The following is a 72,089-nucleotide window of genomic DNA, read 5'->3' as shown; positions in this document are numbered from 1 at the left end:
CAGAGTTTGTGGCTATTTGCATGAGTGTCACTGCCCCATCTGCATTGGATTTTCAGAAATAGAAAGATCTTCAAATCTTAGAGTGATTTGAGTTGGAAAGGACCTTCAAGCTCATCTGTTCCCACCCCTGCCATGGATAGAGACACCTTCCACTATCCCAAGTTGCACCAAGCCCCATCCAGCCTGGACTTGGGCACTTCCAGGGATCCAGGGGCAGCCACAGCTTCTCTGGGCACACTGTGCCAGGGCCTGCCCACCCTCACAGGGTAGATGTGCCATTAGAAGAGCTCTTGCATCCAGGAAATACTGACACCCTCCACTGCTGCTGTGTTCATCATTCCTGATTCTGAACAACACTGGAAAACAAAGCCCAGACACTCTGCCGAGACTTGCTATGTCACACCTTAACCACAAGGAAAACATGGGATTTCCAGAGCCAGCAGGAACTCAGGCCCATTGGCATCAGCTTGTCCTGTCTTCCCTCACCCCAGTCACGAGGCCACCTTCCTTTTTTCAATAATTTTCTTTCTTTTGGGTCCTGCAGCACTGAACAATGGTGATCACACCATTTCCCAGAAGCAGCGTTTGCTTGATTACTGCAGAGCACTGTCATCTGTTTGTTTTTTCAACACATGATAGGCCACTGCCTTCATCCCCTTGGGATTCCCAGCCAAGCGCAGTTCCCATCCAAATGGGGATAAAAGTTCAATTTTATTTCACGGTTTTGTCTTCCTTACAACAAATCTTTTCTGACAGTGTTTTCTGACTGCTAAACTGTTTCGTTTTGAGCGATTGATCTAAAACATCTGTCTTTGAGATTAAAAGCAATGTTGAAGGGATATTGCCACGCTACTCCAAAGGTGTGGAAGTTTTTGAACACCAAACTGGTAAGCAACAGGAGGGAACTTTTAGGAAAGCTCATACACCTCACCACTTGGGTTTGCAGCGTGCATCTTTCTCCAGAAAGTTCTGCCAACTGCCACATAATACAGGAAGTCGTGCTTCAAAATATTTAAGGTTGCATTTCTCACTATTTCCTCCTTATCGTTTATAAGACCCACATTTTAAAATGTCAGCCTGCATATGGGAATGTTTAATCTCAAGGATGCTGATCCTTTGGGAAACTTTTTTAATCTTCTCCTAAAGTTGGGGGATTTGTTGGGTTTTTTTCCCCCTTTGCTTCTCTCTTCTCTTAATGTTTTGCTTCTGTTTAGGCTGTACCTTGTTTCTTAGCTGCTTTTAAAATCCCCAGCCTCAAGCTGTTCTTCCCTTAAAGAGGGCTTACATACACCTTTTGTAATGCAATTGACAGCAGGAATATTGCATTCCCCTGATATTTTATTTTTCCAAGAAAAAAATGATAAACCAGCAAATTTAACTATGAACATTTAAACTGTGAAAGTTTGTGTGCAATGGATGCACAGTGTTAGTTCTGCAATGGGCCTGAATACCAGTCACAATGTTTGGCATCACATTTTTGTTTAAATTCCATTACTTCCGCTTGCCCATACTACTGCATTTATTTTTAGTGCGTGTGTTCCTTACTGCCAATTTAAATTCATTTAATGTTAGGCACACAAGAGTTTTTCAATACCTTTCTGTTATTTGGCTGTATAACTAGCTTTCCAAAATATGATTTATTTTATTTAAGTTTTGGCAAGAAAGCAGGGGGCATGGGGGGTTCTTCAAGCACAGATTTACTACTGGCAACACTGCTATGAAGGGCATGGACACCAGCATCAGAAATCCATCTTATTCACAGAAAGGGCAAATCCACTGGGGATTAAGTGTAGCCCCTCTCCACCCTCCCCTTCCCTGTCCCCCTTGGCTACCCTCCATTTACCAGCTCAGACATGGAACTGGGACTTATTCCCTGATTCAGAAAAAGGAGCTATTAGAAGGCAACACCAGTTCCGAGTGTGCTGGACCTCATCCAGGCAAAATTTGTTCATTTCTTAATAATAACAACATCACATCCTTCTAGTTCATTAATAAATAAAGGGTTTGGAGGGGCAATAAAAGGATTTTTCTTTTTTCATCTACTAAATGAAACTATTGCTACAAAGGCCCTACATAATTTGCAGTAACCTGTGGTATCATAATAAACTGTGTTCTTTGGCCCTGAGCTCATACAGTGCTTAAGAATATGTTTAACTGAGGCACTGAATATGGCTCCCATTTAGAAAAATAAAAAGAGATATTTCCCGCCTTTCATGAGGAAAATATGTGCCAATATTTAGATATTTGGGCACCTGTGCACCTTGGCTTCTGGAAACAACCACAGTGAGGTCAGTGACAACCAAAAGTACCAGATTCTGCTTATTGAAGAAGATATTTTATGCAAAGCTTTCTTCAGAAAGCTCCTAATCACATCAGGAATGGACTTGAGATATCTTCCCAAAACCCCAGTGGACCAAAAGGAGCAGCCATTTTTGACAAGTGTTTTAGAATTTCTGCTTCAGGCTAAAGGACCTGTCTGTGTGGATGGGAGCAGTCCTGGACACCAAAGAAAAGGCCAGTATCACAATAAAAAACCCACCAGCAGCTCCAAAAGCTATAATGAAATAAATTCTATTTGCTATAGGCTGGCCATCAACAGACACCTATCCCACACACCAATGCTGTTGTCTCTAGAACAGATCCTTTTGGAGTAGATTGTTTTCTGGGAATAGTTTTCTATATTTTCAGATAGGGACCTTTAGCTAGTCCAAACTTCTTCCAACAAACAGGGACATTTTCAATTAGACCATGTACCCCAGAGTCCCATCCAGCCTGACCAAGAGCAGGGCAGCCATCACTTCTCAGGACAACCTTTTTCACAGCTTTACCTCCCTTATTAAAAACTTCCTTATTTCCAAGCTAAACCAACCCCTTTTCAGTTTATCCCTCATCCTATCACAACAGGCCCTGCTAAAAATTTGCCCCCATCTTTCTTATGGGGGAAAATATGGACAGTCTTGACCTTTTGGTGTCTGGCAGCCTGAGGATGTGGTGGACACCCTGTAGACCCCGAGGTGCCTGCTCTTCCCTCTGTTTCCTCCTCCAATGGAGCACTAATGAGTGCAATCATGTGTCTTTTGGACTATTAATCTACACACAAGAATGCAGTCCTGAACCTTCATAAAAAGCCATCCCACTCATAGTTTTAAGATATAACATGACCCTGATGAGTCCTGCCCTGCATCCAGCTCATCAGACCCTCCAGGAAGAGGTGAGGTTTCAGGGTGACAGTGTGGCTGTGGAATGGGGTCAGCTGCTGCCTCTCCCAGTCTCACCTTTCCTGTGTGGAAAACAGGATGTCACTCAGTGATGCCTCATGCCTTTCCCCCTGTCAGACTGAGAAATGGGGACACTGCACATCCTCTTACACCACTCAGCTGCAAAACTGGTGTGGGGCTTTGAATAATTAACAGCAACGACCAGCCGTGGCTGCTTACAGGAGTCATCAAGAGAGATTAGCTGGAAGCAAGTACTGATGCTCTTAAACTTCTTATGTCTACAGCTGGCCTTGTTTTTTTCCCCTCCTGTTTCATTTAGCACCAAATTCTCCAGGTGCTTACAGGGCAGAGCTGCACCAGGGGCTGGTTCCTACTGCCAGCCCAGAGCTCAGTCCTGCTCAGAGGCTGCCCCACTGCTCCCCAGAACCCCAGCTTGATGCTATCGAGTTCAAATTCCCTGGATTTTGTTTGCTGTGCCATAAAAAGAACATGGTAGCTGCAGTCCATCATGCTAAATCATTTTAGCACCTCCTTTACCCTATATAGACTTACAGTGCTGAGAGCACATTTGTATTTTTCTCCTGCTACTTTGGATTTATACAAAAAATGCCCCAATTTCCATTTATTTGTGACAGAATATTGCCTGTCTTCTTGTTTTATCTTTTCAGCTTAAGAAAAATAACATAGGACATGATCACCACTAACAAGACAGCACGTTCTATATAACTTCTCCTGCTGTGTTGTTTTATTTACCAGCTTTCAAATCCCTAACCTTCCTCTCTCCAACTTCCTTTTAAATGAAAGGATCCTCTTGTCTCTGTGAAGTTCTTATCATCTGAACTGGTTTGCGTGTTAAAGTTTCAGCATCCATTTAATCAGTGATGGTTATTCTGCCTAATGACTCCTATACCCCTGTTAATACTCTTTTATCTGGCTCTAATATTTTAAGATCTTGTCTAATATTAATGCTAAATGCTAATATTAAAGATTTGCTACTAATATTTTAAGCTTTTGCTGGTAGTGTACTAATGTTTGGGGACGTGTTTGGGAGTTTATTGTATTGGAAGGACTGCTGGGTAAATTTTAACAGCCTTTATGAGTATTGCATAGAAATCTAGGCAAAATAACTGGAATAGAGGGACAGGTTTCAGCAATTTATTTATGGAGTATCCTGCCAGCAATGAGCTCAGAATCAGGTTGAAAATGTATGTGTGTGTGGGCATGTGAGTGTGTGCCTCTCTGCATCTCTCCAATAAACCAGAATAGAGAAAAATAGCCCAAATAAACCAGCATAGAGACAAAAGCCCCAAAAACGTTGGCAGAGGTGGGGGACACCTGCAGCCTCTCCCCCATCAGATTCCAGCCAGTGCTGCCACTCCAGGTGATGCTACAGGGACAGGGAAGGAAGTGGCTGCTGTCCCACAGGAATCCCAGCCCTGAATTGCAATTCCTGCAGTATTGTTATTTCACCAATTTTTTCTATATACCTACAGACAGCCACGTTTATGTCTTGGCAATAGAGCATCCTAAACGTTTACACAGGACTAGGGAAAAAATATTTAAAAGAAAAAATTAAATTTAAAACCTCCCATATTTCAATATCAGTTTATTAGCACAAGCCTCTGCCACATGCAAAGGGAGAACAGAATCCACTCTGCCTCTGAAGAACAACCTCTTCCACTAAAAATAAAATACAGTGCAGCATTTATTTCACCACGGTTTAAGAGTTAATGAAAGATTTGCACCTGTACAGCTGTTGCAGACTGAAACGAGCTTGTGGAGAGAATGTGTTTTCTGGTTGAGACAGTTGTAAATGCCTTGAGTAAAAACACTGAGGACTGCTAATGGATAGGTTTATTTTAAAGCATGCCATCTGCTATCAATCATAGAGAAGTATAGGAAGCAAGTTTGGCTGTGCTCCCTCCTTGTGAGCCTGATAAAGATAGGGCTGTGGTACTCTGGAACATTTAGTACTCAAGAGAATAAAACATCAAACCTACTCAGCAGCTCCACTAACAATAATAAAAATGCCTCTGCCTAAAGGTGACATTCTGAATTTACGATTATTTGTGTCTATAAAGTGTATTCTTTGGCTCCTGACTCATTCTGACTGTCTCACTACAAGAACAATACATTAAGCCTGCCTGAAGTAAATGGAAATCCTATCCTTTTATTAAACCAGCAGCCAGTACCTGAGATGTTCTTATGCCCTGTAGGACCCAAAGAAGGTTTTCTGCTCTGAGTGTTAATTCTTTTGGTAGGATTAAAGTCAACTGCAGAGAAAATGCTTATTTTGTGCACTCAGAACTAAGCCCTTCTCCAGGTAAATGTACTTTTAAAAGGATAAGAATAAAAACAAGAAAACCCAAGGCAGATTCTGAATATGCAAATACTCCAAGCAAAGGCTGCAAAAACTGCAATTTACCCCAATAGCTCATATTTTATGCTACTTAGCATTTGAGACAGGAAAAGCTTACGCCGTGAGAACCTGCTCAGGAAAACTGTGCACAAAACTCCCAAAAGGTGTGTGCCAATCTTCCTTCCTAGTTCTGAACTTCACATCTGCTGAAATTCTACAGAATCCAATCCAGGGATTTTTTTTTTCTCCTTTTTTTCCCCCTACACTGCATTTTCCCCAGAAAAGGCAATTGGAAGATGCAGAGCACTTCCCCGAGATGCACGAGCATTTGGTTAACTTCAGAGGTATGAATCATTCCCCTGGCTAACACCACATCCCTCTTCTCTCACTCACACTCTGGTAACCCCACTGATCAGGGGTTTTCAAGCCTCCCTGCTTAAAAATAATTAAATATATAACCCTTCTTGGCGAATTCACCAGATATAAAAACCACTTAGCAATGGAGCACACCGGATCCGATCACACTGGGCTCCTGTCTCCTATCTGCAGCTTAACAAAATTCCCTTGCAAGCCTGCTGCGATTGGAAAGCATTGCTGTGGAAGCTTGGGGAAAACCCACCTGGTGATCAAGCTCATGAGCCTAATTAAAGTTAGTAGAGAAATTAAAAGTGGGGAAAAAAATTAGAACAGCAGCAAAAAAAAATGGGAGCAAGCACTAGGAATAGGGAAAAGATAAAAAGCAGTGGGAAAAGTGAGCTTTCCTTTGAAGTCTGCTCTGGAAATTGACAGTGATTTCTTTTAGTGCCCCCCACACCTTGAATTTTTCGCACAGTGGGCCATAAGTCCAAGCAGAAAAACAGAAAGTGGAAGTTTAAACTTATAAATTTCAAAAACATTAAATCAAGGCTGATTTTGGGCTGTATTCACCATTTTGTTCCTTAAGAGCTTCATGGTCTTTAAAGTCCATGGCCAAATGACCACTGGTTTCAAAGGATATCTTTAATCCCTTTGTCTGAGGAGCAAAAGAACTGAGAAATAAGTTTCTAGGGGAGGATCAAAACTAGTACATACTTGGAATGAGTAAGATGAAAGATTATGAAAAAAAAATTATGACACTATAGAAACAGAGGAAAACCATAAAGATAGAGAAGATTGTTCTACAGGGAAGTGGATAAGCTCTGAGCATGTTGGGAGCAGTCTGCATGGTCACTTGGCTGCAGAAACACAGAAATACTGGAAACCACGCAGGAATATAGGAAGGCAAAGTTCAAGTAACAGGAAAAACTTGAAAACAGGCAGTTATCAAAAATTCTGTGCTCAGCAACACCTGGGGAATAACTCCCTGGAGGTACTTCTTACCTCTAGGTGAGGATTTCCAAATTATTCCCTTTCAAGAACAGCACCCCAACTCATAAGGAAATAAATATCAATGACCATCTCTCATTATTGAGCTCTGCACCAAAACCAGTCTGTTCCATGCTCCAAGGAGAGGGGCAGACAAGTCACACAAGGGCACATCATAACACCGAGGTCACAGACCAGTCACAACCATTAAAACCTCCAACAAAAAGAGTTCACCAGAACTCCAGCTGATCAAAAAATTATTATAGCATTGAAACTTTCACAGAGACATAGCTTTTTCTCAAAAAAATGTCATTGCCAGGATTTTAAGTCTGGGATGAGGGGCTTGGATAGCCAAAGGAAAAAGAGAGGAAGCCAATCCAGACTCACCCACAGCCTGATGTACACGCCCAGGGATGGCGGGAGGTCCAGGTCCAAATCCCAACTCTGAAGGCATTCCCAACATTGCCGACAGCATCCAGGAGGAAAGATGTGCTCCATAGCCTTGTTCCACGACATTTTGCAGGGAAAAATAATATAATTCCCAAGGTTTTCTCTTTTCTGTCTCATGAGAAATGGAAACAAATTAAAAGGTTTGAAAATTTTTCATGGCATAGACTCCTGTCTGTGGCCAGCCCTTACCCCATGCTGCCCAGAGGTTCACAGGCATTCTGCTCCTACCAGAGCTCATACGGTGAACTCCCCATCTTTTGCACAAACTTAACAGCATCATTTTAGACTCACATTTAGAACATTTTCCTGTGAAAGCTCGCAGGCTTGGAGCAGCTTGTCACCAGAGTTCAAGTCCCTGGCACACAGTTCATTGCAGCTCTAATGAAAAAGCACAATGATGGAGCCTGCGTTGCTAAGATTAGACATTAGTGGCCATATCAAGAAGAGAAATACCTGCAGATTAGCAGAGCAATTTGCCGCTCTAAATCTGAACCTTCTAATCTCTCTTTTTTTTTTAAAGTAAGTAGCAGCCCATGAATATGGGAGCAGAATTAAAACTGCATTTACTAAGTGATTTCTAAAATACTTCAGCATGTGTTTAAGAAAACTGACAAGTCATTAAAATATAGTTAATAAACATTATTCAGAACTCGTTGCTTTAGATTAACACTGTTTCAAAATCACAGACATTGATTGGTTCAGTGCACTGCTGCAAGAGGAACTCCGGCTGGTGTCCATGCCCTGTGGAAGGAAACATGATGGGCAACTCGGAGTTTACCTTGTGTCTGAATTTTCTAACTGCAAAAATGTTTCAGAAATATTTTCAAAATAATTTAAAACTTGGCATCCTGGCCACTGACGGCATGTATGGAGACTGTAATCACAGGTAAAAACCATGGAAATATTGAAGGCTGCAACAGACTGAGACAGGATTGCTCAGACTGGAGAAGAGAAGGTTTTGGGAAGACTTTAGAGACACTTCAGGTGCCTACAGTGTCTCCAAAAGAACTAAAAAGAGAATTTGGGCAAGGGGAATGGCTTGAAGCTGAAGAGTAGATTTAGATTAGATTTTAGGAGGAAATTGTTCCCTGTGAGGGTGGGGAGGCCCTGGCACAGGTGCCCAGGGCAGCTGTGGCTGCCCCTGGATCCCCAGAAGTGTCCAAGGTCAGGCTGGATAGGGCTTGAAGTAACCTGGGATAGTGGGAGATGTCCCTGGCAGGGAGGCTGGAATAAGATGAACTTTAAGGTCCCTTCCAACCCAAAGCATTCTATGATTCTAAGAAAACTAAAATAGGAGCAGAGATAGCAGCACCATTTTCAGTGACCAATTCAAAGGAACCTGAAATCATGAGCCATTTTTGATCAAACGTAGGTGAGAACCATCATGCACAGCTTTCACTGATGACAACTTTTTAAAATTTATTGTGTGACTGTCAAGAAATTTTCTCTTTTAGAAGCTCTGCCCTGAGCCAACTGGAGCTGACTGCTTTTCTTATTTCATGCAACCATGATCAGCTCAGATACTGTGGGAGAAACAAACTCAGGAACAACTCTCGACTTTGGACCATTGTTGGTGACCCAAAGCCACCAGGTGAGCTCCACCACCAGGTGCCCTCCCTGCTGCAGATGACAGCAAGCTGGTTTTGATGTTGTTTGCTGATATTTTGAAGGAAGAAGGATTTAGTGAGGTATTGGTATTTTGAGAAGAGGTTGATCAAACCCTTTAGGACAGCTCCTTACCCTGTTTTACTTTTTTTTTATCCAAGTACTACAGGTCAAATTCTAGCAGGAGAAAGCTGAAACTGAGAAGAGAGACAATGTGTCTTAAAAATGAAAACATTGCTATTCATAGTTGGCTTAGTAATGTAGCGAAAGGGGGAAAAACCTCATGGCTCAGTCAAAATTGTGCCCATCTAACTTAAGCTAAGATAAATATTTGCAAATACTCTTAATGACCATTTTTAATCACTTGCAGGATTTAGTGGCAGCTTTCTTTTGTTTTGTTTTTTTTTCTAATAATAAACTACTTCATATTCAGAAATGTCTGTAACCTGGTGAATGGGTTTGATTTATAACATCTCTCAGACATCAGAATTCTGGATTTGAAAGCTGAAAAATAAGGGAGATCCAGATCCTCAAAATGATTTTATTTTTCACTATTTTAAAAGGACTTGGAGTTTAAAGTCTTTCACCATCTCATATTGCTACTTATATGGAAAAAAGAATAACACCTTGCACCCAACTAAGATCATTTTAGTGACACCAGCAAATTTATGCTTTGAAGGTTCTTATGAAATGGGTGTGATTAAACCCATTTTACTTCCTTGATCCAGGGTGCCATTTTCTGGGGCCACAAATCTCCATGAAACTCTACAAACCTGCTCACTTCCTCCCTTCACTATTGTGGCTTGGGCAAATTTGTTCCACAGGGCCAAGGAGAACAAATAGTGGAGTCACGGAGTATCCCAAACTGGAAAGGATCCACCAGGATCATCAAGTCCAGCACCAGGAAGCTTTAGCAGAAGGAGAATCTGAGAGAGATGTCACACACACAAGGGGGCTGGGACAGGAGCAAGGGTGAAGGGTGACTCCTCCAGTGACACATCTCAAAGCAGCGGGGACATTTTGAGGCTGTGAGAAGCTGCTCTGAAGAATGCAAGGACAACTGCCTGTTTGAAAAGGAAAAAAAAAAAAAAAAGAAAGAAAGGAGAAAAACAAATCTTTAAGAAACTCAGAGTTGCAGCTCAAGGTCTTGTTTTCCCTAGCCTAGTGGTGAAGGAAAATTGTTGTCAGAAACACAAGTATTCAAACAGCCAATGACAGCAAGGAAGCAAACGACTGCTTCTGCCAGTGACGGGGGAGAGCTCAGCTGCTCCCTGCGAGCCAGAGAGAGTCACATCCAGCCCGGATCTGGGAACACTCTCTGGAGCAAAATCCCCTCTCCTCATCCTCTATAGCGCCTGTCTCATCAGCCACGGACCAAACCTCAAAGCCCCCTGATCACATGAGAGCGTTCCCACTTGGGTCTGGGCTGGCTGGTCCCCACGTGGAGGGTGGCAGGAGGCCCCACTCGCCGTGGGGCTGAGTCACCGTCCTCCGTCGTCTTCTGCGCCGCTGCTTCCAGCACTTCCACACCAGCCAGCACTGCACAAACATGTGAAAATATTCCTCGCCCACTCCCAGCCATGTTGAAAAGAAACCTGTTGTGGTTAAATGACTCGGTCAGTTCTTCAGGGATTTTCCAAGGTTTCCTATAAAAAGAAATCTGTGGGAAATGAATGATTGCATAATCGCTAACACATGCCAATTCATCTAAGCCTATTATCTTTTATGGCATTTTGTATTCCATTGTCCCTTACTCTGGTGAGTTTCTGTCTTACAATTCTTTTCCTTATTAAATTATTTGCACATTTTGCTCTCTCTGACCCTTTTGCATCAGTGGGATACTTAGCATCTTCATAAGGAAAGAAGTCAAAGACAAATGGTCCCACCACCTTTTCTCACATAATATTTTTCCTCCTTCACAGGCATAGCTCTACAACAATCTCAGTGACACTGTGAAGGATCTGTTCAAGTGAGAAACTATATTACCTGGGTCTTGATGCCACCAAAAAAAAAGCTTTTTCTTAAGGAATATGCATTTTTACAGAGGTTTTTTAAGGTCCCTGACAGAAATGACCAGTATTCATAGTTTTAAAATTACATAGTCCCTTGAAAACGCTACAAGTTGCCCACAGGTCATAATTTCTTAGAAACAAACCCCAAGTGTCTTGGAAGTCTTAATTACACCGCATTTCAATTGGATTTAGGCTGCTAAACCACAGAATTTAATAGGAATTTCAGATCTCTAAAAACCTTTTGATTTTCGACTTTAGGACCCTGACATTGCCCGAAAGCCAACCAGGCATTCACCTTTAGAATTAATATTTAATCATGTTTTGAGTAGGGTTTTTTCTACTTTTGAGTGGATTTTTTTTCAAGTTTTGAACTTTTCCCAAGAACAACAGGTTCACAAACATATGAATCATGGCTAAGCACTCACCTCTCCACAAGGTGTGGCCTCTGGCATCTCTTCATTTTTAAATGAGGGAAAAGTGCAGAAGACCTGTGTGACTGAGAAGATACAAGGCTTTTTTTCCTAAAATCCCAAACATTGAGAGGAATTATCACTGATTACTACTAACCACGGAGCTCTAAGACCAGGGAAGAGCCCAAACCAGCTGCAATAATCTTTAAATTAAACTAAGAGGTAACTCCCCATAATCTTAATGTGAGAGAGGAGACTACACAGCAATAATGGGCTCTAGGGACATTCAGGTAAAGCATAAATGTGCTACAGGTTCACTGAGCAAGGCCCCTAATCCTAAACATGAGGTGGGATATCCAAGCTTTGTTTATACCACTGATCCCTGCATTGAAAATCCAGTTCTTCAGAGCAGATCTGTGTGAATTTTCTCCAGAAAAGCAACAGGAAGAAAAGGAGGATTGGGGAGAGACCTCATGTCCCAGACATCTCAATTTTCCATCTCCCAGTGCAGGGCAGCTCCACCTTAGGAAAAGAAGCAGAATTGGAAGGGTGGCCCGGATGTGAGACAGGAGGTTAATGGGGATCAGAGCTGGTGGTGCTGAAGACAGGGAAGAAGAGGAGCAATGATCAAATATTGAATAACAGTGCAAACAGGAAAAAGCTCTGTTTTTACACAACATCCTCCCAACCATGCAAACCCTCAGTGTTCCTGCAGCAACTCAAACAACTGCAACAAGACGCAGCTCTCTCCTCTCTTTTGCCATTCTCAAGATAAAAATGTCTTAGACTCCATTTCCCATTGAAGAGGGAAGCAACAGCCACCAAGTGCCCAATTTACTGACAAGTTTTACCAACTCCAGAAAGCCAACAGAATTTACTCTTAATTTACCTCTGACTCCCAGCAAGCAGGAGCAGAAAAGTTCTATATCAAGAGCAGAAACATGTCAGGCTACAAAATCTCTATGAATTAGATCATATTTCCAGAAAAAAAATATCATTTCTATTGCCCACATGAGCAGGTTTTCACAGACAGAAATACCCATTTTGGTTCTCCTATACAATTTTAGGTGTTCCTTTGACAGGTACATTTCTGAAACCAAATTGAATTTTCTTTTCATCAGAAATAATTTGCAGGACTATTTGGCAACATTCACACCCTGCAAGTGTTTACTTGTTGTCAAGGGCTCCTGAGGATCTCCAGCACCTGTCATCCTCTGCCAGCATCGACCTTTCCACATGGGCAGGTCTCCAGAAAAGATTATGGGCAGTGTAAAATCCACCCATCTTAAATCATCATTTCTCTGATGTACATCAGAGGTTCAGAGAGGAGAGTCCATTCAATCTTGTTGTTCCTTTCTTCATTTTCCTTTCAAAAACAGGTTTACTCATATTTCTATTGGTTTTGTAAGATCTGCTCTGGTTTTTTATATTAGCTAACTATTCAGTCCATTGGTAACATTTTAAAGCACTTTATCAGCCTATATAATTTTATAATCATTTTTTTGTTTTCACAAAAAAAAAAAAGCAACTATTCAGACACCTAATGCTACTTAAGTGCAAATAGATTTTTTTGTGGTTGAATAATAACATCTGTTTTGATTTTCCAGCCACAAAAGTGCGTTTTATCTGGCCTTCCTTTATTTGAACTTTTCACATCTGCTCAGGCCTGCTTCCCATAAACCAAATACCAGATCCTTTCCCAATGTAGGAAATTTACCTGCACCAGTTGTTATCCCAGCTCCAAAGACTTCTTTATAAAAATGTCAAAAGTCTAATAAATGCAATCTTAGTGCACTGTGTATTTATTAAATATTACTCTCTATTTTCCCTGTCCCAAATAGTTGATACTCACAGACCTAATAATGAAAAATTTATTTTAATGAACGGACTAATTTACTTTTATGGACTAAAGTACGTAGTGGGCTGGTGCCCCCTCTTACACAAAATTTAGAGATCAGCTTGTCACAATGCTCTATGTCATCAGCTACAAATTCAATCAGAAATTATAGGGATGGTCACATGAATTGTGCTTTCAACAAATAAAGGTCATGAGGGGAATTTCACAGTCCATTTTCAGGATTATCTGCAAAGATTTGGTAGTAGATTTTGTATTTTGACTTATTCTGGTCTTTTCAGAGGTGAGAAAAATCAGGAAAGGAAAATGCTAATCAAAAACACTTTTACTTTTTTTTAAAGTAGTTATTTAGTTTCTGATTGTAGTTCACATCCCAAAAGTTAACTATGTTTAGCTAAAGGAAAAAAATTAAAGGGTATGGGATGAAACTTCAACTGAAGCAAAACAGGCTGAGGGGCTGGAAAATACATCCTGGGTATCAGATGAATGTTAAGGATCATTCTTTGAACTCAGAGCTAAGGAGAATTCTCCTCTGCTGATGTGACCAGGAAGATATGCAAAAAAAATCACCCCCTCATCAGCCTCTTCATAATATCTGCATCTATTCAGCATTTTTTGCCACTGATAGAGAGATATATCTTGAGAACTCCTACGTCCCTGGGCCCTGTGCAGCTGTGTCTGCAGAAAAGCTGCAATATTGGGCCACTTTCCACAGACAGAAAACTCAGGAAATGGCTCTGCAGAGCAGAGGAGAGAGCACTGATGGCAAAGCTGAGACTCCAGGTTTTTCTTCTCTCAGCAAACCAGGAGCATCTCTTCTCTTCAAAGTCTCCTACCTCTGTTGTAGGGAAAAGAGACAGAGCTTCATTCTTTTATGCTGTTTTGAATATTTAGCAAATCTTGGGATCTGTGATTTGGCAATCTCATAAAATACAGCTTTATCAACCCAAAACACCCACCAGCACCAGTGTCTTAAATAGGAGATAGAAAAGTACAAGGAGGACCACCGTGGTTTTGGGAAATGTTGGAGGGGAAAGGCAATATCCGTGCACTGCCCTTGATTTACACCTTGATTTTTTCCATCTGCACAAAGGATTCAAACTGCGTCATGATGGAACAGTTGTGAGAATCACAAAGAATTTAACAAGTCAAAAATGGATTAAAAAGCACTTTATGGCTTGTTAAAGAAATCCCCCTGTTCCTCAGAAGCATTTTTAGCATCTTATTAGTGGTATTTGATCTGACTAACATATTGACTCGTCATTTGAATAGGAGATGAATCCTTTTTGATGGACCACAAAGGGAGTATAAATTCAAATGAGGCACTTCTCCAAATTTTTATTTAAGCATAACCCCAAAGAGCCCATAACATCTGTAAAGGTTTTTTCTGTGCCCCACAAAAGACTATCCTAATGATCTTTTAAATCATGCTTTTTTTATTTTCTTTAGAAGTAATCATTGCATATGTATTTAAATCAAATAATAATGAGTTGGAAGTTCTCTTTTACCTGTTTTCTGGAATGCCATGCATTAATTTCACTTAAGAAAATACTCTAAGCCAATATAACATTTTTTTAAAAACAATCTGTCATGGAACTTGTACTTTAGCATGAGTTGAATTCATCAGCAGTCTCATACAAAGTAGTTCAGAACTTGACAAATGAAAAGCATAAAACATATCAGAGAAATATGCAAAAAAGCCTCATGTCTTTCAATCAATCTCTAATCTGAAATGATTTTGATCTATCCAATTTATACTGTTTAGGACCATTCCAGTGTCACCAAGACAGACACTGCTATGGAGTTAGTAGGTAGATCCATAATTGCCTTCTCTTTGGCAAAAGCCAGAGAACTTGCTCCCAGTCATTTTTTGGAGCAATTTTATACCATCTAAGAATTTGCACTTAAGAATAAGTTGGAGACCTCCAGCTCATTTTGAAAACAGTAATTTATAGCTACACAGACATTATGATTTTACAGTGTTTTGATAGTTACGCCTTCACTATCCACATGGAACATTTAAAAACGGATTAGAAGCCATTAATCTTGAAAATATGAGAAATTTGTAGCCTGAAGAGGAACTCAGAGCATTTGCAGTCTAAGTCTCTATCTGCACCTAGGTGTTTGGTGTTGTTAAGGTATTTTATCCTCTTCTTGAACAAGTCAAGAATTATACTGAGGTAACCCTTTTGTGGTAAAAGTGCTGGATAATAAATCAGGGATCTCAATACTTTCTCACAGATACTCTTATTGACCTTGGATGAGTATTTAAGCTGGAAACCATTTTAGGCAGTTCCTGTCTCTTGTTACAATCTCCAACAGCACTCAGTCCGTCGGATCCCCATATGCAATTTCATCCTTTAGGCACAACAATAATCACAGCCTCCCACTTCACTGAAAGTCTTTCATTTTAAAATTGAAATACCTTAGAGACAGCTCAAATCAAGTCCTTGTATTTGCCACACCTATGCCTTGAAATTTGGGGGAGATTCCCTTGATCCAGGTCTTTGCAGCAGGCTGTTAATTCCTCCAGAGCCTGACCTCAGATCCTCGGTTCAGCTATTCCTAAACTCTGATAAACGTCAGGTCCAAATCCAAATCTGGATCCCAAACTTGTGGTATGGGCCCATCTGTACTTGAAAGCAACATGTAAAAAAAAAAAGGAGGAAAGTTAAGATCATGACTATTTCTATTTGAATATTGCATACAACAGATTTATGAACTTAAGCAGTTACTTTTTTCTTTGTGAAATCAAAACTACCACAGGATTTCCCGTCCATATATACCATATGCTTTTTCCAACTTTGTTTAAAATTCTTAGCATCCCAATATGCTGAAGCTTCTGAGCACTACTGAGGTGTTGCGGGATTTTTTTGCAAGCTTTATCAACTTTGCAAACTACACTATATAGTCAAGAATTAATTTTTGTGTAGGAAAAATGAATTTTATCTATTTATTTCTGCAATATGGTAATGAATGGTGAAAGCATCATATGCAATGGAGCCCTTGGGGAGCAGCCTGAAATAGGATTAATTCTCCTAAATGACAAGAGTGTTTATTTCAGTGTGTACATTGGGTCAAGAGATGCAAAACCAAGTCCTGCCAGCACACGCCTTGCAGGATCTTCTGAGTACAATCTTCTTTTAGAGCCCAGGCAGGAGCATGACAAGTGACACAACAACAACGCTAGAGGAAACTTATAAATGTTTGCAAATTTGTTTTATGGATTAATGACCCTACACATAAGAATTGACATTTCCAGGACAAATCACTTCTTTATCCTATTGGTATTTCAGCAGTTTTTGCTTATGCCAAAGCAGAGGCAAATTTTTCCTTCTTCAGATCAAACAAGATCTAAAATCTGGGAAGATTTAACAGTAAAATAAAAACAATAGGGATGTAAATGTTAACCATCTGCATTCGTCGCTGCTATTTCTTATGATGTGATATCTCCATCAATGGCATTGTATTTTTACTTTTGTTATCTCTCATAACTTTTCATTCTATTATGGTTAATCATTGATAAACAAACACTTTGACTTATAAAGTGGCAATCATCTTGTCTAAATTTAACTGTGTAAAAGTCAAACACCTACTCCAAGCTACTCGTGAAGGCTCCTTCTATAGATAGTGGTGACAGATTGGCATTTTCAGAGAGAGACTTATCCTACCTGTCTTACACACTTGTTTTAAGATGGGATTAATCACTCTGTGGAAGTACTTCTTTTTCTTTCCTTGGACTGACTTTAGTAAAAAAGCAGCACACAAGTTTTGTTAGGGAAAAAAAAAAAAAAGGAAAGAAAAAGCCCCAAGAGATTATTTCAGGCCTTGAATTTGAATCGACAGAGGTATTTAGCCTCAAAAAAGATGCAGAAAGTTTCCTCCTAAAGGTAGATGGGAAAAAAGAGGGTGGAGAGAGACAGGAGCACAGCCTTTATAAGTATATTTATCACCTGCCCTGACTCCCTGCCTTTAGGGCTGGTGAGAAGCAATGCTAAGGAGAACCAAGACACCAAGGGAACAGCAGACTTCCTTTACTCTGCATTGTTTTACCCAAAGAAACCATGGGGATTGTCATAGTTTCCCTCTGGATGGAATTCCAGTGACAGAAAGGTTTTCCAGGCTTTGGCAAGAGAAAAGGGCTGGCCAACAGCTATTCTGCTTCAGCAGAGGCAAAGTAAAACCAGCATCTCCCTTTTTCACATGAGATCAGCTCCAGCTCAACACAGGGAGGGACCACACACCAACCATGGCTTCAGGACATGAGCCTTAGGAGGCAATTCAACGGAAACTTCTAATACCCTTCACATCATTCAAATGAAAAGATGCTGATGCTGAAGAGGGGAGAAACATTCTTCCTGGCGTCTCTCCATTTGAAATTCTGCTACAGTGACAGTATCTGGATTAGACTCCAGGACAGTATTTCTGAAACAGCAGGAACCCTGCTTACTGCATCAGTTTTAAATTATAAGCCTTCCAAAGATGTCAACACCACTTTCCTGGAGACTTTCCTGAAATTAAAACACTGAGCTTTTCCCCTGAGCCTTCACAGAGTCCTATGGATCCATTGCCCAGTGTCACCATTTGTATCGTGATTTGCCCATGCTGGGTCACTGCTACTACTTCATTTCTGCTCTATAGTCAGCCTGGCTCTTTGATGTTACTCAGTCACTATTTCCTTTCCCTTTACTTTTATCTCTGTCCTGGCATTCTTCCTTTAAGCATCCTCTCTACCAGATGGTCTCCATCTCTCCTTCAGAAGTGCCCAAAATATTCCTACTGCCTCCTCTTGATCTTCCCCCAGCAGCAAACCTCTTCATCCTACAGAGCTCAAATACCAATGGATTTCTCCTCCTTGCTGCTTCTTTCTTGCACTTTGAAAAGGAATTCACTGGAAGCAGCTAACCTCCAATCCTCATTATGCACGATGCACTCATTTATAAGAGTTTACCCAGGAGAAAAATTCAGACGGGATATAGGCTGCTACAATTGCGTTTTTTCAAGTGGAAGCACATCTGATGTCTGCGTGCCGAACCGGAGCTCTAGTTTTTAAAACAGGAGCTCCAACTTTTGCATTTGGAAATCCATATGGATCCTTTAATCTGAAGGTCAAAACAGCTTTTATGAAAGATACTGAAAACAATGATACTTTATATTCGCCAGCATAATTATATAAAGATGATTCAATATCGTAGTATCATCAGAGGATTCGGAAAAGTCTCTGTGCTATGTATTTTTAAGATAGGGTTTAGACAGTGTAAGATGAGACTTCAGAAGTTTACAGAGAGGAAAAAAAAATCTTGTCACAATTTATATCTTCCTAATAGGTCACTGAAACTCTGAGGATAACAATTGCTTTTACTTGCAGTTGGCAGTGTGCTATAATCAAGAATAAAGCTCTAGATATTTTTGTGGAAGTACAAGCACTTACTAAAATGCAGCAGCATAATAATGTATTATATATTATACAAATACAGCGAGGTGGGATTTGTGTTTGTCTCTTTGTAAGAGAAAAAAGAACTCTGAAATGACCTTCTGTTCATAAGTTGCTTTGAAAAAGGCTTGGCCTGAAACCACTTCACTACTATTGATATAGTCTGTTTCTGTACATAAATCTTAAATGTAAGCACGGCTTCAAAAAATAACTAAGCAATCACAAAGCTTTACTTTTCAGATTCAATTGCCTTCAAATCCTTTACTGAAGTCCCCTTGGCACTGTCACTTCAAAATCAGGATAATGCTGCATAGTGTTTCTCAGTTTCAGTAAAACAAAAGCCTTATTGAATAAATATGTGTGAAAATGTTGCAAACAGAACCATCTCAGCAGCCACCACCTGACCAGGCTGTGGTGACCCTCCCTGGTGACCCGCGTGGGCTCAATGCTCGACTTCTTGGCTTATCCCAGCACTGCTAAATTCCACTGTCTTTGTCCTTAAAACTGTAGCACAACACACGTTTTCCTCACAGAAACCTAAGAGCAGGCTTTAGACATCAAGGAACAGCAAGGTGACCTAGGATTTCCATATGCAGGAAGCTGCTGATCAAATGGTATACCCTTTTTTTAATCTGCTTCTTGGATCGTGAATATAGAGGAAACCTTGTGGTTGTGCTAATCCCTTAACTCTGGGTTTGTAAGGAGAGCTTACAGCATTACCCCGTCTTGGAAACGTAAAAGCAGAGTAAAATATCCAGTATTTACTATCTCATGTCTCGTTCTGCTCTAAAAAAGGATGACTCAGGAAGGTTTTTCTTTTTTCTACACATCGTATTCTGCATATCCTACGTTTCCCTGTAGTTAAAATATTAGCTCAGGCCCACAGATCCCGTTATGGCAGTAACACAGCCCCACATGCCAATGTCCCTGGTATCAGGTTTCAGGGCTGTGAGCTCAGGTATCCAAATCCCTGAAACCAGAGTCACCCAGCAATTAATTCCTGACTTTTGGGCACTCCTTGTTGGCAGGAGACACACAAGTAGTGCTGATTCACAGCTGACTGCACCAAACAGCCACAAATCAGGACAAGGTCCACTGAATTAGATTTGATCGTCCTTTCAAAAAGGTTTTCCTATTAATTTGCTGCAATTTATATTTCAGTTTGTTATCAAAGATCCTCAATAGTCCTCAGAAGTGCAAAGAATCTCACAAGAAAATGTAGCAGGTGAGGCAACAGGGATTTTTTTCTCTTGTGGAAGGGTCATTTCAACATGCTTGTTCTAAAAATCAAGAATTATTGTCAATTCTATTTCTGACTCATTAAGGCTAGTTAAAAAATAATTACAAAGCAATTATTGAAAAGCAACTTCTAAAGCTGCAGAATAAGAAACAACAAACAGGCTGCTTGTAACAAGTACAAAGAACAGTTGCAAAGTTAAACCTGTTGAGTTTTAAGTACCAAAAATTGAGAGAGACACCAAGTATTCAGAAAATATCCTGGTTGTCTCTGAAGACCAGAAATATCCAGCAGGAATGACAGCACAAACTGGTAGCTGGGTTAAGGTACTGCAATTTTATCTCACCTGAACACAAGGTGGTCCCAGCCCTGCCCAACCTCCTGGCAGCCCTGTGTCTGCGAAGCCAGTGCTGGATTTCCCCTCAGTCCTTCCATTTCTAAACCTCTCATTTCCACAACCCCAGCCAGCAATGAGCGGTGCCCAAATCAGGTGTGCAGAGCCCAGGGAAGTGGCCTTGACACGGGCCAGGGTGAGGAGGGCAGCCTTCACTTAATAGTGGGACAGCTACAAAAACCTGATGCTTCACACTTCACACCGTGATGGGAAGCAGATGTCCGAGTCCTCGCTGTTAGAAAGGGCAGATTAAAAAAAAAAAAAAAAAAAAAAAAAAGAAAAGAAAAGAAAAGAAAAAAGCGCAGTGAATAAATGCTACAAATTGAGGTAGGGTCAGCTCTGCAATGTAGGAGATCAGGCTAGACAGAGGCAGAAATAATTTTCTTGCAGATTAGAAGCAGATAAATGAGAGAGAGAAAGAAGGAAAACATGCAGTACAGAAAGGAAGATAAGAAAGAAGCTGTTCATCTTATGTATGGGAACCAACTGCTGCATATGTATTTCCTATGCAGTTTTAGTAACGATCCCCAAGATGTTAATCTGAAACACTTTGCAGGAAGTGGACCATCTATTTAATTTAAAATGTTGCTTGGAACACTGCAGGATTTTCAAATAATTCAGTTAAAGCACTGGACACTCAAATCTGCTCAGCAAAAAGGCTCCAGCCAGGATTTTGAATTTCACACATAGATGTCTTACTTAGGAAAAAATGCATTTAAGCACTCAAGTTGTTTATACTTGCATTTAAGCATTTTTTTCTAAGATAACAGTTTACTGACAACATCAAATATAAATTACACATGCATGACTGAGGGCATACAGTCATCCACCACAACTAGTGAGGGTGACCACATACTGAGCCCAAAAATAGGGGCATTTCCAATGGAATTAATAGAAAAATAAACAACCTGTAAACCAAGGTGAATTCTTGTTCATAAATTAACACAGAATAGCCCAGTGGGAAATGTGACGTGCAGTTTTCACACATGGCAGAAGTTTGCTGGTGGTTGTGTCCATTAAAGGTGAAGGCTGTGTTACCAACAAGCACGTTTTCATCTGGTCCTAGACTTAGAAATAACAGTAAAAATCAAACACAAACAGTTATTTTCTTCCTTTTGGGATTTGGCACATGTGCTCTAACAGACATAGATGGAAACTTCTAAAATAAATTAAGGAATGTACTTGTCAGTTTATTAATCAAAGTTTACCTGCTTCACATTACACGGAGACAAATTAAACAAGCTACCACGGTACTCGGAAAACATCTGCTAACAAAGTCAGAAGTAATGATAAACAAACTTGAGTTCCCTTTGTGGTTGATTTCCATCCAGCTGCATTTAATTATAAAAGAGCTATCAAAGAAAGCTCCCCATTAGCAGCTAATTCAGAATGACTTCAGAAGAAAATCCCAGAGCCTCCAGGTGATATCTCTCCAACAACTTTCTCATCTCTGCAAGTGATTGAGAAGAGCTGAATTAGACCAGTTTAGTGATCAGTCCTCCTGCTAACTGCCAGAGTAGAATGAAGATGATATATCTTTTCAGTGACTGCCTGTTTTCAAAGTAGGACCTATAAGATGTAGCAGACTCTTCCTTGCAAGTAATCTCTGCCAAAAGTGTCGGTGCCAGCCAGAAATACAGAGATAACCCTGAAAATTGCTGTATGCATTTTCTGAAGCAGAGCAGCTGCTGATATCAGGCAGAAAGGGAGAAAATTTGTCGCTACAAGTTTTTTAATAAAGTTTCTTTGACTTGGGTGTTTTCCACAAAAAAATTGAAGGTATGGGCATTTATAAGTATCTAATTCTGGTTTAGAGCAATCAGGAATTTTTGTGTTGATGTACTGTATAGTCCCAGACTCATGCTCTGAACCAGATGGCAACAGCCTTATTGCAGTTTTTATTCTTTTTTTAATTAATTATAAATTAATAAAGTTATTAAAATTCTTTAAAACCTTTTCAAATAATGAAAGAAGCAAATACATCAGGCTTCCTTGATAAATGCTTAAATTGAGAAATTTTGGTAATTTTATAGATAAACAACAAGTGAGAGATTTTCAATGCACCCAGATTTATCAGGAATTTTTATCAAATTCCATGAAGACCAGCACTAATCACACACTCTATGTACACAGCTCAGTAATGCACAAGCAACTTGTAGCATATTCCAACCGGGAGATTTGGACAACAACGCTTGACAAACCATAGAAAGATTTTTTTCCTTTTTTTTTTCCCCCCCTGCATTATTCTTTCCGTACAAGACAGTAATGGGTAATTCTTCCCTGAAAGCTCACTGCTGCCTGGCCAGCAAGCAAATATGAAATCAAAAACCCCGTGTGCCAGATCTGCACAGCTGTATTTGTGCTCCCGCGGCTCCCGGAGGAGCGCACACCACATGTCGGTTCCTTGACTTGGGGTGGGTTGGTGAGGTGTAAGTTAAAAGGGCAGCTGTACACTCCGGGAAATTTTCCAGATTCATTTTCTACCAATTGCTTTAACAACGCCACAAGCCACGCTGGGTTGGGATGCTGGGTAGCACAGGTAGGAAATAGGAAAACTTTTGCTACAGCTTATTCTTGATCCGGTCCCTGAGCTCCCTTGAAAAACTTCTAGCATCCTTATAGAGTTTTTTTTTGACCCTGCAAGAATAAAAGGGTTGGCTCTGATTGCTGCTATTCTAAGAGGTTAAGAGAAGAAAAGAAATTATTATATATCCACATGGTAATCAACCAAGGTTTTGTGTAACTGTTGCTCTTGATGTGGTTCTTCCAGACTCTTCCAGAAAAGAGTTTATTGATGTACCTGGCCTAGAAGTTGGAGAGCCAAAGGAAGAAAATGATAACACAGTTTAACAAACCCTTTGTTTACGTAAACATCCATCCACAATCTGTGTCTGGTGGGGTGAACATACGGCTTTAATTTTACCCTTGGCACATGGATCAAACAATGTTGCCAGTATCTATTGTTCTCCTCATAACAATATGCCTGGTGGTTTCAACATATCCTCTCCATTAGCTGGCTTCAGATCAAGCATTGCTGTGTATGTGCTTATGTCTCCATAAAACTGGAATATGGATCTCTTTTTTTTTTTTTTTCTTTGCCTTCTTTGTACCAAATGTGTAAGAAGGAACACAGTTGAGAATGGTGGTCAACTGTCCCCGTGAGTCATGAGAACAGCTCGCTTCGGAACGCGCGGCGGAGCAGGCACCGGGTGGGAAGGAAGGGTTGGATTGGATTTGAAAAGCCATGGCCATGTAGCTTAGGCTCTTCAAAATACCAGAGGAAGTGGTGAGTCAGATCCTTATCCCTTTTTATTTGGGCTTTAGCAAACCTTTCTGGATTTGGTCCATCTCTGATCTATATAAGCCCTGCTCTGGAGCATGGACACACCACAGGTGGCTAGGAAAAGGGTGATTGGAGCTGCTTTTCCTTGGATTTTCCCTCTCCTTTCTATTTTTCAGTTTCCCTTCCTTTCCATTTGCTTCAGAGAGCCACAATAAAACTTGTTTTCTATTAGAAATTTCCAGGTTCTGCAGAGACAGTGTAACAAGGAGATTGGGATCTGGGGAATGCCACAAGGAGAGACCTCCAATGGACTCCCCGAGCCAGGGTACCTTGTCAACTCCATGCTAATCTTCTCAGCTCCTGCCTCAGCCTCTGGAGCAGCAGCACTGCTTTCTTATGCTTCCAGCAGCAATCCAACTTGACATTTCTCCTCTACACTGTGCTGTGTTTTAGCCCATACTTCCAAATGTTTGATCCAAAATTCACTCCAGTCAGTGGAAAGAATCTCATTGCCTGGAGTATACTTTGGGTCAGGCACCTTCTTTCCACCTGATCACTAATGCCTGGTTTATATTCAATAAACCAGTGATAAAATAGAGGTTTCTGATTTCCTGGTGCCATTTTCACAGTAATGGAGAAAAATCTCACTGAAGAAACATTATCACTGGTAAAGACAAAAATTATATCTGGGCCATTCAGAGAACTTTGGTGGTTTCTTTCATTCATGACATCTTGCTTTCTAAGGCTGAAAGATGATGTTAGAGAGGAAGTGTCTGGGAAGGGTTGATGGTGCCTCAACCATTTGTGCTGCCTGGAGCAGAAGCTGCTGCTGGGGGTGGCAGTGCCCCCACACCCTTGGTTGCTCTGGGGGCCTGCATGTGGCATAAAAGGATGACTGAAATCCTGTGGGAGCTCTGCAAGGAGGCAGCTCTGGGAGATAGCACAGTGGTGATCAGCACCACCAAAAATAGGGCTCTGCAGGCCTTTTTTTTCCCCATGCTCTCATGACACTCCTCCTCACTGGAAGTAGTAATTCTGAAAAGCTTCAGGGTTTATTCAGTACTTCTGTTTTCTTCCTGCTGCACCACTTCTCCCTTGCCTGCTTCTCCCCAGTTTTGATGTTTTACCTTCTGAATATGCTGAATCCAAGCCCAGTGTTTGAGTGATTTCACTGACCCTGCCGTTCTGCATGCCAGCACAGATATGTCTTTTAGGTTTACTTTTATCTATGCTAATTTCACTTCCCCCTCACGTTTTGGAAGCAGAGAGCAACTGCAAGGCTTCCTGTGCATCCCAGGCTATGAGTTTTAAGGAGTTTAAGAAGAATTAAGCTTGATGCTGCTTGTGCTCTCATATATATTCAAGCACAGCTTTTGGTCTCCTCGCCACACATGTGCTTCAGCCTGTTCTCGACTGTCACAGTGACAACATTTCTATATAAACTCATTCATTAAGACTATCAGACTGTAATTATCTCTGCTGTGCAGAACGAATGCAGGTTTCCCCCAGTAATGGCATGGCAAGAGAAGGAGGAGAAGAGGGGTAGAAGAGCACTCTTTTTTTTTTTTTTTTTTCCCCTGGAATGACTGTTTTGGTCTGAAAGCCATGGCAGTTCTGGCATTACTGGAAAGCCTAAAAGTAACATCCAAGTCCTAACCCTTAGTGGCTGATCCCAGCAAGATGCAGAATCCTTCCCTGAATGAACCAGGTAGTCTCTATAATTTTGATACATATTTTTGGGTCAAATCAAAACTGGGGAGTTATTTCCCCTAAAAACACCTGTTGGAGGTGGGTACACTGGGAGTCAGTAGGAGAACAGACTCCTGTATAATTCAGGCCTTATGTGGAGAAAAAAATAGTGCATTAACTTTGAAATTGTCTAATACCACAGATTTATTTACTATAGAATTAATTACCTTGCTTGAAGTAATTAATTACCTTACTTGAAGTGGCACTCATTGACACATGATATTTTGTCTAATTCTCCACTGTGCATAAAAATGCAATATATATTGTAATATGAATTGTAGCTGTTATTGCTTTAAACACCAATTTAATCAAGGGGTTTGACAAATGTAACCATAGACTAATTACCTTTTTTGTCAGTATTTTATGTTAGGACTTTGTCAATTTTACTATCAGTTTGATTTCCTTCTGAAATAGCAAATTATCATCATAAAAATACTCCTGTCCTAATCCATGCAGTTTAAAAAATGTTCAGTCCACCCCGTCCATTACCACATTAGGCACAGAACATAATTTGAGTTTAGATGCAGTGAAAATTGCACAGCTCAACACAAGCACATGGGTCTAGCATCAGGGTTACTAGAGGGTTACTACAGGGTTATGATGGATTTGGCTCTCCTGTGTCCAGCATATCCTCAGCAGTTGCTGGAGCTCTGCTTGGGATAGATTTGAGGAATGGAAAGAGCTTTCTGACCAAACATCCCTGGTGAACTCCAAAAAGGCCTGCTAGTCAGGGAATTAATTCATAATTAAGCCAAACTGAGGCAAATGTTGGCATATAATTAACAGAGCATTGTCAAAGAGAGCTCATGGTTTAATTTTAGTGGGGAAAATATGGTATCTCAGATACCATGATATGGGTGTTTGTTCACAGCCACTGTACCTGTCAACTATTATTATCCTGATGCTGCCGTGTTCCCTGAACTGTTTTGATTTCTTAACAAGAAGAGAATTTTCTCTGATGTGCCATCTGTAAGGCACAGTTTACCAAAGGAAAAGTTTATCTCAAATTTTTAATAATTTTCTGTCAATTCCAATAAAATCAGATATATTTTTATAATACTTACAAAATAATAGCAAATATGACTCACCACATGTGCCACTATTTCATTTGATATCCTTCTTCTCCCACTGACTTTTCTTTCCAGCACAAAATGCAATTTAAATGTCAACTTGAACTAAAAAAAGTTACATTCCTGGGGAGATTACTGGTATCTCATGCAATCTGAAACAATTCTACTTTTTTTCTACTACTTTACCTGTTTTCTTCTAATTTACTCTCTCATTGTGAAGGTTCTAAAACTAAAAAATGTAGGAAGGAATTAAATAATGCACTTTTTGTTTACATATAAGTAGCAGGACAAGTAATAGAATTATAAAATGGTTTGGGTTGGAATGGACCTTAAATCTCATCCAATTCCACCCCCTGCCATAGGCAGGGACACCTTCCACAGTCACAGTTTACTCCAATCCCCATCCAGCCTGACCCTGGACACTTCCACGGATGGGGCAGCCACAGCTTCTCTTGAAAATTTTTGCCAGGGCCTCACCATTTAATTTTTTCATAATATCTAATCTAAATGGACAAAAAATACTCCAAATCAAATGTGGACAGAGAATGTCCATGCATGAGGTGAGGGTCTGCTTTGCTCTGTCCAGAGATGTTATGCTTGGGAAATTCATTCAGCATTGCGAGAGCATTCCCATTTTTATATTTTGGATTTACCTGGAGACTTTCAGGTCCTCCTAGGAAAGTATCATGCCTACACAAAGATGTTTTCACTCTCCACGAGGTTGTTTTTCATTGGGCAGCACCACAGGCATTGGATACAGGACCTACCAGCCTGGATTTTCCCTTCTGGGACATGACACAGGAGACTTCTCCAGCTCAAGCTCACTGTCACATAGTCAGGAAACAGTGATGGCAACCAACTGCCCTGCCTTAATGCCAGAGTTCAAATCCTTTCCCTCACTGCTGAATTTATATGCATTTTTCACTTCCATAAAAACATCTTAATCCATAACACCAGAGAGTTGTCATGATCTTTCTTTCCTAATGATCACTCTTCCTCTGAAATTCCTAAGAAGACTGCTGAATGTCATCCTCAGCTCCCTGTAACATTGCAACACAGGCATGGGAAAATTGGGAAAAACAGCTTTGCTGACATCAGTTAGACGTCAAAGTTTAGTGCTGAGATTTAGCCCTAATCTCTGTGTTTTAGCTCCTTAATTCCAACACTCCTGGTTCTCCCCAGTTTGCGAGAATACACAATAAGGACTGAGAAAACCAGCTCCTCCATATTTTTTAATCATAAGAATAACTTGGACTGTTCCACTTCAGGAGAAATAAGGATTACGATATCAAGCAAACTGAGGACTCGCTACTGCCTGACTTAGAAAAGATGGAGATGGCTCCGCCTAAATGAAAATTAGAGGTTCAATATGTCAAAGACCCCAGAAGCACCATGAAATGTAGGAAGCAGGCTCAGATTCAAAACTCACCTGGAATTGCCATAGGAAATAGTTGCTGAAAAAGCCATCTGGAAGAATTCCTCCAAGAGAAGAGTTCTTGATCAACCTGCCTGGGCCCTTCATCCACTCTGAATAGAGTTTTCTCACAGACACAAAAGGTTCAGCTATGCCACAGATTTTCAGGATCTTGATGGTATCTGCAGGAATGGACAAGATTTGCATCAAGAAATATTAACCAGGAGATTTATACAATTATTTTGTAGTGCAATTATCAAAAACTGGGGCTAGAGCCAAGTTCTGTACACTCACACTGACTTCAAGGGGCCTTTGCACACCTGAAAATCCACTCTTCCTTTCTTTTTCTGGAATTCTGTGCATCATTCACCATTGTCACCTAACTTTTGAAGCAAACAGGTGATGGCATTTTTAGCTCTCAGCTTTGATTCTCCCCTGCAGTAAAAACCCATTCTTTGCAGAGAATGGGGGATGATCTTTCAGGAAAAAAAACCCAGGCTTTAGGATGCATTTTATTACTCATTTTCTGTCTCAATTTAATTAAGATAGATATATCTAAGGCATAGATAGATATATCTTCCCAAGAAGAAAGGTCTTCTGCAGCCCCATATATTCCAGAGATTTGTAGGGTTGCTCTGCTCCACGGATGGATGAAGAGCACCTCATACTGCCTGTATTTACCTCTCAGAGGTGTTGGAGGCTGTAATTAATTACTGTTTGTAGAACCCATTGAGATTGTTAGAGAAAGGCACTAGAGACCGAGTGGTGTTATAAATTATTACACTTGAAAACGTTCAAACTCTTCAGCCTTCCAGTGCTCGCCTTCGCACAAACGAAGCATTTCCCTTTCTCCTCCTGGAATAAAATTTGCCCTCTTGACATGCACAAACCATTAGAGAGTCTGTGCTTACAAGCACCTAACAGTATTTTCTCAAGTTTATTTTGACATTGACTTTTAATCAACATGACGATGATTGAAAAAGCCAGTCCAACGTTTCACTAAAAGGAATATTAAAAGTGCATTGATTGTGTCTGCAAAGATATGCAATTAAAAAGTATAAGTGCTGTTATTTAACACTTGACTTTACTTATTTTGAACTCTTGTGGCCCTGTTGTGTACATGGTTAAATGTGCAATGCTGTGTGTTTCAAGTAACTTGGCTGTAAGCAATTTTATATTTTAATGAAAATAATTACAGTTTGAGTAATATGAAGTGTATCTGAAGTATAACCCCTGATGCTACTTCCCCAGAATTAGCTGTGATATAAATTATCATGATTTATTACAGTGACTCTGTGCTTTATGTGTTTATAGGGGATCCTGGCTAGCAATGATGATTCTTAACTAACAAAGGATTGCATTTCAAAAGCAATTTTTTCTTGGATCTCATCTGTAATTCTTCCCCAAAAGTGATATGATTTAACTGTGCTGCAGTATGTGCTATTGCAAAGATGGCATTATTGTGCTGTCATTTTGACAGCTTACTTTAATTTACACCATTTAATGGGTGAATACATTTTTTAAAAATCTGGTGTTATTCTTTCTTAATATACCATATGCCATCGATCCCACATGCACTTCTTTGCATAAGCACACCAAGTTACAGAGTGGAATAAAGCAACCTATGTGTCATGTACAACCTCTCCTCTGAGTGACACATCAGAAGCTCAGGTCCTCTCTGTTCTTCAAGGATTCTGTGGATCCTGTGACATTTCTGAGCCTCGAGCTGAAATATGTTACACGATACGTGATGTCCCCACTGGCATCTGTCCACCTCAGAGATGGGCACTTTTCAGATACACTGTACAAAAATAAATTTCTGAATGTCATTTGCCTTGCTAAAAGCAGCAATATAGAAAGTGTAAAGACTGCTGTAATTACATTACTGCAAAGGCCAGTATCTGCAGCAGCTGGTTTCAATTCCAACCACTATTTTAAACTATTTGGTCAAACAAAATCTCATCCAGCTCCTGACACATTTTGCCAGCTAATGGTAACTACTCATCAGCACGGGCAAAGGTTGGACAATCATCCCCTTTGTCTTCTTTTGGGGAGGGCAGCCTGATCATTCCCCAGTCTGGGGAATTTCAGGGTCACCTCCAAAGGAAGCAGACAATACAGGGGTTTGATCCAGGCCTGTCCACACCTTTCCCATGAACGTACACCTCAGCTCAGCAAACACCAGCTTCAGTAGGGCTTTCCCATCCAGACTCCTTTACTTAGGCAGCCTTCCTAAAGGATTCAGATACTCAGATTACCAAGGCCAGGCTGGACAGGGCTTGGAGCAGCCTGGTCTGGTGGAAGGTGTCCCTGCCCACGCAGGGATTGGAACAAGATTGGAGCTTTAAGCTCCCTTCCAACCCAACCCACTCTGATTATATGATTCTACCCATGTTACTGCTCAGAGGATGCCACTGAGAGCAATCTCTTCTCCTCAGGATGGTCTGTCACCCTGGGTTCATGTTCAGTGTGAAAGCATCTCCACAGCTCCCAGGCCACACCTGGTTTTTCTCTGCCTTGCTTAGTCCTGTCCACAAAAATCCCACAGCTGGTTCACTCTGCAAAACCTGCAAGCCTGGCCCAGCAATAATCTCTGAAGGCTTCAGAAAATCTGCTGTGGGACGTTATCTCAGTAGAGGAAAATTTCATTTGGGAAGCAGCCCAATTTGAGAAAACAATTTCATGACAGCGTGGAAAGCAAGCTGATGAGCTCCAAGAACTTAACTTTATTTGGTAGATTTTTGTCTGCTTTCCAAGGACACCTAAGAGTTAAATAATTTAAGACTGTAACAAAAACAACAAAAAGGAAGATATCCTAGTCATTCCATTTTCCTGTTACAAATATTATTTTTGGACAGAAATGCTGCAAATAAAAGTGCAAGACGAGCTAAAGATTTTAAGCAAGAGGTATCCAAGGTTGAAAAGGATTTTGTTGACACAAACTGAAGAAATACAACATACCTTTATACTTACTTAGCTCTTTGATGTTATACATGATACCCAGTATGGCATTACAACCAACTGTACATGTCATAAAAGTACAGAGATTCCATGTGGAGTGAACCTGCAGTGAATTAATGCCTCTGTCAAGGTGTATCCTGAAATGTATTATACCATCCTTGCTTCAAATTCCAGTTTACATATTCCCTGCAACTCACAGGACCAGGAACAATAAATCACCCCAGCAAAAACAGGAAATGGATTATTTTGAATTCCATCCCACTGATTAACAGTACATTTGGAATGAGAAATCACGTGAAATATTTGGAAAATTGTGTGCTTTTTAGTAAATGATAGCTATTGTGGAAAAGTATATAATTCCCTTTATTTTCCATTTTAATTTAAGACAGTAGTGTTTAGGTCTGGAACACAAGTCTGATGAGGAGTGGCTGAGGGAGCTGGGGTTATTTAGACTGCAGAAAAGGAAGCTCAGGGGACATTTATAACTCCACAATTCTATGAAAGAATGTTTTGGTGCGGTGGGCTCAGTTTCCTCTCCACGTTAGCAAGGGACAGGACAAAACAGCCTCAAATTGCACCAGGTGAGGTTTAGGTTTTGTATTAAGAAAATGTTTTTCATGGGAATGGTTGAAAGGTATTGGAACAGGCTTCCCAGGCAAGTGATGGAATCACCATCCTTGGAGTTTTCAAAAATCGTGTGGATATCGCACTAGGGGAAATGGTTTAGTGGATAACGTGGTGGTGGTGCTGGGTTGATGACTGGACTTAAGGGTCTTAAAGGTTTTTTCCAGTCTTAATGATTTCACAATTACACCTGTGTCTCACCTAAAAAAAAAACTGCTGGGAATTTTATATGCCCAGAAATGAGGCATTTGTACAGAACAGAGCAACAGATGCTGACAACTGACACACATTTCCTGCACCTACTGAAAAGGACCAACATCTTAAATTATCTCCAGGTGCTATGGAAAAGCTACAGACCACTGAACAGCAAGTCAGAAAACTGACAAATGTGATTTCTTGGAGTTTTTATGCATTAGCTTGAGTGGCCACTTCAGACAGAAATATCAAAGTGAAACAGTAAAGAAAGTGCAGCCACTGCTATGTGTTGGGAAGGGGCTTTAAATTATAACAGGATTTTTAATCATTATTTTTTGCAGAAGACATCTCTGGGATAGGATTTGCACTGGGCTTTGCTGCAGGAGTAGAGAAATTGCACATTTTAAATCTCTAGCAGAAATTCTACAGAGTAGAGGGGGCAATGAACACCAACTGCCTCTCCCTCCAGTGCAAAAGGAGCAGATGAGAAATTTTACAAGTTGGACACACGGCCCCTTGACCTGTGTGATACTGGATAACCCTCTGCAGTGTCAAGCAATGGATCATCTTACCTGCTGCTGCAAAACAGACTTCCTTATGTGCTTGGAGAGGACATTTCCCATGTCTGAGACAGAATTCCTGCCTTGCTTCACCTATGGAAGGAAAATCATAACAAAACAGAACCCACAAACAAACCCCGCAAACAAAAAGACAGCTAAACAAATAAAACAAAACCAAAAACAGAACAAAGAGAAACTTTAAAGAAAATTGAACTCAACTCCCAAAATATTTCTCAAACCAGCCTTGACAAAATATATTTGTTGTTATATCCACCCCTCCTTCACGGTGGAAACGTGTTAGAGTCACAGATGATAAAAATTTTAGACTTTCTATACTAGCAAACTACAACCCCCAAGAAAACACTACATTTAACCTAAAGCCATAAAAAAAACTTTCCAAAATTAATTCATAGCACTAAAATTATAAGTGTATAATTTTATTAAAATATATAATATCATGTAGTAAAAAACTTCAAGTTTAAAATTTTAGAATAGAGTAATATATATGTATAAAACAAAATAAAAATTTTAAAACGAAAACAGAGCTCTGGAAAATGCAGCAGAACTGAGAGGCCCTGATGGAAAGGAGAGTTTCTGGACACTGAGAAAAGCATTGCAGCAGATTGGTGCTGTATCATATTTGTTTCTGATGGATTTAGTTGGTCAGCCCTCTTCCTCCTTCCACACAACACATGCACACTGATCTATAGCACACACATATGGTCACCAGCATAGAGGCAGCAAATGCCAGATCAGATAGAGAAAGGGTGAATTTAAGAGATTATAAATGTCTTTTCATAATAGTATATATTCAATACTGTCACTAAAGTAAGAGTGTCCAAAGACAATACGAACACTTTTCTCCTCTTTTATATGACCATAAGAAAATAATTTCAGTTCAACTTAGTAATGGCTTTGCTACATTGTTATAAGGTGATTAAAAAGACAAAACTATTTTCATTTTGAACCTCTAAGGAGAACCACTGTCCTAGTGAATATCAGTCAGAAAGGTTCTTTCCTGCCATGAGGTCATGAAAAGGTGAAGCTTTTGCAGTGGGAAGGAGGACAGGGATGTTTTTGGTGCAACACATCCTGGCTGTCACACAGAGGGGGAGATGGAGGCCTTGTGAAATCAGTTCTGTGTCACCTCTACAGCTGTGTCCAGCCCCCTCTTTGTGGTTTCAAACACAAGTCCAGCTTTATGTATCTGCAAAAACCCTCTCACAGAAGCATTTTCTTCAAAGAGATGCTGAGATTTGTTTTATCAGATAGAGCTGCAGCCCTGTCTAACGCGACACATGAAGAAAGAGGAAACTTCCCTAAAAACATTCCAAGCTCCTCTTTGTGCCACCCACACGTGCAGTCATGACTGAAGCACAGAGCTGCATGTGGCTCTCACGCACTGCAGGGCTGGAGCCCGGGGAGGAATCACCCCAGCAGCCCCTGCCAGGCTGCCCCAGGCAGAGCAGGATTTCCCCAGGGCCTCCCTTGCCTCCCCTGCACAGAGCTCAGCACTCCCAGAGCTCCCTGGGTGTTCAGCACAGTAAAAACCTGGCCACAAGATTTAAAATCAAAGGCACCGAGTTACAAGCCCTGCTGAAAATCTGGCACTTTGCTGAAGTGTCGAAACACTTCTGGTCAAAATATGGCCATAATCACTAAAATATACAATTGCTTTTCATAATCAGCAGTATTTACTCACGTAAATAATTTTATTTACTCCGGTCACAGGAAATGCTAAATTTGTGTGACACTGGGAAGGACTTCTAAGTCGTAGGAGACAACCATGGCATAAATATTGCAAAGAGAGAGCTAAGACTGTATCACTACAGCTTCAGTGGATGCAAACCAGTCAGTGCTAGTTCTGCAAATGCTTCTGCATCACCTCATCAGTGTGTGGGAGCAAGAGGTAGACTTGTATCCCTTGGAAAATATGCAGAAGCAAAGAGATGGTAGAGAAAAAGAGGAAGATTTTATTTTAGATGATCTTTAAGGTCCTTTCCACTGCAAAACTTTCTCTGTTAGGAACATATTTGTGGAGCAGAAAACAGTGACACGGTGCCTGAGAAAGGATAAACAAATTATTGCTCTATGAGTTTTGCTTTTGTTCAGCCTCAAAGAGTCACCCAGTTGAGACACTCAACATTTGAGATTTAAAAAGAATGGGATGATGGACCCTCATTAAGGGATCAGTTCTATAATTAATCAGCTAATGGGCCATCAGCTGATGGCAGATATACTTCAAGTCAAACCTCTGCTCTAGCATATTTGTAAAACTTTTTCAAGCAGGGTCCTGGGTCAGACCAGACATAGCAGTCTTACAGTATTTTCTTTAAGTATTGCCCAGCCTTGGAAATACAGCTGAGCGTCTTGGATTCTTCTCATAAAGTGAAAAGGGCCATGTGTCTTGTAAAGACAAGCCCCAAGGGAACTGAGGTAAAGTATTTTTGTAGCCTTAGCACAAATTTTCCTTGTGTTTATGACTTCATTATTTTAGTGGGTGTGTTATTTCAGTGGGTTTTTCAGCTACTTATTTTCTATCTTCTTTATGGTTCTCTTTTTTTTTTTTTCCCTGTCTACTTTAAATAAGGAAAATGGACTCAACAGATGATGCAGAGGTCTTTATAGCAGAGCTACTGGTTTTCATTCCTGTTTCCTGAACCTCAAGGAATCATGTGCTTAAGATGCTCAAAGAATATTTTTGTAACATAATATTAAAGTTACTGTTGGTGTCTGGTCAGTGTAAGAGCTCCCCATATGAGCAGAGGTGAAAATTTTAGGCATCTATCTTCTGTTAAGTGTAGTGAAAGAGTTAAGACAAAATGAATTAAGTGAACACAACCGACAAGAGAAAAATTGTTTCTGATTAGCAGGAAAACCCAGGATTAGGATGTGGTTACTCTGTAATTGCAAAATCTGATCTTCAGTAATATCTGGCAGGGTTTTAGAGAAAAAAAGCAGTGAAAGGACTGAAAACTAATACTAAGCTCATTTAAGGTGAATTAATCCAAAATACTGGACTCCATACCTATGGTTGGCCCCTACACTGGGAGAGCCCTACCTCTGCAAAAAGCTGCTGGGATTGGTAGGACAGATGTGTGCAGCACATCTGTCTGGCCAGGGCAGAGGGGTTTTCACAAAAGTGCCTTTTATTCTGGGTGCAGCTTCAGCCAAAATGCACAGAGACAGCAGCCACTGATCGAGCAGAGCTGGGCCAATGACCCATCCAAATTGTTGGTGTCAACTCACTTGCCATATCTGCTTTACTGGTATCTTAGTTGACTAATTTACAGTAATTTGCATTTTAACTGAGCCTGTAAGTTCCCTGTAAAGTCTGTGCTTGGGGACCCCAGTGATCACCAAGTTGCTGGTCAATGTTTTGATAAGAAGTAATGCTTGAGTAAATCCAACAAGCCATCACCCTAAGGCAAAGTAATCTCATGGCAGGGATGGCTGAGTAAAATAATAGGAAGCATGGAGCTTTTCTCAAACCTAGAGCCAAATCTTTTACAAGACATGAAGTTCTCATTTTTCTTCTTTTTTTTTTTTTTTCTGTTTTAATTTGTCATAGACCTTTTTGATCTGTGTCAGAAAAAAATATAGAAATACCAAAATATCAAGACAAAAAGTCTGTTCTTGGATTTATGACATGAGAAAATCCAGGAAGGAAAGGAGACCTCATGAGAAAGCCTGTTTCCCCTACATTTTTACATGGCTTTCAAAGTGTATGCAATGGCAAAAAAAAAGGTACATAAGCTAAAAATCAATAAAACATGAGGAGTTTGTTTCCCTACCAAATCAAAAGAGGTGATACCATGCATTAGAACCTGGCAGAGTCCTGACATTCCAGTCCATGATATGCAGTCTGCACCTTCAGGAAGAACCTGTGAACACTGAGTTGTCCAGTGCTCAGCTCTCCCAGCTGGAGGTATCTCAAACACTCTCTTAATTTCATTCAATTATATTCAAAATATGGTGGAGAGGTAAAACAACCTACTATAGGCATAGGAAATGTTCAAAGCAACAGGCAGAAGAGAGTTCAAAGGAGAGCAGATAAGTAAGCTGCTGTAGTTTATGTTTTCCTGTTAAAAAAAAAAAAAAGAAAAGAGAATTTGCAAGGAAAAGATAAATGTAATAGATTTAATATATAAAAGAGTTTGGTAGGAACCACAAATGCATGACTGACTCAACACAGACTAGAATGAGGAATACTGCCTTATGGATTATCTTAAGGGGAAACCAAAAAAATGCACTTCCTCACTCAAAAAAATGCAACATAATTAAATTTCACACAAGCAGGACTGGACTTCAACCAAATGAAGGTGCACAGAGCAGGTCATTAAAATTAAATAAGAACATAAAGTCTATCATTCACCTCTCCTCTGTAGCTTGATTTCTCCTTTTGTTTCCTTCTGGTTTTGGAGTTTCAGAGAACATTTGAATTTAAAATTCTCCTCTTATACACAGGACTATCCACTGCACTATATGTCACATTTCTGCTGGAGGACCTCAGCCTTCATGAAATAACCCAATTCTTCTTGCAGGCCCTTTTGATTAGGCAGTCCTTGTTGAGTGAGATCCAACCAGTGGAAAAAAAAAAAAAAAAAAAGAAGGATATGTAAAAGGACACTAAAAAATGGTCACTAAAAAAATCAAAACAGCAGCCTACTCTGCAAATGCTGCGTTTAGAAAATTTGAATCTCATGGAAACCAGCCCCATAGAAGTGGATGTTGGTGCCCTATTCACACATTCATCTATTTTCCTAGAAAAGCAGCGAGGGAAGCTGCTGCTCACTGTGCTCTAACAATCTACCCAAGGGTTAAAATATTGATCCTTACCTACAATATAATGTAGCTTGACATGTTTCATCAAGCATGTCGTTCTCACTCCAGTTCCAGAGCACTTCTCTGAAAAGTAAAAAGAGTAAAAAAAAACACCCCTAAGATTGCTACTAACATGTAAAATATATTTAAATAAACCAAAATAGCAGAGAGAAAAAATTTATCATAGCACAATAGCTAATTTAACACCAAACTTTAAACAAATAGCGCCATTTGCTTTTGAGGCAGCAAAAAGAGTTTATTATTTCACTATTTCATCTCACCTTGTGTCATTAAAATATAGGACACAAGTAGTAAAACACAAAGTAAATATGTACATATCTTTACACCATGTAGGGCAGCTATAAATCTTACTCTTTGATAACAGCTGTACTATAGCAATCATTTGAGTAGTGCAGCTGCCACAACAATATCAAATTTTATAGTTAAAAGGCAGTCAAAACTTTAATGGTACAGTGGAGGTAGATATATATTGTGCTATAAATAAACATTATCTAATGAAGAAATGAAACATGTTTATTTTTCCTTGACATATCGTTCAAAATCATATATCTTTGCTGCTGCAAGCTGCTATAATAGCAGCCATTATACTTCAGCATGTATAACAACAAGGTCTGTAGTTGGGCTAATTACGCTGGATTTAAATGAGGGATGGGAGAACTTCAGACAGCGTGGCCTTGCAAGCAAGTCTTTCATTTCAGCAGAGCAGTATCTTAAAATGTTATCAGAGCTAGCATGTGCTGGCAGAGGTTCTGAAGGGGCTGGGAATGCAGTGAGAAACGAGTGGGTTTTCCCCTCAGACGATGACTTCTGCTGCACTGGTGTGACAGGGTGTAATCAATCTGGGGAGCAGGGGACCATGAGAACTGATGTGCTGGTTCAGCCACTGCCACGTTACTCAAATATGAAAAACCTCTGAAAGAATTCAAGAAAGCACATGTTTAGTGCAGGCAGGTTCATCTCCCTCCCGAGGTAATAATGTGCCTAAAATGTGGTTTCCATGAATTTACTGAGGTTTCTGTAGTGCTCACATTCAGCCTAGGGATGCACTGATGGCACCTATGGAGATATTCACCTGCCTCCTGCAAAAAGACTGAGTGAAGGCATAGGAATGATTTTAGACAAGCTAGAAACATCTAATATTGAAGAGTTTTGAGAACACAGCTCATTGTGCTATGTAAGGGAAGGACACAAAACATTGTCTAATGTTCAGGTGTGTGTTTGTGCAGGAATTTTCTCTTGAGTCAAGAGTGAACTTCTCAAAGACATCTCCCAGTCCCTGCTGCACATCTCACTGCAAAGATGTGTCTTGAAACCACTTGTTGGGTGCTCTTGGAATGGCACTAAAATGCTGGTGCACACCAAGGGCAAACCCAAAGCCATCCATCAGTGCCAGGGAGTCAGTCCATGGGACACACTCAGTCCAAGGCTAGCCCCAAAAAACAAATGTGGTTGATTTAAGGCCCTCAGAATCAGCTGCATCTCCACTGCTCACTAGGATTATTAAGGTTGGGAAAGACCTCCAAGGTCGTTGAGTCCAACCATGAACACACCTCTGCAGATGCACCACGAAGAAAGATGTTGCCTCAGACTACCAAATAAAAGACCAAAGCTCACAACTACAACATGTCACAAGACAAGAAAGACAGCTGGGGGTGACAAAAAAATAAAAAATCCTGGGTTCCTGCAGCACCAGGGAAACTGGCAAGTAAAATTCATGAGCTCCATTCCTTTAAAAATCCTCCTTAGGAAGCTCTGATTCCCTTCTTCACATCATAAAATTCTCCCTGCCAGAAGGGAGATTACCATCTTGCCTGGAGTTTGCCTCCTGTTCAGTGTGGGTTTCTCTGAAGGTGACACATGGACACCCTGGTGGGAATTGCTGCGACCTGGGGGAGCAGATCCATTGGAGAGCAAATCCCTGACAAACAGCTTATTACAGTTAAACTTTGTGTGTGCCCGCCATTGGAGATCCTCAGGGTGCTTTTGCTTGCCATCAGCAGAGCATTTATCCAAAAAACCCCATGAGATGCTATAAAATAAACCCAACAGCTGTTAGAAGAAGATGACAAATCCTAGACACCTTTTTGTCACATTGCAACCTATACAATTTAGTCCATGTTTACAAACAAATTGCTGCAGAAAAATATTAAGTCCTGGCATTTAGAGAAGCTCTAGAAATTACTCACTCCCCTGGAATTCTGCATGACAAATTAAGACTACTCTTCTACTCCTAATAAATGTAGCTAGAGCAAAGTTTCATAAACATTCTTGAGATTTCTTCTGTAACAGCTTTATTTTGGCTCCCCACTTTTCCTGCTTAAACAAATGGTAAGGTTGGCTGATATTGTCAAAATACAGCACTTCTCATGAACCAGGAGTCATTTATTAATGTAATTTATTGAGCTGGCATTGTAAAACATAAAATCATATTTTTACTGTGGGACTCACACACACTAAACAAACAAACAAAAAACAGCAAAGAAACCCCTCATTACCCCCAAGCTAAGAATATTTTCTTTTAAAAGTCAAATTATTGCAACTGTGGATCTGTAAATAAGATTGTGTGCTTCCAGAACTGGCCTTTCAGAGGCCAACAGGGTAAGTGTTAATGAACCGTGCAATGTTGGGCAAGAACAGAACAGATGTTTGCACAGCCATCAGGTAGACCTTTGTTTATATAAATGCACCACAGTAGATAATACCTAATACCTTTCTCATGGCTTAAAATAACCTTCCCACTAAAAATACAAACAGGCTTTTCCCCAGTTGTGAACATGCTTAAAATCTAATTAATACACAGCCAGCTGCAAACCCACCAAACTGCTCAGGCAGGGTCGGACCTGTCACCCAGCGTCACCTCTTTCATGACACAGTCTTAATCTCCTCCTTTGTCCTTATATTGCAGTTTTTGCTCTAAAGGTTTCTGCACTAAAAAAGTGGGGAGGTGAAGCCATAGTTCAATTCAATTTATTTTTATATCGCCTCTCAAACAAAGTCTTTCAAAACTCTTTATAGTGAGAGATAAAATAATTGTATAACGCTTGTCGGAATTCAGCGCTGTGACTTTTACACTCCGGGTAAAAGCTATGTACCAGGAAAGTAAAATTAAGAGTATTTAGAAACAAAGAGAGGGTTAATAAATACATATTGTTCCTGTACTGTGGGAGAAGAGGAAAACACATCCCTGTCCTGGTGTATTTGTAGCCCATCCTTTAGTTTGGATGGTCCCAACATAAAGGGGTTGTTGGAGAGACTGAGAAGGGCGTCACTCAAAGGAGCCCCTTCCAGCTGTGCTGGGCACAGAAACATCAGTCAGTTGTTTTCCTTCATATGGAAAACCCAGTTTCCATTCAGAAAACAAAAAAAAAAAAACTTCAGCTTATCCTGAGAAAGGAATAGAAAAATGCTCCAAATCATCCATACTCATCATCTGACAAACAATGGAGGAGTAGCTCCAACATCCAGGAAGGGAAAGATTTTTGCAAAAGATGACCAGAAAAAGCAAAAAATATTTATGACAACACCATTATTATAATTAATTTTTACTATTTATAAACACTCATTGTTCAAAAACATTACCTTATAATAAGTAATGCAATTATTCATAAGGATAACCCTGGAACCAGGTACACACTACACCCTTTCAGAACGACACAATCAGGAGTCATTGGGTGGACTGTTTATCCTGCTATATCCATCAGATCTAGGAAATAAGCACCAAAAAACTGCCTCTTGGGCTCCCAAAGTAACTCTACCCCATATCGAAACAAAACCTAAATATCAGGATGCTGATATACACCCAGTTTAACCCAGTATAACCTCAAGCAGCACAGGAGAAAAATGTGCTTGAAAACAGACTGATAATTAAAGAAAGTGTGTTATAAATTCTGTGATACAGTCTTAAATTGTCATTGTAAAAGTTTACTACATCTTTGAGGTCCATCGATTCAGAAGCCCACACATAAAGAAGCCTGGTAAAAGAGCATCTAAGAAAAATATTTGGGCAACAGCTAATATTTCTTCCCACCTGTCTTCATGACCACACCATTCAACACAAGCCACATCTTTATAACACACAGTAAGAAAACACAATATATAGTAACTCATTTTCTGACCTTTTAATATTTCTGCCATTGATTGTCAGAAGTGAGGATGGCTCTCTATCCTAAGGTGATGGATTATTTAATTAACTATTGACCTTTTCAGTATCAGATGTTGACAATGAATGCGCTCCTGTGTAAGCTGCCTCCTTTGGATGCTGCTCAGTTCTCCAATGCGCGTGGACTTGTCTCACATTTTGGTTTTAAGCATAACGTTTCTATTATTTCAATCTAAAAACAAGTCAAAGTCTTGTATTTAATGATGAATACTTTTATAATCTACTGCTTTGAGTTTTCTTTTGAACTGTACTTCCAGTGGAATTTATGTGCATATTAACAGAATTGTGTCGTTCATAGATAAAAATTTCTACTGCTTACCTATGACTTTGGTTTCCTGGCATGCTTTCAGGACAACTTCTGCACCAAGAGGCAAAGAAGCCAACCCAGAAAGGAGAAATTGTTCATCATCTGTTCACACGGGTCAAGAGACGTCCCAGACTGGAAATTGTAGCAAACATTTGATATTAGGCTTTGCCTTTGGGCCCAGCAAAGACTCCAGCCAGGAACATGACATTTACACCGAGCACCTTTAAAAAGAAAGAATTTCACTACTTTCCCACAAGACATGCAATGTGAAGCTTTGTTTACACACAGGAAAACTGACTTAAGGCTTTTTCTCCCCCAAAATAAAAGATCCAGATCCTGATCCTGGAGACTTGGGATCTCAGTGCTCTGTTCTCAGCAATTATGTATTCAGCTACAATCTTTTTATAAGCAAACCAGGTATTTTCCTCCATGAGCTTGTTGTTGGAACCAAACACTGAACAAATGATCCGTGCCTCCAGGTTGTCAGAGAGATTTACATGTGACTACACAGCGGTTTGGGTATTCCACTGTGATTTCTCTCCAGGACTGAGAGAGCTGATTAATCCAACATATTCCTGGTAAAAACCATCCAGCATTTCTCCAGGAAAAAAGTTCCTAGCCTGGAACACCTTTGTAATAAAGACTCTCTTCTGATTTCATCTGTTCACTTAGAAAATACATATTTGCCAAACCAGCCAGACACCAGAGGCCTGGTGGGGGCCTGCCTTTTTTTTTTTTTTTTTTTTTTTTTTTTTTTGTTTTTTTTTGTTAAACACACAAAAATATTTTTTCAAGGTGTTCCATTTCCTTAATTATTTTGGTAACTATATAACCATAAAAACCACTTCATAGGAATAATTCCACGATGTATCCCTGCACCAGCAAATAACAATTAACACATTTCTAGAAGGTCTGTTTACAACAAATCCTGTTCTCATTATTTTATTTATTTTTTAATCATTTTTTTTTCTGTGAAACCAGAAGCACACACAGCAGTAAATATTCCTGTGGCTGATGGATTTGGTAAGTGGTTTTAATCAGGAGCTTTCCTTTTGTATCAATCAGCCTTCCCCGCAGCCCAGGAGAAACCCCTACATATGTCATCGATACACACAGATAACACAGCTATAAGTCTGATTTTTTGTGATGTTAATACAATATTATGATAGATATCTATTAGTGGGGAGAGCAGAGCAGCAGACAGACTCCAGCTCCTCTGACAGCGGCTGCTCTTTCTTTGTCAGTGTCAATCCGCGCCGGAATCGCGGGGAATGAGCGAATGTGACAGGAGAGGACCGCTCCAATTATGGATGAAGGGATACTATCTACTCCCACTGGTTGATGTGATTTATTCGACGGTCCTTCTGCATTTATAGAGCAGCAGATTGTAGCTGCTTATGAAGTGACAAATAGTGCTCAATGACATTGACTGACTTGTCTGATCAATTTAGCTCGTCTGAAAAGTAGCCGCGCATCGCTGTCCTCGGTGAATGACGGCACCAACGGTCCCGGCTCAACTTCACCGACCTGAAATCTCAAATGCCATTAGGAAAACTATTAAAGAGGACTCCTTTTAATCAAATAGCACGACCGTTCCACGTAAAGGATGAAAAATAGAAACCTTTCCCACAACTTTGCTTTGAAACGCACCTCACTTAAAGAATGTTTTGCCTTCGAGACTGTGTCAAGAGAACATTTTTATTATTTTATAAGTTCCTGAATATTTGATATATTTTGGTGGAGGAGTAATGTATCTGACAGAGGGGAAACAAGTGAAGTTTTCTTGCAAGAACCAACAAAGCAACTTCTCATGCTTTCTAGAAAAGTTGCCAACTGTTTCAATTTTATTGAGCCTTAAGTCATTAGACTAATTTTAAAATTCAGAGCTCCTGAAATCTGGTGATGATGTAATCCAACTTTTATATTAAAATCAAGAAGAAAAAGAAAAAAACTAAATTCCTCATCTTGTGGCCAGAAAGCAACTTAAAAATGCGGTTTTTGTGAACACAGTGCAACCAAACCCAAAATAAAATTGGAAGCCAACTTACAAATGCTTGAAGGGTGTTTGTGGATTCTGAGAAGTAACCTTAGGACTACTGGAGCCTGGCAGGACTTTTTCACACTTGGGTTTGACGGCACAGGAATGTCTTAGAAGTCTGGCTCATTTTGATATAGCTGTTGCGTTAATTCCCTAATATTGAAAACTGTCAAACTCTCAGTGGCTGGAAGCCCTCCTGGCAGAGAGAGTTGTTAAATGGGAAGAGGTGGCAGAGCCAGGCTCTTGGGTGCCATAGAATTCCCACAGCTTTCCTGAGCCTCAGTACGGCCCTTCTAGTAACGCTGGAATTACATGATAAGGTAATTTGGCATTTACAAATGTCTCAAAACAATTCCTTTAAACAAACACAGAATTAAAAACCATTGAGAAACCATTAACAATTGTATTTTATCTAGCATTAGATTAGTATTTTTATAAAGCCATAATGTCACATCACACCTTATAAATAATGCTTATGATATTTCTTATATGAAGCAGGCACAGGAGTTGCCTGCGAATGGTAATTCCATGTATAAATATATACAAACTTGTGAGGGAGTCTACACACACATATCAATATATATATGGCCATAGCACAAATAAATCAATGTCTGCATGTGGGGGGTGCCTGTGGGCCGTTCATTATATATTACAATATTAAACTGTTATCCATGCACAAGTATATTTATGTATATATTTCAATTTATTAGAGCTAGGCAGGCCTTTACAGACTTAATAAAGAGCACCAGCATTATAAGCCAAGAACCATTTTTCCCTTTCCCTGTATTATTCAAATTTATTAAACAATATTTCACATTTGTTTGACACAATGTCAAACTCGGGACTCCTAAAGAACTGCTGCAGCTTTGGAACTGTTATGCTTTCTTGGACTTTAATCATTTTTGGCAAGGCTCCATTTCCTGTCAGAAAGTGAAACAGCTTAGGAATGTCATTTTCACGAAAGAAAACAGAGAGAATCCGAGAGGAAGTTCTCCTCCACTCCAGAGCCCCTAAGATACTCAAACACACTCGCAGGAGGGCTGGAATACATCAAACATTAGCAGAGGGAAAAGGACACACTTTTCCCACATTAAAATACATGGATAAAGTTGAACTTTTGCTAAAAATAGTTCCCATGACTAATCCTATTAAGTTTTTAAAAAATTGGGCTGTATCTCCCTTGAAGTCAAATTGTTTTTTAACTTTAGAATGACATTAGAAAAAGACTCTAAAGTGCCTTTGCTTAAGTCAAAGTCCCTGGAAGATTATTTTTTCTTTTCTGCTTTTTTTTTAAGTGAGATATGAAAAATGAGGACAGGAGCATGGATCACTCTTCTAAAAGGGCAATTTACCTATTGAAGAGGTGAGGAGGATCAGTCTCTCAGAGATCATCGCTGGTGATTTACTGTGTAAAAGAGGCTCCCTACAGAGGGAAGAGGTTCAAGGGAGCAGACACAGACTGACCCTTCCCTGAGCCAGCTCAGTGCCTGCAGGAGCTGAGCACCGAGGCAGGCATAGAGGAAGCCCTGTAACAGTTTTGGGCAAGAATCACCTCTTTTCTTCGATCAGAAGGCTGGTTATGTAAAAACCACCTTGGCTGCTTGTTGTGACGGGGAAACAAGTAATGGCCAGATGGATTTTGAGAACACATCCCACACCCCAGTAGGAAAAACACTGCACCAGGAAAGTTAGCAGTTCCCACTGCATTGTGGCCACGTTGGCAGTAAATAGAACTAAGGACTTCTGACAACCACCAGATCCCTGCACAATTTATGAATCCTATTTGGAGCTCATCTGATGATTTTCTAGCAGACCAAACACTTCCCAAAGTTTATGGCATCCTTGTTTGTCCTAACATCCCAGACAGAAATCCCAAGCTTGGTAATACCATGGTTGTTTCAGTGGGAAAGCAGGAGGAAGTTGACTGCAGAGGAGGGTGAGAATCCATTCCTAAAGGAAAAGTCATTTGCAACAGGACGCCGAGATAAAAAGGATGTTTATCTCATTCAAGGAATTTGACCTAAATCCAAACAACACTCATGCAAAACCAGGAAAGGCAGGTAGGTTTATCTATCACATTTTCCCTAGAATTGGGTTAAACACCAAGTGGTGGGATTTAAGGAGCCTTGCAAATGTCTTAACCCTGATTTGTTTCAATATATGTTTAAAGCTGTGTGTCACAAACCCCAGTGGGGCACAGGCTGCTCTGGAGGCCAGATCAGCGAGGCCAAGCTGGGAGGATATCCCAGAACTGTGATCCACAGGATCCCAACACAGAAAAAGCACCCAGCTGGCAAAAGCGGAGCAGAGTGTGACATGGTCAAGGAAAAGACAAAATCCTAAAGGGAAAAAATATTATCTATACCTTTGAAAATTGTGCATACTTCTAGCTCAGTCACAAAAAAAAATCAGGAATTTGTATTAATGAAATTAGAAGGATGTTGGAGTTGGAACAATAAAATGAAAACAAATTGATCACTCCCTTAGCAATAAATTTGCACTTTCTGCAGTTTGGTGGGGGTTTCTTCCTATGGGTAGGTGAGCACAGAGGACAAGGGGAAGAGGAATGGAGGGGTCGCAGGAGTTGTCTGCTTCCATAAACCTTCACATCTCCCTTTTTGAATTCATTCTCCATCTGCCTTCAGTTCAGCACTGAACAAGGAACAGACAGAACAGCATAAACCTCACTCAGGTTTGTACATGTAGGGGCACACAGGCATTCCAATTGGGAAGGGAAAGAGCAGAGCAGGTTGTGGTGGGAAAACCACCCCCCTTTGCATGTGCTTTTTCTCTCCATCTCTCAGGCAGCTGGGTCAGGTACAATGGGGTGGTCCCAGCATGTCCCCCACACACCAGGGGGCTGTAAAAACTCTCAGCATCAGCCTACATCTGCTTGCCTTGAAGTCGTGCCCCCCACCCACACTTCCATAGCAGCTGAGTGAGGTCAATCCCCAAACACTTGTGAACACGTCGCTCCTTCCCACCCCCCTGAAGCCCCTCTGGCAGCATTGTTTTCTTTTCTGCCCCCAGCTGAGCTTTCATGGTGCTCTCTGATGTTCCTGCAAGGAATAACTCATTCTCCCAGCCCAAACCTGTGCAATAGGTATGTTTGCAATTTTCCTATAGTACCACTGCCAGTCATCCTGACATTCCTTCTTTTTCCTCAGACCAGCCTTGCTGCTGAATCTCTAATTCCAACCCAGCGCATGATATTTGTTTGTTGTCAAAAGTATACCTTGGTGCTTGCACTTACAATAACGTCTTGTAGCAAGTTAGTCACCGACGAACATTTTCAGTCACTTATTTTCCAGCACAGACTACAGGTTTCCATGGCTATATTCCACAGGAAAAAAAAAAAAAATTCCAATTTCATGTGTAGATGAAATACTTCAAAGTCTCAAACACTCAAGCCATCACTAACACATGCAATAATATAAACTGGAATGAATTTCCAGGATGTAGTAGGCTGAAACTCAGCTTTCGGAGCAGCAGGGTTGAAGTGCACTTTGACACCAGCCCTCCCCATCCCCTCTCCCCACACCAGCTAAATCCTCCTTACCTCACCTTCTTCCCATGGCTGGCCCAGTCTCACAGCAGCTGGCAATCACCAATTAACACCAGGGACCCTGAACTTGTCCAAGCTGCAGCTCTGCCTGCACTTCCGACCCATCACCATAGTGTCAGTTTATACTGCAAACCCGTGAAGTCAACTCATTACATGTTCCTCCAAAAATCTCCCCATTCCTCAGCACCCAATCTTCATTCAAACCCATCTTGACCTTCATTGTATCCTGTATATTTCCCTGCATGTCAAGGCAAATACAAGATCATTTAGGTTGGGAAAGACCTCTGAGGTCAAGTTGAACTTTTAGCCCAACACTGCCAAGCCTAACCCATGTCCCCAAGAGCCACATCTACAAGTCTTAAATCCCTCCAGTAATGGAGACTTAAACAGACTGTATGAAGGGTTATGTGATAAATCATTGTTAAAGGTTTTGTTTGTATTGTTGGAAGAGTCTTCAATTTGTACCAGGGGGAAGAATTCTGGAGAGCACAATCAATATCTGGAGCTATACTTCTGTTTTTCTGTACAGTTAAATATATGTGAGGACTTACTGAACTTCTTGAATTTAATAAGAATTAAAAAAAAAAAAAAAGAAGAGAGAAAATAATAAACCATACTGTTAACTAGCTGTTAAACAACTATCACCATGCCAGTTCTTCTTGATAAACTGTGTCACTTAAATCCCAGCCTTTTCCCACTCCCGTTGCTATAGGTGCCTCTCAAACAGCAGTTCACACATTACACTTGGCCCTCCTCCCTTCTGTCCCAGCCTGGTACCTCCTCCAGGGTGTCACACGCAGCCATCCATTTATCTTCCCTTTTTATCAGCTTGCTGAGCCATTCAAAGATGGGCAGAACTTCTCTATGCCTCCCCCCCTTTTTTTTCCCCCCCACCCAAATTTCCATTTATATCTAGATTTTTCCAAGCCCAACACAACCTAATGGGCAGGAGAAGGCCTGAGCCCAGATTGTTTAACAATGCCTTGAGGGGCTGATTCACCAAAGTTCGACGCTCTGACGAACAGCTTGCTACAGCTCTAATGGTAAGGCATATAAAATGCATCATACATTAAATTTAATGTTGCCTCATTAGTCTTAATTAGATTCCTACATTACACCAGGATTATAGTTTCTTCGTGTTTATGTTTGTTCCTAAAATAAAGTCTACACTAGACAACAGTTTGGTGTACTTTCTAACCATTGAATAAATATGTCCTGAATGGATACCTATGGATACTCTTGACCTAGAAAAAAGTAGAAACAAATTAGTTGGTGTTACAAATGCCTTTCAGACAGAGACTGCTTAGAGTCAGTTACAAATGGATGAATTTAAAGGGAAAAAAAGTGTGCAAATATTAGAAATTACCTTCTATTTTGAAGGGTAAACAGTGAAGGGAAAGGAAGGGACTGTTTGTTTCAAACAAGTGGTAGCTTTTCTATTTTTATGGATGCTTTGATAGATTGCTCTCATACTAATTAATTTTGTCTTCAGGATTAGATTTTTCGCAGTTTATTTACTTTCAGTTGTAAAATCTGTTTCCAAGTGATGCCACTAATTCATCCTTGGAACTTGGTTCCAAATACCAGCAAAGCTCATCCCATGATTAGTCAAAATGACCTACACCAGAACCACACATGTCAGAGGTCAACAGTTTTTTAACATGGAGGATCCCACTTTTCTTCCTGCAATTAATTTAACAAGCAATTTTAAATTTAAAAAAAAATTGGAAAAATACAGGTTATTTTGTAATGTCAAACTGAAGCTTGATTGTTATAAGCATTGAAAAGGTGAAAGCTGGTTCACCAAGTGTTGCCATTCTTAACATTTTGACTCAGATCTTGCCATGAAAGAGTTCAACCTCTTGAAGCTATTTCTCACCCAGTACAGAGTGCAATTTATACAAGTCCATGTCTTTCTTTCTGACCGATTTGCCCAAGCTCCCACAGCAGTATAGAGCAAAAAGAAGTCAATTAGCATTATTACCAGTGAGTGTTCTGCTGATATTTTTAAGATTATTTCCTTTCATGTCCCATACCATTAATTTGATAAAATTTAATAAAATTTCATTTGAATTTGAATTTGCATGTGGCCTGATTTACTTGTTAATTAGAATTTGAAGAATATTATTGAAAAGACAGTGCAAATCTGTACATTTCATTTGCTTAAGGGTTTAAAAGAAATTATTTTGTCCTATTTAGATTTACCCTTTTAGAAACCTGTGGACAAAAGTGAACATTTGAGGTTTCTTAATATTTCAGCTGACCCTACCAGGTACACTAAAACAACATTATTTCCTCTGAGATAAAACAAGCTGACTTAGGCTTTGAAAAATCATTTCCTTGGCTCAGGAAATGGGGAAAATGCTTAGGAAAAATTTCAAGAACTGTCTCGCGTTAAAAGTAGATCAAAGTCTAAATATTTGTTTCACAGACAATACTGAAACAATTATTTAAATAACGAAGAGTGTACATGTACTGACTTTGTTCAAACTCAAATTTAAACTTTTCATCCATCTACACTACAGTAGCACGTTTTCCTTAGGAATGACATCTTGGGAAAGGCCTGTACAACACGAAAAAGAAAAGGTTTACATTTTCTGAAATCCCCTAATCCTGCCTTTTTGCAGTCTCTCCAAAAACTGTTACCTTTTTCCTGAGGGGATAAAAAGCTCAGTGGTTTCTTCACTTCCTGGGGCAAACTGCAGCTACGGAACAATTTAAATCCCAAACAAACCAGCCAAAACCCCAGAAACACAGAGAACTACCATTCTTCATCATGAATTCAAAGAATAACAAAATCTATCAGTAAACATGAATGAGGACCTATAAGTTGACAGTGGATGAATTCACAGGAGGAAGGAGGACTGGACGTATTATGGACATATCTTTAGCAGTTGATATCATGTATAATTACAGCACCTGAAAGAAATCTGGGAGAGGAGGGGTGAAAAAAGCAGTTACTGAATGATGATCTGTTATTTAGAAACTGATGCCTAGGAACATACACTCACTTTTATCTTACAACCACACAAAATGTTTCAGAATGGGTAAGACTTAACAGAATTGTTTCTTCTGCCAAAAGGCCCAAGAAAAGTCAACTCTGTCTCTTGCGTGGGTTGGCTGCAAGGCAGGATGCAGCCAGGCAGGACACATTCACCTCCCTCTACTTTGGCTCATACAACCTCCAGCAAAAATAATAGATGTTGTAGGAAGGCTGGGACTTTTTGTCTTTTTATTGCCTTGCTGCCGTGGCCCGCTGGCAGCACAGAGAGCCAGCCATGCTGGGCTTCATTGGGAAAGGCTCCCAGCATGGCTGGAACTAGATCCATGGAGAAGGGGAGCGTGTGAACCCCAGGCACCCCATGCTGCAGACCAGACCTCCAGATGTTGGAAGAGCAGCATCTCCCGCTTGGCGAGCGATGGAGGAGGCGACGAGGGTGGTGATCCTGCCGTCGGGAACTGCTCTGCTCTGCAGAGCTGGCAGGAGATGAGAGGTATGTTCTGCTCTGCAAAGAGCTGCAGCAACTTCCTCCAGAGCAACAGGGAGCTGAGCAAAGGGCGGCTGCACTGTAAATCACAGCTCCAAGGCTTCCACAGGTGAGGCACAGCTGAGCAGGGTTCTGCACACCGCGATGGAGCAGGCCGGATCTGGTCCAGCGCATCGCCGTGCTGGTTGGATCCAGACCTTTCATTTTTCTGGCTCTGTGGGAGAAGAATCTATCACCTTCCTGTTGGATTTCTTTTGAGACATAAAGAAAGCTCTGGGACAACACCCAGAAGTGGATTAATTATTTTATTCTGCCTTTCCAAACAAGGTTTGAGTGCTTCCGGTATCAGCCGCGCTCCTTGCACGCACATGAGCTGTTCTGGCAGGGGCGCCTCAGCCCAATTTAGTTTGAGTGACAAAAGTTAATTTTATTGATGCACAGCCTTCTGTGATGCTAGGTAGGAGGTCCGACAATGCAAATCAAACTGCTTCTCCCAAAATATCCCAGTGATTGATAATGAGGCAGTGATGCAGATTTTTGACACTTTTGATCCTACCATAAGTAAATGCTAAATTTAGCCCCAAGAATTTAAAAAGCTAATGCCACGTTGCTTTAAAAGTGATCAGCGAAAGATATACATAGTTTAACAAAGTCCAACGTTATTCAATGAAGATTTCTTTTTTATCAATGCCAAAACAAAGCTGTAATAAGAAGATTTCAGAAATAAGGGGGAAAAATTAACTTGAAACAAACCCAGGCATTTAAACCTGTCAAATATGCTATTCAAGTCTAATTTCACTTCTAGGTGAAGGGTTATATATTACATCTTGATTTCAGTACCGTATATCTACAAACATATATGTGTCAACTGTTCTGCAAGGTATATAAAGGATCTATCCAGAAACGTTTGAATAAGTCAGATGACTGACATTTACAAGAAAACCTTTATTATATGTCTATATTTTGTTTCATTAATCATGCATGTTCATTAGCCAATCATGGTAATTTATTATGCACTGTTTGAAGACATGTTGCATTACAATGGTGTCATTGTCACTTTGATCATCTAAAGTTCTCACAGGATGACATTTCCAACCACAGGACCTGGCTCCTCTGTACGTGCTGCATGAATATGTACTAGAGACTCAGAAGTGCTCAAAAAGAAAAGGAAAAAAATCAACAACAAACCTGCAGTGCAACAGTGTTTGCAAGATACAGAAATTAATTATGTAGCTCAAAGATAACAACCCATAAATTAGGTAGAAATATTCAGGTGAAGTGATTTGCACATGATTTTAATAGTGGATAAGCTCCAAAAGGAGACGGTATTCATTTTGTCATGTAATATTTGATCATTAAGTGTTTTGCTAGGTTGTATCATGCTCGATCTACACAACAATCTGAAAAACACACTCTTTACAAAACAACCTAAAAATGTTCTCAGAAGTCTGGGCTTTTATCACTACCAGCTATTGCACTGATATAGCAAGAAACTAAATATGTTTACCAAAAGACAGTTAGAGGCACCACTACCATAATGCAGCACTTCCTTTCTCCTCAGTCTGAGGTCACTGCAAGAAATGTTCTGAACCTGAGTAATACATAGAGTCTGATTTTATGGAACCAAGGTTTACAACTTCTCCACTGCTCATTTCTGCCTTCTATTGCACCTTTCATAAACCTACTGATTAATATCAAACAGTGAACAACTCTGACAAGCAGGATTACTAATCCAACATAACTGTTTATAGTGTGAATGAAAAAAGTGCTCCATTTCCAGCCACTGCACTTAATAATAAATTCCTGTTGTACTTAAATGTTGAAGGGATTACATAACTGTCAAAGTTCCTTTAAATGTTAAGGGTAGCAATCATATTAAAGACATACTATACAGAAGTGAAAGCAAATGTCAGTTTAGCTATTATTACCATATTTGCATGGAATTTGGAAATATAGGGCCAGATTCCTAAACACGTCACGTTTGGGCTCGCTGTGGCTGAGCAAAGAGGAAAAGGAGCTGCAAACCCACCCCGCCAGTCGTGCTGCGATCCTGTGCCATATAAGGGTCAGAAAAGGGAGCTTCACGTGCCCTAGCACAGCCACGGGGCTGTTCTGGATTCCACCAGCTGAAACAGGACCACCAGGACAATTGTGCCAGAGAGACGGAGGGGAATGCCATGCATTCCTCCTCCCTTGCTCCCTCTTCCGCTGTGCATACTTCATGCAAGGAAGCTGCTGGATTGGCTCAATACCATCCCAGGACAATTCTGAAGCACCCACTTAAGACATGCTTATGACAACTGTGACCCTCTTGGGTGTCCCTAAGACAGCGAGAGCCAGGAATCTGGTGCAAACAAGATCAAATATGCAGATGCTCTCCGTGCAGTCTTTAGATACCGTTCCTCTGACCTCTGCTATTGGCTTAAACATATTAAACACCCTGGAGTCAATTAGTAACAAGCAACACTATGAATTGTCCAGAGAAAATTAAAGATAAATTAATTAAATTATTAAAAAATTGACAAAAAACCCCAAGAGCACAGCAATAAAAGCCCCGGTAAACAGACCTCCAAACCCAATGAAGACCAAGATCTCAGATTGCACTCTATATTTACCTCCTTCCCTGCATTGGAATCACTTGCAGGATTAAAACCTGAGCCTGGCGCCTCCCCACACTATGGCTATTGGCAAAGAAACAATTCTTTGACTGTCTTCCAGTACTCTTTTAAAGGACTGGGGTTATTCACGCAGAGCCACACCCCACATCCAGCAAGACAAGAGGAATGCTTGCCCGTGGAAGTTATGTGCACGCAATGAAACCTTTGTTCCCAAGTTAGAAATGGGACCCCATTATTAGCATTCCTGATATTCATAGCACTGCTGGCGTTCCACAGCATCCAGCAGGGCTCAGCCAGCAGCCTCAAGGGAAAAAAAAAGGTTTAACCTTGAGTTTTATATAATCATGAAATCAGTTCATTTCAGAAGAACTCACCTGCAGTGTCCAGCTGCAGTGTTTGCTTTGAGAGAGAGAGAGAGAGGATTCCAGCCGTAGTCTCACCCAAGCAATGAATGCCAGTGATGCCAGTTGGTGCTGATGTCTTGGAAGAACATCAGTATTGAAATCCTTCCTCCAGTGCTCCCTGAGTGGTGTTCCTTGGAAATGCCCCACTGACACACTGCCTCACCAACAAGCTTTGTCTTATAATAAATAGAATAATGAAAAAGCAAAGAGGAGCAATGTAATTAATTCACTGCACACCCAGGGATAGTTACAGCATATTTGATACCTAAACATTAAGTATTGTCTGGTAACCTACTCAGTGGTGGGTGGAAAGCAGTCTCCCATGGCTCAAGAATCCCTGAGATGTTGAACATTTTCCTCTACAAACTCAAAAATTCAAAACATTTGCCAATAATACACGTGTAAGAATAGAGATGTCTCTGGATAGGGTCTAGAGAAGGTCAAATTGCTTTGAAACATCGCCTCTTTTTTTAGGATAGATATCACTATGGCAGTGATAAATATTTTGTGAAAAATCTAAATAAAGCAGCCTGGATGTTGCATACTTAGAACGGGTGTCACTAAAGTTGGTTTTTTTTATTCCCCCAAGTGAAATTTCTAGGAAGGATTTTGGCAACTTTGTTAGTGTGGAAATCACCATGGGAAGTGCATTGGCCCCAAGGCGTTTGAGGACCTACGACGTGTTCCCTGTCACCACGTCTGGCCCCTCTTCATGTCAGCCTCTTCCTCTACAGGAATTTTGAGGTGGCAGAGGAATTGGTCATGCTCCTATTTCTCAGCATTCTTTTCTGAGAAAAGCTATCAAAACAAACTGCTTTTTAATTTTTTCTTTCTTTAGTTAGTGAGTCGTTTTTTAATCTCTGGTTTGGTGTTTGTCTACAAATGGAGAAGGAGACCTTGTGGGTCAGCAGATGGTCACCTTAGATGTTTTCCTGAGGGCTGGAAAGGTCGAAAGAGGGAACCCCATACTCCTTCATTGGATCCTGAGATCCCCCTGGCCCGTTGACATCTACCATCTAATGCCTGATGACAGGGCAATGGAGGCTGCATGTTTCAGCTGCATTTCTAACACTATCAAAGCCCCTTTCCCTTGTAACTGAACTGTTCTAATTATGCACATTTCCCTTTGCTGTATTCCTCAAGGTCTTGTCTCACCAAATGATGTAACTCTTGATTACAGCTCTTGTATTCAGCTTGTACGACGAGGCTGAAATACTCCTGAACACCTTGATGACAAGTACATGGATTTGCCTGGCAAAACAATAACCACGCTAAAGCTCTTTTAACATCCTGGTTCCTTTGCTGAAAGCATCTGCCTATACTGTCAATTCATCCTGTGCCTCTTGGGTGCCCGACTTCAGCATAAGCATGCGAGTCCTATAAATGAATACATGCCGCTGGGGGTAGCACTTACAGTAGAAGAGGATTGTCTCATGAGTGATAAGGGTGACAGAAGTGCAAAGCAGAGCTGAGTGGATCTGGCACTCACATTGCGAACAACACAGCATCCGTACGGGAAGATTTTCCCACAGAATGACATGCAATAATTTATTCTAAGCCCTTCCAACTTGTGTGTGGTGTTGGTTTTTTTTTCATTTCAATTTTTTTTCTTCCCCTCCTCTGTGAAGTTTCTGTCTTCTGCAGCTCTCCTCTAAATAAGTATTTAAGATGCCACTGCAAAAACGAAATGCATAGTTTGAGGGTAAACTATCCAGTCTGACCAAATAAATAACTACTAGTCAACACTACCCCCACATTAGTACAATCTGCAAAAGTGTATCACTGAGAAACAAAGGGTGGGGTTTTATACTAAAATGCAATGGTCTAAGGTAATAGTTAAAAATACTCCATTTTTAACCAGTGGTTTTAAATACACAAAATAAAAATATCCTTCACAAACTTTTAAGCAGGAAATGCTGTTTTTTCAATGACAGCCCTGCACCGAGCATTTCAACTTCCAAAAGGTCAGAGCATGAAGGACTTCCAGATCCCCCAATGCTGTGCAGCACAGAGGAACAGAAAAACTCTCATCCTGAGCCAGACGGGTTTCCCAACACATCCACTGTAATGTCTCCAACACCAGCCACCACCAGATGTTTCAGCAGATGCCAGAGTGGATGACATTAAGGTGGCTGTGGGATACTCCTTGTCTTCTGGAGGAGATCAAACATGTTCTGACCACATATGAACTGGAACCAGATAGGTACAGGCACTGTGCCATCACTACTGAGAACCATAAATTGCAATGGGACATCCTCCCGTATACTGCTGTGCTGACCAAAACTGCTGCTGGAATACGTAGAATTCACTGATGACAGTGTTTGAAGTCATAATGCAGAAGCCTGAAGACTCCCTGGACACCTACTGACATCCTTTTGTCTTTCCCCCAATTTTTCTTATCTCCCCCTCCCACCTAAGTCCTCCCCCGGTTGCTGCTTAGCTGCATTGTTCGGCAATTTGGTAAAAATAGCTATAAACTAAAAAATACCAAAACACATATTGCCATACTTACCTGCTACAGAAAGTCCACGGACTGGAAATCATATATTTTATAAAAATCTGTACTAGAATCTTCCATCCCATTTAAATACAATCAAGCAAAGGCAACAAAAAAACCCTGTACCTTTCCCCTGGAAACTTTGCTAAGCCTCAAGCCTTTGCTCACGTGTCCATGAGATGTGATCCTCTTGCAGCCTGTTCTCCAGCTGTTGGTGGTTAGTGCAGAAGAGACAGGGAGTCCAATCCTGCTCTTCAAAACATTTTTCTTTCACTCTCAGGCACCTTTTGCCTTCAGCAGACCAGGCAGAGACTGTTTCTTAAACATGCTCCTTTAGACCAAAACTCCCCACCCCAAAAAAAGCATTGAAAGGAGGTAAGCAGAATTAGTTAGTCAGTCCAGTTAGTCTTGATTTTCCTAGGCAGCAACCTCAAAATATAAGCACAGCCTTCAAAACACAAGCTTGGAATGTCAACTAAAGGTCACAATTTTATTATTTTTAAACCAGCTAAGTAAGTGTCTTAAAATGCCCAAATGGAAGAGTAATGATGTAGCAGTTTGAACCCTTTAACAAGTCTTAAATATGAAAATCCTTTAGAAGAAGGAAATCCATGTGGTGAATGACCAGCTCCCATCTTGGTGTAGAGTAGTGGGAAAGGAGAGGAAGAACTTTTAAGAAAAGTACTACAACATCCACAATAAATGGTGGATTTGAAAAGTGAGATTATCAGCTATAAGAGTCCACCACAGAGATCTGGTGTGGACAGAATGTCCAGGTGGTAATTCTCACAGCACACAACTACAGCACCATAAAAGTCACACAAAAATTTATATATATATATATATATATACACACACACATCAAACAGATTTTTTAAAAATTACCATAATTAACAAACACAACAAAACTGGTTTGAGAAAAAACCTGTGAGGTGCTGAGCAGGTCTCTTCCATCAGATATCTGTGAAGCTCCCAGGGCATAGCTGCAGGAGCACATGAATCATTGCTCTGAGCATATGCAGATCTCTGTGAGACTGTCTTAACAGATTTCTGTAATACATACGTGACTTAAAAACACACTTTCATTTAAAAGTTCAGTTTTTGTAAGCACATCAAAGCTTTGCAAATGTAGATTTATTTCTTTTAATAGTGCATATTAATAATACGGATATAATTATAACTATTCATATTTGAAGACTCACAAATACAATTTTGTCAAAGATCACTTGAAACTCAAAATGGGTAGTAAAGAGATCCATAATTTGACTCTGGGTAGAAGCGGGAGTCAAGTTTTCTGGAGCCTAATTTTCCCAATGTTTAAATATTGCAGAAAATCAATGCAAAGCTCTGAAATGAACTTTGGAAAAACTGTTCATTCCCTTTACTACACTTATCCAATACATAAACTCAATAGGCTAAAACTCATCTACTTTACAAAGATTTGGTGCAGCTTAATAGAGTGCTTTGAGATCTTGTGATGAAAGAGTGAACCCAAGTACAAAGTAATATAATAAAGATAGCACCATTAATTAGAATTATTAAAATTCATACACTAAAATCTATAATCTAAGCAGTAGGGACCAAGTTATTCATGGGTGTTTAAAATAAGGAAGAACATTAAGCATACTAATTTTGACAATTGAACCCAGCATACCAAAACTGTCCCTTTTGTTCAGTTTAGTCTTTGGGGAACAGATAAGTTCACACAGAAAAGAACAATATGCTGCTGTGTCTATGGTCTTTGACTTGTTTTTTAAGATGATCAGTTAGTACTCAACAGAAAGTGCTAAAGAAAACTCTTCTTTTCTGAAGCAATCAGTGGTGCAATGGGGTAAAAAAAAGTTTTATTTAATTTAAAAGGTGAAGAACATTCTATCTGTCACAGGAGGTGGCTGATGAGGAGATGAAGCTGAGGGTTGGATGGGGCTCTGAACAACCTGGTCTGGTGGAAGATGTCCTTGCCTATGGCAGGGGAGATGATCTTTAACCCAAATCATTCTGTGAATACACAGATGCCAGTGAGGGCTGCAGTCCATGCCCAAGCCAGCTCCTTGGGCCTCAGTTTGCAGACTTCAATCCTTCTTGCTAATGCCCTCAAGAGAAAAAAAAAAAAAAAAAAACAAACCACTGTGAGCCTCCACATGCAGCTTGCCTAAAGCCACATCTTGGATGGAGAGATGAAGAACTGCCATGACTGTGTCCCTTTCTGTCCCATCCTGACAAACCTTGCTCTAGCAGACAAACTCACACATGCAGAGATCTGCTTGGAGGCAGCAGGACTGTCCAGCAGCACTGGTGTCCAAAATGAGCTACAACAATGGCCACATCAGAGCTGCTGCCAGCCTGGGGACTGTGACTAACTTGTGCATACATTTGCATAAGTTATATAAAAATGAATGTATAAAGTTATATTTATCTGTACTTGTATCTGCTTTGATATGAGTGGATGTTGCTTGTCCACCCACAGTAAAAACTTACAATATTGTAGGCTTATAAATACAGAGAGCAGGAGAGCAAATTACAACAGATTTCTCCTAGGTTACACTTCAGATGTTCTTCAGGGGACTGGAGTTGTGGACAGCAGTGAGGGCTTGCAGCACACCAACAAATTTGCCACCAATATGGCACCACTTACAGTGCTCATGCTCCCATGAATAATGGAATTGGTGTGATAAATACCTTTATCTCTTCACCTTCCTTCCGCACTGCATCCCAGGTCCTTGCACCAATCCCATCAGTTGCAGTTCTCTGCCTGCACTATCCCAGCCCAAACTGGACACAAATGTGGGAAATCAGGGTCTGGGCCAAATCCCACTGGAAGTTGGTGGGAGTTTCCTTATTGACTTCAAAGGGAGCTGGAGCAGGTCCTCACTGCATAGCAAGGAAGATGTTCATCAAGATTTATAAACATGATTTTTGTTCATTTTTTTACTGTCTAACTTCATAATCTCAGTTTCCTGGATTGATGCCATGGATTGCTGTTCTGTAGCTGATTTACAATAAACAGAAGAAAAACTCTGCAAACATATATTTTACTGCCAGTAACAAACACTTCAAATTCCTTCTGCATTTTCAATGAAAAAAAAATTGCTAAAAAGATCTAGAGAAAATACAGTATCTAGCTTAATACCTAATTGAAGAAGAGTAGATTGTTATGGAGACACAAATTATATTGTACATAATGAATTTCATCAGAATACAAATATAACAATATTGCTTTTTTGCCTTTCAACTAGGGAACATCCTATTTTAAACTTGGGAACCATTTAGCTTTCAGCTTTCTCAAAGTATTTGCAAGGAGACTTGGAATTTCAAAGTAATTGCAAGGGTATGTGAAGCTCAAATCCAGCTTAATGACAAAGGGGGAGAGAAACCAAGAAATCTTAATTAGCCTAACCAGCGATAACTAGATTCAGTTTCTGGGTGAACAGTGTCAGATTAGTACAAGCAAACAAAATACTCATTGAGGAAATATCAAGGTTCTGTGGGAAGGAGGAAAAAACAGGTCAGGAGAGCTCAAATTCAAGTTGCCATTACCGCACTGAAGCATCAGTGCTGAAATTTTCTGAAATAACAAAATGACTGAACGTTCCTCATTGAGATCAGTTTGATTTGTCATTAAATTTTTGCACCAATAGATGCACAGTGGATAAATCCAATATACGCAGCTTCAGGAAGAGAATTAGGAAGAAAAAGTTCCACTAAAAATAAGATTCATCCCTACCTATGCTGTGTATACACCCATATTTACAAACACAATTATCCAGGGAACACAATCTCATAGGTAACTGCCTCAGCATATAGAGATATATCCGTGGCTGTTGTTATTCCATGGCCATGCTCTGATCTCTGTAAACACAGGATTAATGAGCTTTCTTGAAACTTTCATTGTGTATCCAATTGAACAAGAACATCTTCTTTGGATAACACAATATAAATTACCTAATTAAGACACATGATCTGTGTAATAAACCCACATATATAAAACATGTGCAGCAAAGGGTTTTTCAGTCCAAATGTGTCAATGGGCTTTTTTTTTTTTTTAATTTTTGATTCAAGGGAAAAAAAAGTATGCCACATGTAGACTAACAGTCTCCCAAATTTCCTTTTTCTTTTTTTCTTTCAATTACGAGAGCATTGTCGTTACACAAGTCTAAAACAGAGCTCCTCATGCTGGGAGATTTGTGATTTATTTTCAGATTTTAACCAAAAAATGCATTCTATGTTCCACTTTTGGAGTTTATACATATCTATGATGTCTTAAATTTGCACAGCAGCACTATAGATCATTCTATATCACCATTACAATTATTGCTAAATAAAAAATTAGCATGAGATAGACTAAGTATAGCACATAAAATGCCAACAGCTTGAAGTTCCAGAGGAAGAATGTGATCCTTGAGTACATAAAATGGAGGATAACAGCAGCAGAGTGTTGCTGTCTCTCCAGTATACAGCACTGGGAAAACTATTAGAAAACAAAAAAAACCCCACCAAACTAAATGCAAAAATGCTCAGTTCTGCAAATAACACAATACAATGCCTGGCAAACTTGTTGGAATTAACTCAGGGGAGAAAAATAAAAACAAAACAAAAAACTTTTAAGAGCCATTACAGATTTAAACTCCACCTGTTTCATTCAGGAAAGAGAAGTATTTTGATAAAAGTTAAATTTGTTCAGGCATAAATAATAAGAATCAAATTCTGAAGGTCAGAAGGCTAAAGGGATTTAGGTGAGAAATATTTTGTATAGTGAAAAAAATTTACAATAGAAAAACTTATTAATTTTTTTCCCAAGGAAGAATATATCTCAAAGTGAGTCTTTAGGAACTATTTAAGCTAAAGAATAAATTGGAAATATCATGGTGATATTAGTGAAAAAAGCACTATGGCCTATAGATCAAGGGGTCAGACCAGTCCCTTCTGACCTTTAAATATAAGAGCAGCATTTTATTTAGGGCTTCTACTCTTTGTATTCTGTTAGTCCTGAGAATTCCCATCACAATTAAACTCTGCATCATGGAAGATACCGAGCAAACTGACACATTTCATGAGCTGCCCCCAAGAGTTTACAGCCTTTAAGCTCAGTTTTGCAACTTCCAGTGAATGAAGTTCCACACAAACAGGATCATTTTCCCAAATTCAATGATAACACAATACTGACTTTCATTGTGATGGTATTTCTTCCATTTTGCCATCATAATATTTGGGACTTCAACTGCATTCCTTGCTAAGTGGCCTATTCTGTTTTGCTCATACAAGACTCCAAATTGCCATTTAAAATTCCCAAGTTTATTAACTTCAGCCTTCTGGTGCCAGCTATTTGAGATGACAAGCCAGAGGCAGGAAAGGCCTGTGAAGGAACACGACATGTACATGTTCATGGAGAATACACTGGAGACTCCTCTCTTTCATCTGACCTCTCCAACACAGAAATGCTCATTACATTGGCCAGACAGATTATCTTCACATGTGACGTCCTCAAAACTTTCCAAGTTACCCAGGGCAAGATTTACTAATGCTCATTTTGGCATATCTGAGCTAATGGGGTGTCCCAACTTCAGTTATAGAATCATTGAATGGTTTGGGTTGGAAGGGACCATTAAGGGTCCTCTTGTTCCAGCTCTCCTGCCTCCTTCACTATCCCAGATTGCTCCAGGCTTTGTCCAACCTGGCCTTGGACACTTCCAGGGATCCAGGGGCAGCCACAGCTTCTCTGGGCACCCTGTGCCAGAGCCTCACAGGGAAGAATTTCTTCCTAACCTCTAATCTAAACCTGCTCTCCATCAGTGTGAAGCCACTCCCTGTGTCCTGTCCCTCCATCCTTTGTCCCCAAGTCCTTCTCCAGCTCTCCTGGAGTCCCTTTAGGCCCTGGAAAGGGCTCTAAGTTCTCCCTGGAGCCTTCCCTTCTCCAGGTGAACATTCCCACCTCTCCCAGCCTGGCTCCAGAGGGGCTCCAGCCCTGGGAGCAGCTCCAGGTCCTCTCACCCTGGAGACCCCATGGCTGGTTTCAGTCCCCAGCCACATTATCAAGGTCTCTGTTGTCCCTGGGAGGTCTCATGGTGGTGAATTTCTGCCAGAAATGTCACATGGCATGTTGAAGCAGCACAGTTCACGTCCCCAGGATTGTTGTATTTCTGCTCACCACAATAGTTACTAAAACTTGTGCTCCAGACTGGTGGGATTCAGCTTCAATTTTTAGCACACTATTTTCACTGCATCCTACACCCAGCCACAGCTTATCTATCATTTGATTCTGACAGATACATATTTTATATTTTGACAAGCTGCCCACTTGACTGCTTTCCTGTGACATCATCTTATCTCTGAATGTACCAACCTGTTAATAACTTCATTTTCTGGTTGAATTTTTCCAAATTAAATTAAGCAGGCGAAACATGTTAAGCTCACCAAGTCCTCTTAACACTTCTGCTGAAGGGCATCCTCTGATAGCTTGATTTTGAAAAGGGCAGCATACAACCTGTTCAGACAGGGATCTGGTCCAAAATATCAGGTTTCTTGAAGGTAGATTATTTCCTCCTCAGCTAAGAATACAAAGAGGACAAAACGCACAACTTAAAAACAAAAATTATACTTTTACCATCTGATAACTGGTATTCTAAAAATTGTAGCATTATTTAATGGTACTTGAAGAAAATGTTTATGAGATAAAAAGGAGCAATAAAATCAAACAAACTAATTTTCAAGTTTTCTGTTGTAGATAGAGAGATGGAAGTTAAATATAGTTCAATGGTAGCATTAAATAATTTTCTTTCTATCTTGTGACAATAAAAATCAGCAGCACCTTTTCCTTTATGTTGACTAAAACAATTTTAGGGAAAAAAAATCTTCTTCCTGAATATACTATATAGTAGTAATTAAATATAGGCACTTTCATACTTATCTTTAATTAGCTTTTCTGTGGAAGCAATACTGCACTGGACATGAAATCACAGGACAGTGACAAAATTTAATTGGATAACACGGACACAGAATCAGAAAACCAGGCTCTTTTCCCAGTTGCAGAGCTCAGAACATTCCTTCCCATTCTGTGCCTCAGTCTGCTGCCATTTAAATTGAAAATGCTGCACCAAGAGAAGGAAAATCAATATGAAAACATAGCACAAGTTATTTTTTTCCAGTTGTGTTACAATGCGAAACAGAGCACTCTCAGTTCCTGGAGGTTTTCAGTGCACTTGGGTTGTCTCAGAAATAAAGTTTGGCATTCTCAGAGCCACAATTCCTGACCCACTTGGCTGCTGGCAGCAAGGGAGGAGTCCAAAGGAGCAGAGCCACGCTGTGCCCAGAGGTGAATCAGCATCTCTGGCCATCATCCCATCCTGGGGGCAGTCCCAGGGATGGACCTCTGCACTCCAGACTCATCCTGCCTCGGAGAAAGGGTTTTGGCACCTGCCCACACAAAGTCACCAGGACCACGACAAGGAGAAAGCCCAGAAGTCCAACAGCACCAGAAAGGAGCCCAAAGTCTCCAGTCCCTTTATTTTCACTGTGTAACCACCACCTGCTCTGCACTGAGAGGAGGGATGATCAGCTGAGAGGAAGGCTGATGATACTCCCCTGGAGTCACACCTTTGAAAGCCTGCTCAGAGATCTAACTGCACAAAATGCCCCCAAAAATATTACCAGCACAGTGGGACTTCGTTAGCATTTATAGATTGCATCTGAAAATTTCCACTTAACACCAAATTCCTCACTCCAGACAATCCAAGGAGAGTATAACTCTTATCTCTAACAGGGTTTCAGACTCCAACAGGGGGTTCTGAGAGCACAGTGGATCTCATTGGTCTTTAGACTAGCAACCTTCAAAGATGCTGAGTGTCAGTAATGCCACCCACCACTGGAAAAAGAGGCAAGAGTGTGCCAGAATCTGCCAGAGCTCCTCAAGCTCAGGCCTTCCCTACCTCACTTCACTAGGAACTTCTAAACCGACCTTATGTTTCTTGGAAAACACATTAAGACTCAAAAACCTGAGTTAAAATAAATATGTTTCCTTACCAATACCAAAACAATTTTTTTATGGTGCTCACAGTGGCCTGATTCCATCCATCATGTTCCTGTAAAAACCCAAATTTAAATCATTGAGGGTTTTGCCTAGAAAAGAAGTTCAGTCCTGAGGCAGAAGAAACATGGGATCAGAGACCAGCAACAGAAAAGACTTTTAAGCAGAGATCTACTACAGTGTAGCCACGTGCAGCATCTGAAATACATGTTTATTGTATTGGGGAGTGGAAAAACCAATCCGTAACTCCAACTTGTTTAAAAGAGATTTAATTAGAGCTAATACAAATGCATCTTTCCTACATGGTTGATCTAATCAACAGTGGCAGGTTTAATTACAAGCCTATTTAAGGTGAACATATTGCATTACCGTGGAAAAGATGCATTATTTTACATTGTAGGTGTACCTCCTACTTCTCTATCTGTCACACAGGCAGTGCCTTTAATAGCTGTTAATGTAATGTCTCTTTTTCCAAGCTCCATTTTTCTGAAGTTTTTAAGCAGAATCCAATGGAATCCAACCCAAATCTAATAATTGCAATCTATTATATTTTTTTTCCTTGCTATTTAGTTTTCACCACAAAGAAAATGACAGGTCTAATATGAGGCTCCTGAAATGTAGTTACATCTAAGCTTCAGCGCTCCAGAGCACATAAAATAAATATATGATCAATGAAATGAAACATGACAAAATGTTTCATATTGATGTTATTTTTCTTTTCAAAACGTCTTTTATGGTTAATGCCCTCAGTCACTTTTTCCATACATTTTCTTTTTTTGTAATATATAGCTTTCCTAGTTCTGATTTCAAGTTCAGGGTGCCTGGGGAGAATTGGAAGATTTCTTCAAACCAAGACTGTTCCTTCAGCCTTTCACATGAGAAAATTGTTAGGCGCATTAAAGTATTCCTGACTATGTTGCATTCCTTTGTTCAGAGTGAGTTTTGGGAACACATCCTTTTCTCATTATATTTCCATAAAATATATTTGATCTATTCTATTCTTAGAATACCTCTGATGTGGTCTGTGAATGGAGCACAGTATAAAAATATTTCTTTCTTTTTTTTTTTAATACGAGACAAAATGTTTCCATTTCTTAGACACATAAAAAGTCACTGTATAGCACTCCACGAAAGTAAAACTTTACAGAGAGTGTTGGTGCAACTCGGCACACATCTCAACAGCATCCAGTTGTAACTTGGAGCCTCATCAAATCCACAGTGACAGAGGGAGAAGGAGGGAGAGGAACAGGAAAAAGGAGGAAGAGAAATAGAGGAGGAATGAGACCTGGATAATACTACTGGGAAGCGAGTTTATATTTAGAAGCACAGAAAGATGTTAACCATGTGCCTGCTAGAAAAAAATAAATCTACCCTAATAGTGGCTGACAATAAAACCACCTTTGGAAAAAGTCTTAAAATTTCAGAGCACAGCCCAGGACATTCCCAAATGTAGGCAGATATTTGAAATGGTCTCACAGAAAAAGCACTGCAGGAATTTAGGAGGATTTTTCCCCCTTCACTTCCCTATCTGCTGGTTGATTTTTCTTTCAGGACCTTGAGAAACCCAGGGTAGCTTTTCTGCAGCTCAGGCTTGGCTTGGCTGTTTATTGCTACACCCATAAAATTACTGTTTTGATCAATCCCTTCCAGGACCCTTTTATTCCCTGAAGTTTTCCATTCATCCAAGGAGCTCTGCTCCAATCTGACACGTCGGGAACACGAGGAGAGGAACAGGTCTGGATTCACCCTGGTCTGGTGGGGAGTGAAATGCCCCTGATTCTTCCTGCAGGAATGTCATCTGATGGGAGCTGGGAGCCTGCAGCAGCCCAGCTGCGTTGGGTACTGACCACAAATGACTTAATCCCCAGCATAAACAAGGCCTAACCTTCAAACTCATCTGCTGATTCCCTCACAGCTTCCTACTCACAGTTCACAGGAGATGACTTCTCCTGGTTCCCACGACTGGAGAGTCAGGATCAAAGACTTGAAGAAAAAAGAATATAAGGCTTTTTCTGGGTTTATTTTTTCTTTTCTTTTTTTTTTTTTAACTCAGGTTGCAAAAGTCTTTGCTTCAATCTGTTGAGGTGTTTAAAAAGGAATAACCATATAAAATTTTAAGCAGTAACAGGCTTGTGTAGGTACAGCAATGACTGCTTGGGGTGCAGCTTGTGCCTCTCATTATCCTCAAAAATTCATATATTTATTTTTGGTTGTTCAAGAGACAAACTGGCATTCTCTCTACTTGAGTAGCCACGGGAAGCAAATAAAGTAGGGAGGTTTGATACATTGTTTCATTTTTAAAATTCTCATCAGAACTGAAAAATACTAGAGAAAAATGACGTGAACAAAAATGTGAAATCAGTTAACAACATTTTTTTTTAATTGCTGTATTTCACTTTAGAGGAGTGAAATATAGTTTATGGTCTCGAAATCAGACTGGTGGTGTCTGCCTGAGAGCCTTCTGTGCATCAGCAGCACAAAACATCTGCCTGCTCCTGCACAAATGGCTGAGCCTGGAAATGTGGGAATTATTCACGTAGGTGTGTTGGCAGGGCTGTGTCATCTACCCCATAATGCACCTGGTTGCTATCACTTTTACTTTAAAGAGCACTAAAACTCAGCTAATAAAATTTAAAAAGAAAATCATATAAAGTGACATATAAGCAGGTTTCACATGAGAAAAAAAGCTATAGCATGTTCTCCGACACGTGAAGTGTACATTTGCTTTTATCAGACTTTTCCCAATTAAAATAATGGGAAACATTCACTACCTAAAAAAAAAATATTTTAAAAAAAACCCTCAAACCAAACTCACCCATGTTAATAAGTAATGCATGTGTAGCAGGATCATTCTGGCACAGGAAGATTTTGCTCCCCTCTATGAAATTTTCTTGGACAACATTCGATGTCACAGATTTCATCATATAAAGCAGCTTATTTGAAGGCAAGTTTTTTTCTGCTATGGACTCTCCATTTCCAGCAGTCATTTCAATTGCCATGTAGCACTTCCCTGCCCTCAGCACCCTTGGCTCTCCTACTGCCATCCCAAAGGCCTCAGCAATGCCCATCTCAGGAGGTCCCAGCACGGCAGGCACATCCACATTCCAGGAAGGTGGGCTGTGTCATACTGGTGTGGGACACTATTTTTTATCACTAAGAGTGGTTCTGTGAGCACTGCTGATGCTGACAGGGGCCAAGAGTACCCCAGAACAAACCTGCTGGCTGAACTACTCTGGGATGTGAGTGATGCAATGCAGCCTGAATAATTTTAATTAATTAATTAATTAAAGGCATGATAAGCTATCACATAAAGCTGTCTGTGTGAACTCTCCTTGTCACTGTGAGGCTGAATATTCAATACTGAGAATCACAGAATTTTTTGAGTTGGAACAACCCTAAGTCCACTTTCTTCACCAAAGGGGCTTGTGAGCTCCTGTCCTCACTACGAGGATCTGGGAATCTGTGTGTGATGGACACCACATCCCTGCTGTCTCTCAGCTTCACAGCCATGCACCCAGCCACCTTTTCTTACCACCAGCCCTTCCCAAAGCTCTCCATTCCCAGGTGCCCCTTCACTATGTCTGCCCACACCCGTTGGGTACAAGAGGATGCAAAGCCAACACCTCAAGTGAGAACATCCCAACATATTCTTAGGGGTGAGGATTTCTCCACTTCAAAGAAAAAGAAAATCTCAACCAGAGTTCATCCAGAATTAAAAGAAATAATCATATGCTTCACTTACCCTAAAGGTCAGGGATTTTGGAATGTCTGGGACAGGACAGCTCTAGCATCTCAGTTTCCCCCAGCCCGTGCTGCACATCTACTGATGTGCAAGGTACAGGCCAGTGACAGAGCGAGCACTTTGCTTATTGACATTTCTTCCTATCAGCTCAGTGATCTACAGGATCAATCCCTTAATTTGCAACATCTTTTAAGCATGTCAGAGATCAGAAATGAGCCATATCTTGGTTGTTAATAAGTTTCTATATAAATCACTGCCTGATTAAAAACAAAACATAGTATCCTCCAGTAATGATCAAATCCTACAGTATAGCAATGTTAATGACCCTTTACTGTGGAACACTGGAATATTTTTATAATAAAGGTTATGACTTACATTGTATTTATTGTAAGCAGGGGTTTTATATTCTAAAAAAATCAATATTTTAATATGTAACACCTAAATATATGACCTTGCTATGGCTACATTTCAAAGGCAATGTGTGTGTTCCGTTTAACTTTTTCCTTAAAAAAAAAAAAATTAAAAAAAACCCAATCTCTCCAGAAAGTTGTAAATATCCTAGAAAGCCTGTTAATCATGGAATCCTGCAAACTGAAATTTGTTTGGGGTGAGGGGAATCTGATTTGCAGCAAACTGCCTTTGTTTCAGATGCAGCCATGCCCGTGCCAGCACGGCAGCGTGTCATGCCTGGTTACATGTGTCTTGTCGGGTTAAAATGATGTTCCTGACATACCCAGGCTCGCTGCCCCATCTCCATTATCTGTCAGGCTGCCCATTTGAGGAGCATTAGATTTTAATTTCCTCACTCTTGGCATTGCATGGGTTTGCCAACCAGCGAGCACGACTGATGTCCTCTTCTGTCACTGGTCCCAGTAGAGAGGCCCAGCAAGGCTCCTGCACCCACCAGGACTCCAAACACACTTAAATCATCCCTGGCAGTAGTCCAAGCAGGGAGGAGAGGTTGTACAATAAACAGCTGTGTCAGCTGAACATGACAGTGTGGCTTGGTTGCTCCTTTCCCAGAGCCCTCCCTGAAAGCTCTGCTCCTCAAACAAGAAATAACCAATGATTATGGGTAACACCTGTATTGGATTGGTGGGGAGTTGGTGTGCAAAATTTCATGGTTAACTAGAAAGTGTAGATTAATTGAGTAAATGTGGGCTTTGGTTCCACTGAGAGCAACCTAGGTATCATTGTTCTAGGATTTTTGTTCTGCAACAGAGCTCTCATACAGCTCTCAGAAACATATCAGTCTCCACAACTAAAATTTGCTTCTGTTAAACTTTGGATGTAAATTCATCCAAATATTCTGCCTCTTTTCCTCTGAAATCCTGTTATAATCAGACCAGTACACAGGGCTGACTTTGGGATAGCCAATAATCATCAGTAAACAGTTGCTTCCTTACAAGGGCATTTTGGATTTCTTTTCCTTCTTACGTACCAGTGTTGAAATGTCACAACTCTCACCAAAAGACTGAAGGCTTAAATGTGCATTTTGGCAAAATGGTAATTTGTTCCTCTTTATTCTGAATATAAAATTGATAAAAACCACAGCATCAAGTTTTTATGGGGTTACCCAGATAATATGACAAAGTGTCAAAACTTTATGCATTAGAGGCAGAATTTTGTTTTAGTTTCACCTTAAACCAGAGGCCTGTAGAAAAATGCTTTGTGATAGATATGGGTACAACTTTCACAAACTCCCAACCCTTGCCTTTATATATGTGTCCTCTCCATACATTTGGCAGCCAAAAATGTAAGTTTCCTTGAGTAAGGAAACTGTTTCTAGAGAACATCTCATATAAAGCTGCAGAGCCCTCAGCAGAAGCAGCAATGATTTAACTTTCTCAATTCCTGCACCAGAACTACCTCCCCTCTGGGAAAGGGACCCTAGACCCTGGAAATTTACATTATGCATTATTTATAGAACCACAAAAGTAAAGCAAACACGTTCATTAAGTGAAGACTTTTGTACAGCTGACTTTGCAAGTATGATCCATGTTTGGGTCTTGAGCTGACATACTTCAAACCTGACAGAAACCAATTTTATAAAAGCAAAAAGTAACAAAGCAATGAATAATTAAGCTATCAAACATAGCTACATCACAAGTCAATGTTTCTCCAGCAGCAGCAATTGATGCACGCTGTATTATCTCATACACTTGGAAAAAGTAACAGATATTACTTGTTGCTGCAAAATTCTAACAGCAAGCCCTGATTTTTCAAGGTGACATAAGTAGTGACACACATATGACAGGTGATCATAAAGGTACTTGAGCAGTTAAAAAAATGAGTAAGCCTGAAAATGTCACCCAATGATAAGAGTCACACTAGGCTACAGTTTACATTTGATAATTTCAATTCTAACGTTTTCTTATTACAAGGCTCCATATTTCTGCAAAGCTGTCCCCTGTCAAGCTTTTTCAACTGTGCTTCAAATAGCTGGGCAGCTTCTGACATGTTAAGACCCTGAGACAACTTGGGGTTTTTTGAACTGTAGTAAAAGTTTTCTGAAGAAAATCTGAAAGGCAAATTTGTTAGTCTGAATCTAAACATGTTTTTATTTTAATTGAAATTGACTGCTTTACATCTTGCAGTATTCCAAAAAATAATAAACATCTGAGACTTGCTGCCTCTTTAGCTGGACAGGTTTCCCACAGCTGAACCCTTTGATGATACTCTTTGGGCTTTCTATTTTAGGAAGTCATCCCTTTCTGCTTCTCTCTGGAGGAAAACTCTTTGGCTGTCCTGCCAATCTTCCTCTTGACCTCTCTGTCCTGTGTACTTGGCCCTTCCATCTCTTTTCCAAAGTCCTCTCTCTCTCTCTCTCCTTCCATACTGTTAGACTTTTGTAATTTCCAGTGACTGTAATTGCCCCTAAATTGCTGGAAAACCTCTTCTTCTGGCCTGGCTACCAAACTGTTTAATCTCCTAGCCCTCTTTGTTCATTTTCCCTGGAATATTTCACCAATTTTCAGAGCAAGTGTACTTCCAAGACCACCCCAACAGCCAATATTGATACAACTGGGTGTATTAACTGCAGGAACCACACAGAGCAGCAGAAATCTGTTATTCTGACACTGAAGCTATGCTTAAATACCAAACTTAATTGTACATCAAGAAGAAATAATTTTTCAAGTGCCACAATTTTAAATCAATCTCTAATTTCCAAACCAAAATATTATGTTAAAGAGCACACAGAGATGTACTGGAGACTGCCTTTTTTTCTGTAGAGGTCTGCTTAGTAAACACCTCTCTACCATGAGCACCATAAAAATGGAAATATGGTTAAATCAGCTTCTTTGCTGTGTTTTGTGTGACCTCCCTGTTACTTGTTGCAATGGTTGTAAGAAAGTAAGCAAAACGCTCTCCTCAGCACACATATTGACATTTTCTTCATGAAAACTACAGCTCTGACTAAAGATTTTTATTTATCAGAGCCCTCCAAGACTTCTGTCAGACCAGGAAGAACTTTCCATGCCTAAGGAAGGGAGAGTGCTCGTTTTGGCCTTAGTCAAAGACCTTATTTATAGACACACATTATTCTCTCCCAGCAATACATCTCTATCTGCTCCAGTCAGATTAATATTTAAACATGACAACATTGTCATTCAAATGCTTCAGGCTTGATTACCATAGTTCTCACAGCCACAGTAGGAAGCCACTGACTTTAAAAGAATTACAAATCTTTCCGAGCACAGCAAAACCAGAAGCAGAGGAGGCCTCCAAGCCCATCATCCTCACACACAGCCCTCCTCCCATTAAATATCACCCTAGATACTTCATTTCATTTTGAGTTTTCAAAACCCTCAGAGAGACAGAGCATCTCTGCGAGCTCCCTCACCCAGCATGAACACACTTGCACTTGAGAATTGCCTTCAAACAGGAACACAACCAGGAATCAAACTCTTGGAGACAGATTAAGTGGCTCAGGCAACACAGAGACTCCTAAAAATACAGCAATTATTAGAATACCAGCATTTCTAAAAGCCACTAATAAATCTTGCTTTATTGACCTACAGCAGGCTCACAAAAGTAACACCATAAAATAGACAGCTCCAGAAACCCCTCTTCATAGACTGGGGAAAAAAAAAAAAATGCACTCTTTGCAAAATTTTGGAACAAGTAAATTGATAAAAGCAATTGTGAAGTTAGCAAAAAAAAACACTTTAAAATATTCTGCTTGCCTGATGTACACTCTCCTTAATATCAGGATATTATGTTGGGCTTAG

General features: G+C 40.2%; 1 long non-coding RNA gene across 1 annotated transcript; it reads right to left on the bottom strand.

The window, feature by feature from the left end:
* Window positions 1-14,666: 14,666 nt before the first annotated feature.
* On the bottom strand, window positions 14,667-47,648 carry LOC135309484 (uncharacterized). The gene is made up of 8 exons (XR_010369739.1): window positions 47,083-47,648; window positions 46,777-46,856; window positions 41,498-41,617; window positions 37,014-37,082; window positions 36,550-36,738; window positions 32,187-32,267; window positions 27,850-28,016; window positions 14,667-15,883 (listed from the first exon to the last, which is right to left on the bottom strand). It is a non-coding gene; the product is annotated as an uncharacterized LOC135309484 (long non-coding RNA).
* Window positions 47,649-72,089: the final 24,441 nt, after the last annotated feature.

Source organism: Passer domesticus, chromosome 10 (genome assembly GCF_036417665.1).
Source record: "Passer domesticus isolate bPasDom1 chromosome 10, bPasDom1.hap1, whole genome shotgun sequence".
In the NCBI taxonomy this organism is placed as follows: Eukaryota; Metazoa; Chordata; class Aves; order Passeriformes; family Passeridae; genus Passer; species Passer domesticus.
This window is presented reverse-complemented; position numbering and strand designations above follow the sequence as displayed.